The 72089-nt window shown below is 40.4% G+C and overlaps 2 long non-coding RNA genes across 2 annotated transcripts; both read left to right on the forward strand.

The window, feature by feature from the left end:
• The first annotated feature begins 8028 nt into the window (after window positions 1-8028).
• LOC122466386 lies at window positions 8029-41055 on the forward strand. The gene is made up of 3 exons (XR_006291823.1): window positions 8029-8667; window positions 36737-36775; window positions 40207-41055. It is a non-coding gene; the product is annotated as an uncharacterized LOC122466386 (long non-coding RNA).
• A 24198-nt stretch (window positions 41056-65253) lies between these two features.
• Window positions 65254-68382, forward strand: LOC122466432. The gene is made up of 3 exons (XR_006291908.1): window positions 65254-65574; window positions 66291-66341; window positions 68274-68382. It is a non-coding gene; the product is annotated as an uncharacterized LOC122466432 (long non-coding RNA).
• The last annotated feature ends 3707 nt before the right edge of the window (window positions 68383-72089 follow it).

The raw sequence follows: 72089 nt of genomic DNA on the forward strand, positions 1-72089 counted from the left end.
TTGCAACAATTTAGCCATTGCTTATAACAGTATTGGTGATATGGAATATAAGGGTTCATATGCTTATATTTATATATTGGATATAACCAATGCCAAGTGGCTTTTAAACTAATAAAGAAATGCTTGTGTGGCAACTGAGTCATGGTAAACCTTAATAAATTTATTAGAATTGTTTTTCCAGTATAAGCCATAGACTAACAAAAGTAATAACTATAGTGCAAATTTCAGTGTACTCCCCCCACCCCTCCCTACCCCATTTACATGGGTTTCCGCCCACTGGTTGCTGTACTGAGATCAAACCATGATGAAATGTAGGAGAGAGAGGAAAATCATAGGAAACCCCTTTGGGAAGATATACAGATTCTACAACTTTCTAGTTAGTACTGATCACAAATGTTTGTTTTCTGTTGAATCATGATGGTTAATATTAGGCTGGCCCAAATGTGTGTTGTTAAATCCTTTGCAAGGCACCATGGAGCTATTTGCACCTATCTTTATTGAAGCCACTGTGAGGAAGGATTGCTTGAGATGGTTAGTCAAACATGGCTGATGTAAGGAAATTAAAATGCTATTTTCCATAGCTCAATCACAAATTTTGAGGAGTGTGATATTAATCTTACTTAATGAACGCAAATGGTTGATAAGGTATGTGGGCTCAAGACCATCTGATTTTACCTCTCCCTTACCAAAAAAGCTGACTTGGCCAGGCGTTCTAGTGCAGATTATAGAAGCAGCTGCCAGAATGCATCTATAATGCCAGGTATATGATGATACTGCAAACTGTGAAGGGGAAGTAACTAGAAATTAGAATATCAAAGTTGCTTAAAGGAGAATTAAAAGTAAAGAATACAACTGCTGCTGGAGGGCAACTTTGTTCCAGTGTGCTCACTCTTTTGCACAAAGAACAGCTGAAGTTTCTCACAAATCATTCCCGAAGCATTAAAACCCAGGTGGTAAAAGAATGACTTTGTTAAAAAAACCCATTAATTATGGGGGTGGGGGGAGGGAAGGGGCAGAGACATTTTCTGTATTTGCAAACTCTTGGAAAAAAATGATTTCTTCCAGGGAAAGTTATTTAAGATGCAATATAAGCTTTTTTCTAATTAGATTCTGTTGCAACTTTGGGAATAGAAAATAAAAATTAAGAACTTATAGCCCAGTTTGCATCTTCCTTGCTGAGTCCTTTTGTAGTAATTTAGATGGGATATTATCCCTTGTTTCATTTTGGAATGCTTTTGGGGTTAGGATTCCTTTGTTAGAATTACATCCTGGATCTTGTCTTTTTCTGTTTTTTTTGTTTGTTTGTTTGTTTGTTTGTTTTGAAGTCATACTTTTTTCTCTTAGCTTCAAGAACTGTTTACACTACAGGTCTTGTCTGCCATCCAGGCTTGTCTCTGTCTCTTTTGGGCCATTTATTCTTCTGTCCTCTTGTTTTCCTCCAAGCCAGCATCTAGTTCCTTTTTCTTTGTTTTACCTCTCCTTTTCCCCAGATGTCTGTCTCCCTGCTTTTCCATTCCAGATATTGGTTCCCCCTTTCTAATTTTGCTGCAGGCTCCTTTCTTCACCAGCAGTACCACATGACAGAGTATCACAGGCAATTAAATATAAATGATTAAAATTTCAGAAGGAATTCAGGGACACAGAATGTAATTATCTGATATGGAGTGTGGCCAGGATAGAGAGGTTAACACCTTTTACTATTATTAAAAGTGTTGTGGGATTTTTAATTACCACAAGTGGTCAGGACCTCAGTTTTAGATCTGTTCTCTTTTTGTGATCTATAGCAACAGGGTTCTATCCAGTACCTTGATGGAGCATTGTGCTTCCCTAGTAACTCGGCCATCGGTAGGAACAGTAATATCTACTGAATCACTTTAATACAAAACTAAAAATAATAAGAAACCCATCTTTCATTATGGTAGGTCCTACATTGTAAGTTATGGGTCATTGCAAAACTTGCTTCTTTCACATGGCCTGATACAGAGTAGAGTAGGGTGATACATCATCAATTCCCTATACAGTAGATTCATCTGTCTATAGGAATTTATTTATTAAGACCATCTCTGCAAAACATCACGGGCCATTTCCAGGGTGACTCACATAGATTTCAGGGTGATAAATATGCATTAAACTACATGTACCGACAGGACACAGGCAAATAAAAATGCCCTTGCTACCAGACTTCTTAAAATATTGTGTTCATTATGTATCATAATAATAATCATGACATTAATTCAAATTTTGAACCTGTTTCCCTATGGATAAATAATAAAGAGTGACTGGAGCAGGAGGACTGCAGCAGGGTCTCCCACTCTTAGGTCGTGCTTTAACCACTGTACTACAGAGAGAGAGAGAGAGTGTGTGTATGTGTCTGTGTGTGTCTCTCTCTCTCTTCCCCCAATGACTACTTAATCATTTATGCACAGTGGGACAGCTTCAACAGGAGACACTGAGGTAGTCCCACATCAGAATATCCCATAGCTCAGTGGTTAGAACTTTCCTGAGACGTGCAAGACCCCCGTTCAAATACTTTTCCCCTCTCTGGCATAGAGGGGGCAATTGAACCTGGGTCTCCAACATCACAGGCAAGCACTTTAACCACTGGGCTAAAAGTTATTAGTTGGGCACCACTATCACTGCCCTCATCCCCCCCCCCCCCACCCATTTTATATGGAGTGAGGCAGGTGCTTAACTCATTCCTGCAAGAAATGCCTTAGGTGAGTAAACTCACTTACTCCAGGAGAGGGGTTCATGTCTGTGGATTGCTAGGAGAGATAGATGCATCCCTGCAGCCTGGAATTAGATGCCTATCTCCAAGGGAGGGATGAGGCTTAGCACTGGATAGCTTAGCTGGCTCCCCGCCTAGTGTGTTATCTTTTGTGGATCTCATTCTTAGGCACCTCTCTTTCCCCATTGTTGTATAGAGATTCTAGGCGCCACAATCAGCTTTGTGGATCACACTGTTGTTCCTGTGATTTTTTTTTCTAGGTTCCTAAAAGTTAGGTGCCATGATGCTCAGCATTACAAATCCTGAGTGCCTTTGTGTCTAACTTGTGTACATGACTTGTCTTTAAGGAGTAAGATCCTTGAGGCAGGGAATTAGTATGTTTGGCATCCCTCAGCTGTGGCATAGTGTTGTATGGACTGATGAATTATATGCATAACAGATGGATCTGAGACACAAAACATGGATCCTGATCCATATTTCAACCCTACAAACCACTCCCTGACACCCCTTAAAGATGCTGAGGTGCTCAGATCTATAGCTTATTTCATGCAAATGTGGGTCAGATTCTAACCCCCACAAGCATTCAAGAGTATTTGGATTAGAGGTCGATGGGGAGGGGAGGTTGTCTCAGGTGTATTTTTTATAATCATTAACTATGATTTTTACATGATTGATAAATGCAACAGTCCTTTTTTCTAGAGAATCCCGAGGGTAAAAATCAGAATTTGGAAGGAAGTGGGGGCAATGAGCTAGGCAGAGAGAGAGAGAGAGAGAGAGAGAGAGAGAGCATGCCACATTCTTCATTTAATTTGACAATTAAATAAATCCACATCACTCAGGGAATGCACAGTACAGGCCTGCTGTTCCAAGGGATCCAAAGAGATGCACAATACAACAGTACGGGGGAGGGGACACACAGAGTGTTCATAAATATTAAACCTTTTAGTATACTTTTTCTTGTGTATTAAATGCATTTGCATATTAACTATTCCCCCAGAATCTTTGATATTAGCAAAGAGTGTGTTTGAATTCTAAGGCCCAAATTTTGGCTCTTAACATGAGAGTGACATGTACTCAGGAATTTTTATGTGCTCAAGTGTTGGGCTGTATCTAATTATCCTCAGCATCTCCAAGTCTGTGGGAATAAAGATGTCCGGAAAAAGACCCCTCAAACTAAGAAGTGTCTATAGAAGTATGTTGTTATAAACAAAACTGGGTAATTAATAAGGAATCGTTGTTAATGGATAGATGGATCCTATAATGGATAAAATAATAACCCACTGAAAGATGTGTTTAACTCGTTAAGCACCACTGGTTGTCACAGCTGTAAGTTAGAGATTCCTTTTTACTCGTCCGGTAAACGGAGGACCATAAACGAAATTCCATCTGTTATTAGGAAAATGGAACACATGGTAAAATGTATCATAGGAAAGGATATTTTCCCTCCAAAAATGAGTTTCTTTGTCTCATACCACATAAAAGGAAAGAGGATTAGGAAGGTAATTTGCGGGAATAAACACGGTCAGCATTCTACCAGGTACAGAGGAAGGGACCAAACTACCTTATCTTCACCATCTACAGGGTATATCATCTTTCTGTGTTCAGAATAGTATTGTATTAATTTTTGATTTAATAATTTTTTATTAAATAATTCCATCTGAGCCTGTTATTTCACATTCTCAAACCATTAAATTCAAACTCACAACTTGAGGGTCAGGGCATGCAATACTGAACTGAAGTCCTTTATTAAAAAAAAAAAGGTTGGCCTGTGGAAAGAAACCAAAATAGACTAAAAGAACAATAGTCAAATCTTGTATCAAAGTAAATTATTAAATACAGAGGCTTTTTTCCATTTCAGATCCAGATCCTGTTCCCCACTCCACCCCAACTGACCTACGTTCAGCCAAAATCTGAAGTCCATAATCCAAGAACTCTCATGGTCTTCTATGGGCATTTTGCTCAAATAAGGACCACTGCACGTGTTCTTCATTCTTTTTTCTATTATAAAATATTTGCACCATTTTTCTCCGACTGTTGACCCCCACCTGCTGCATGTGTCAGCTATTTTCAGTGAAAGGTAAAACTTAGTCTGGGGATTTGGTTTGAATAAGCCCTCAAAATGCAGATGTATCCTTCAAATATTCAAATCTCTTGGGCACAACAAAAGTATATTGCAAATTTTATGACAGCTAGCTTTGTTTTCTCTCTCGATTTCCAGTGCTGCCTAGTGCTTATTGTGGGAATGGATATAAAATGAGAATAATCTCTCTGGGTATTTTATTACTGATGTGTCCCATCCAGCAATGACTGTGCAAAGCCATTGCAAAATTGGGGATTGGTGGGGAATCTATGTGCAGTGAGGCTGTACATCTTGGTGAGGTGGAGGGAGGCAAGGAGGGCAATTGAAAATAAAAGATGAAATCTGAATTCTGGGATGAGCTGGGCCACTTTATTTCCTCTGAACAGATCTGCCCACATTCATTATAGTGTTTCACCCTTTATTGCCAACTCCCTCTTCCACTGCTTCTAGCTGCCCCTGTTCTCTACGTATGGATAGTGTAACTGGGCCATGGGACCCCAAATAAGCAGCTGAGACAGGTCTGTTTGCTGGGGTCTTGATAAGGGCCACGTGGCTCTGACCCTTGGACCTTTGATTAGCTCCACTGTCCGAAGTCTCTGGGTGGATAATTGCTCCCCGATAGTCAAGGGGCGTAGCTCAGCAGGAAGGTTTAGGATAAAAAGTCAGTTGCTTGACAAACACATGAATGGGCAGCAAACAGGGTTTGAGGGAGTTTAGCAAGGGAGTGTGAGAGGCTTTTACTTCTCCTTACAGTTCTACACTCATTCCTGTGATGGCCAATGACAGAACGGTGGTTGTGATCTGCAATAGATGTGCAATGTTTTCTTTCCTGTCTGAAGCCAGAAGGGACTTCCTGTGTATGAAGTGGAAGTTGGTGGCTGTACTGGAAGTGAAGATGCTTGCACTGGAAGGGAAAGTAGAAACACTTCTGAAGAATGAGAGAAGCTGAAGAGTTCCTGGACAACCAGGTTTGGATGGCATCACTTCCCCCCAGATTCATAAATGAAAGGAACTCACCACCAAAGAAGGGGAGAGACAGGAAATAGGAGGGGAGGCCTGTCAGTTCATAACCATGAGAGGCAAGAGGACAAGGCAGCATTCTGCACATATGGAGAGAGATGAGGATGGGCAGCCTATGACCACCAGGAGGAAGTCCACACAGCTAGAAGTATCCTATAAATACCAGATCCTCAACAAGGAATCCACAGAAGATATTTTTCAAGATCCAGGTGGTCCAATGGAACATCTGTGGATTTCTGATCATGCTTCTCTAAAGAGATATTCATCCATCTAAGGAAGACAGACTAACCTTGTTGGGGATTCTATACTAAGAACAATGGAAAGAATATTCTGCAAAGCACAGGTGGACAAAAGAACAGCATGCTATCTTCCTGGAGTCAAGACATTGCTTTAAGATAGGATAGGCATCTGAAGTCTGTGGGCAAGGATCCACTGGTGATGATGCAAATTGGCACTAGTGACATTTCATTACAGGAGATCTCACATATTGTAGACAACTTCAGGGAATGCAGAAGGGTGCTGAAGGAGAGGAATGCCCAAATGATCTTCTCTGAGATCTTTCATTCTCCATGAGTGAGGGAAGATGGACAGCAAAAGATGCTGGAAGTGAACTGCTGGCTAGGTACGTGGTGTGAGTTAGAAGGGTTTGATTTTGGATTAAATACTGGCTAACTGATAGGTCTCAAAATGTAATTGTAAATGGGGAATAATCATCACATGGACGTGTTTTTTGGAGTCCCACACAGATTCATTCATGTCCCTACACTCATTAATATGGTTATCAATGACCTGGAAGAGAATGTGAAATTATTACTGATAAGGTTCGGAGATTACACAAAAACTGAGGTAGAGGTAAAGAATGAAGAGGACAGGTCACCAATACAGAGCAATCTGGATCATTTACTCAGCTGGCCGCAACCAAACAATATGCATTTCAATATGGCCAAGTGTAAAAATATACATCAAGGAACAAAGAAAGCAGGCCACACTTACAAGATGAGGGACTTTATCCTGGGAAGCAAGGATTCTGAGAAAGATGTGGGACCATAGTGGACAATGAGCTGACTATGAGCTCCTGACACAATGTTGTAGCTGAAAGGGCTAATGTGATCCTTGGATGAATAAACAGAGAATATTGAACAGCAATAGAGAGGTTATATTTTCTCAGTATTCCAGTAGTGGTCACAGCAGTGCCAAATACAAAATCCAGTTCTGGCATCAATGATTCAGGAAGGATGTTGATTCATTGGAGAGGGTTCACAGAAGAGCTGTCTGGTACCAGTTTCTGGGTCCGCAACTCTAAAAAGGGCTGTCCACGGGGCTCTGGCATCTGCAGGTGGGTGTGGGGCAAAACAGGTACAGACAGAGAGAGGTATGAATTGCCTCCCTCAACATGTCCCTACCCCCTCTTTATCAGAGCAATAGAAATAAGCTGTATTCCTCTAAAAATTAGTGCACAGAAATAAATCTCTGAGAATGCATTAACTTCTCAGTGAAATCCCCACCATACTGTGGAACTTCCCCTTTAAATGATTTCCTAGGGGAGCCACTGGCAGGGAACCTCCTTCTTTGGTACTGCTGCCAAAGAGCTAGATGAGAGATGGAAGCCCCAGAACCAATACAGGGTTACAGCGACTTCCACTGATCACCCATGATTTGTACAGTGTAAGTCCAGAGAGGACAGTTATGATCATCCTGCTAACAAACTGATCAGGAAATCTTGTGAAATTTTCATCCATGGCTGGGTCCCTCCAGCAGGTATTTTTATAGAAGGGGCAATAAATAATCTATCATCATGAACATATAGTAAGAAGTATTGTGCTTTCTTCTCCCACAAATCCAGAGACCAAAGGCACTGCTTATAGGAGGCATTGGGTGCCTAAGGATTTGGGGAAGAGAACCAGAGTCATGGCAAGAAGTTGGCTATTTTCTGGCATGTGCTTCCTCTCCATCCCCTATCTTTGCCTCAGAATCTGCTTATCCTAAACCCTTTTAGAATAATCATATTGAGAGTAACATGGTATCTTTGATGACATAATTTGTAGCTAAAGACCAAAAGTTTAATTACTCAGTCAGTGCCCTGTAACTTGATCCCTTTGACTCTGAGTACTAATTAATTATGCCAATCAGAGCAGGGAAGAGGCAGCCAATCAGGGCCAGGCTAGGTCCTATATAAAGGCTGCCTAGCAGAGGAGAAGGCAGTCACTCCCTGACTAGTAAGGGAGGAGGACTAGCTCCTGAGCTAAGGAGCAGCATTTTGGACAGAGAGGTGCTGGGAAGGCTTGGGAGAGCAGAGCGGCCCGGCCCAACTCTGGCCCAGATACTTGCCAGGCTGCAGCCCTTGCTAAGAGGGGTTGAGAAGGTGCATAGGGCCAAAGGGGAAGTGGCCCAGGGAAATAGGCAGGGGAAAGAAGGAGGCTGCTGCTAGAGGGTCCCTGGGTTGGGACCCAGAGTAGTGGGTGGGCCTGGGTCCCCCTTTTCTCCCCCGCCCTTTGTACTGGCCATGGAGGAGGGAGGCCGAGACAGATTGTGGCCTGACCCTGAGACAAGAGGCTAGACTCTAGGGTTGTGGTTGGCCACTAAGGCAGGGACAAACAGAAGAACTGCTGTTAACAATGCACCCCCCTGGAAGGGGGAGAGACCAGAGTGGTGGGCACTGCTGGAGGGCAGTGTCCTGAAGTGGATGCAGAGTGTCCTGTAGAGGATGCCGTCGGGCAGGGAGCAATGCAGGTCCCAGGACAGTGGAGCAGAGACAACGGGTGAGCTACCATGCATCGAGGATGCCCTGCAGCGGTCAAGAGCTAATTCTCAGAGTGAGCAGTGGGAGGCGTCAGCAGTGGTGAGTCTTGACCCCGTCACAGTTAGGTACTAGAAAGGTACCTACTGGCCATGTAAGTGTTATCTGAAAAGCATAATTAGTAGTATTGACAGCCTATTTTCTCAGTGTCATTCACTGGGTGAAAGCTTAATTGACACAGGATGTAGGCACCAAGCTCTGGTTGAGGTATCAGCACTGACATCCGTAGCATTGCTCTTCACCCTCCACAGAGGCAATGGTACAGTAGTGACTGAGTCTGAAAGCATGGAAAGCCCAATGGGAATTCTAGAATAAGAGGAGTAGCTTTTACCTTTGTGTTTCAGGGGTACAGTATATTTTACATGTTTTCAAAGCCCTTTAGCTGTTCTGTGTGGTGGAGAGAGGACAATAGAGAAAGGCTTCAGAAATGACAGCTGAAGCCTCTGCTGCATTATTATGACAGATTCAGCTGAGACCAGAACATAAGGCCCCTGTGTTTCTAGCTACTTTTCTTGCCACTAGACTTTGCTGTTCACTTCAGCAGCTAAATACATGATATTAAAATGTGTAACTGTGTGGGGATATATGTGTGAGAGACATATCACACAGTTAATCTAAGGCTTCCTTTTTCAACAGAGTGCCTACATTTTTCTGAGAAAGGAAATAAAAAATAATCCCAACTGGAGCCTAAATCTTTTTGATAGTAGGGACTTGATATTCCCCCAGAGAAAGCAAGTAACAGGATAAACCTTAAAGCCAGTTATCATGATAACCAATAACATAAAATAAATCTGTTTTGTTTCTTGTCTGTTTTTGTTTTTTTGTTTTTTCAGTTTACCAAATCAGGTAACTTAACCCCCTATGTTCAATTATAAAACAAGGAGCATGGGATACAGAGACATTCTCCCCTCCAAGCTATTATGTTGTAGCTACTTGGAGACAGGCTGTAATTCTCTACTCTGACAAAATTGAGAGAGATGACACAGGGGCCCAGTTGCATCTCCCTGATTCAGGATTGTCTGGGCCAGAGACTTGTTAGGACTGTTCCACTATGTCCCATCCTTTGCATGCCTATTCCACCCCTGTTCCCCTTATGCTGGGGGTAATGAGGTCAGCTGGTACAGGAGGTGCTAGCAAAGAATTTCTCTTGGAGAGGAAAGGAGTACTAGTGGCACCTTAGAGACTAACCAATTTATTTGAGCATAAGCTTTCGTGAGCTACAGCTTACTTCATCGGATGCATCATTGGAGAGGGTAATTGTCTACCAACTATACTTGGCTAAATGAAGATGCTGATGGAGTGCAAAGTGGCCTTCCTTGAATAGAGAATCTGGCATGAAGGTAGAAGCTTTTAAACATCAGCCAAGAAGATGGAGAGAGACAAAACTGAGAGTTTTGCCATTGACTTCAATGGGTGCAGGATTAAATTATTAATGAAGATGTTTCAAAGTGATCGGGTTGTTCTGCAGGGAGCGTAGTTTCAGCAAGCTGCAGTGAAGGCAGGGTGTGGTGGGAGGAGAAGAGGGAAGTTTTTGTGAATACACTGAAGACCTAATCCTTCATGCAAAATTCCCTTTACTTCAATGGAAGTTCTTGATTCTGCAAGTTATTTTGAGTAATTCTTATTGCCTCTATCCTTTCTGTTCCCCCCCCCTCCACTCTCCCCCCACACATGCTTTTTTCTGCAGTAGAGGAGTACCTGGGGAGACCGGGTAGGGTTACTGATATATTACAGAGCCCTAAAACTGTTGGTTTTAGTATTTATAAATTAGACACTGACTTGTCTCTTCTTTGCCCCATGTGTGCTCAGTGACCAGAGTAAATATAAAAAGGCTCTCTTATTGCCTCTGCCTCCTAAGATGAATGCCTTTTACATGAAATCCAAAAGCCTCTGATGATGATCATTTGTCTTTATGCTAAATAAAGCCAGGAGTTTAATACATGACACCATGGAACCTAAAATACAGAGATTAGAGTCAAACAGTGTACAAAATCCACATGTCAGTGTATTTAACAACAGCTGAGGATCTGGCTGAATTTTTATAATATATTTTGAAAAAGAATTAAACATAAAAATTCAGCTAAATATTGCCAAGATTCAAATACCAGCAAAGTTATGATATTTAGTTTGATTGTTTTGCCAATTTTTGAACAAACAGTAAACACATCTCTGTCTTGTATTAATTTATTCAGATGTAGATCTGCCAGGAATGTGGGGAGTTAGCAGAACAAATGTACTCTTCTTGTTATGGTATAGAGATTTCCCATTAGATCTGTTATGGATTATAGAGACCAGGTTTATGATTCTGCAATAGTTCCATGAATGATGAACTGATTCAGCAGCAGCTCTAGTCTCGGCATGTTTTCTAAACCCTCTCTCTTGCAAAACTCCTAGAGAATAGGAAGGACACTACTTCTTGTGCAACGATAGAGGAAAATACTTTTCTTCCCTCTGGAAACCACCTAGTAATTGTTGTGGCCTATATTATTAAACCAGAGTGGCTGAAATATTTTCAATTTTAACATGTGTGAAATGACTTGGTGGTTCCCTTTCAGTTCCTCATTTCCATTGTGCACACGCAGATGCACACCCTATGGTGGCACCAACTGTCCCCTTTGCTGATGCTCCCAGAAAAGCCTCTCTGAGCTGAATGGTGATGGAATCTGACATGCCTCTTAGCTTCAAGAGATGGGTTTCTAGAATAGGGCTGAGGCACGTTGGTGGTGGAGCTGGTACTATCACTAACCCATGCTGAATTGGTTCTGTGAAGTTTTCATTATGCAGTAACTAGTTAGGAGGATCACTTGACTGCTATGGAGGAGTCTAAGTAACTTTATCTGCCAAATCACTAAAATTATAATCTAGGGAAACAAACAAAAAGTAAGGGCCAAATCTTAATGGTGGTCTCTCTTAGTGCCATTTTAGTCACACATGGCTCTTACCATGCCTTTGAGGACATGATCATTAAAGACTTGCAAAATACTCACTATTATTAATTATATTTGATTAATGGGGAAAAACCAAACACAAGCAACAGTAAACAATGGTTGCTAAATCTCTTCTGTATGTCACTTAGTGGACAGCTTTCAACAGAGATTATACATTAAGCATGTGCATGACACTGGTATGGACACTCTCTTCTACAGGGAAGTTGAAACCAAAGTATGTTATTCCCCAAATCGGTAGTGAAACCAGTTTTGAGTGAGTGCGATGAATGTAGTATTACTTACACCTTATGCCCATTCTATAGTAGTCTTTCTATATCTGCTGTTTTCACTTCAAGCATGACTTCATTTCTGGACTCTTTAATTCATTTTATTTTATTTGTATTCCAGTAGCAACTGGGGACTGCAATCAAGATTGAGGTCCTATTATGCTAGGTCTTGTACAGACACATGGTAAGACAGTCCACATCCATAAGAGCTTACAGTATAAATAGAAAGTGCAAACAAAAGGTGGGAGGGAAAAGTGGGAGGGCCAGAGAGGTTGAATAGTTTGCCAAACATCACACAGCAGGTCAGAGTTGGGATGAAGCTCTTCACATTGGCTTTTAACTGGTAGCTGTCATTTTATTCTGTGAAGATTCAGACACTTTTATGCATAGTAAAGTGTCTGATATCTCATCAACTTCCTAAACAGTGTGGACTCAGCTGTGGCTATGCTTTGTGACATAGAATGGAAAGTGAAGCATTCCCCTTCCCCGGGAAGGAGATAAAAAGTGGGGGTAAAAAGGATTAAACTTGTCATACAATAGCTGTGATTTCATTGCTTCTCTGCTTTTCTCCAATTCACGTTTACAGGCTATTTGATCTCCTAGTTTATCCACTCAGATTATTATTATTCAGGAAAACAAACATTGAACTGGTTAGAAAGTGAACATGTTAAATGTATTTTGAAAATTTCTAGCCAACTCTAACTGTATCACCTAAAAATATATATAATTTCTGGTGTGTGTGGCGCTGCAGGGACTGTCTTCAAAAGATGCTTGAAGGAAGATTATTATGTAACAAACTGATTTTGTATGCAGTATGTAGACTGACTTTCTGTCCGGGGGGGAGGAGGGTGTTTAAAAATCCCACCCAAGAAGTCTGTTAAACTCTGCACCCTAATGATACAGGCATAAATACTATTTTATTTCTAGAGCAAAAACTATAAGCCAATTAAAAGATTATACAAAACTATGCCAACTAAAATGGAGGCTTAATTTGAAAAATTAGGCCCATAACCTACTGTATTGTGGGCAAGTTATGTGTATGTTAAAATTGTTGTCTGAATTTCTGGACAACTTCCTCCAAACTCAGCCAAAATGGCACTAAACTACTTTTGCAAATACCAGTAAATAACTTTTTTAAAAAATGCTCTTTGGGGGAAAAACCGTAACATTTTAGCCACTTACGGTGCTCAAATGAAAGCTTACTGAAGAGCTATCCCGCAGTTATAGAGGAAGGAAATCAGTTCATACGCTGTAAGTAATTGCACACATATTAAATTGATGAAAATACCAATTTCACATGAAACAGATTAATAGATTTGAATGTCTGAAGGGACCATTGTGATCATCTAGTCTGATGTCCTGTATTACAGAGATCATAGAAGTTTGCCAAAATAATTCATACAGCACATCTTTTAGAAAAACATCCGATCTTCATTTTAAAAATGGTCAGTGATGTAGAATTCACCACATCCCTTGGTAAATTACTCTAAAGGTTAATCATTCTGTGTTTTTTTTTTTTTTTAAATGCCTTATTTTTCCATTTGAATTTGTCTAGCTTCAACTTCTAGGCACAAGATCATGTTATGCCTTGTGATCAAGTCACCCTTAATCTATTTATCTTAAAGAGAAAGCTAGAGCTCCTTGTATCTAAAAGATTAGAAAATATGTCTTTGAGTGATGATCATTCTCATAACTCTTGTTTGAATCCTCTCCAACTTATTGACGTCTTTCTTGAAATTTGGACACCAGAACTGGACAAAGTATTCCAATAGCAGTTGCACCAGTGCCAAATACAGAGTTGAAATAACCTCTCTACTCCTACTTGAGATTCCCCTGTTTATGCCTCCAAGGGTTTGATGCTGTACTTCTGTCAAGATCAGTGGTTCCTAAATCACAACAGCTCCTGCATTAAGCCTCTATGCAAATTAAGAATTAAAACCCAGACTTGCATGTATAGCATATAGCTCAGATGTGCTAGAGGCTTGAGAGGAAAAACCCACTGCTTACACATCTTTCTCACCCTGTAATGGACTATTTTTCATTCTGTCTGAGGGCGAGGCATATTATTAATTAGTCTGACCAAACACTTGAGGCTTTGGCTCTGTGCTGGCAAGGTTTTCCAGGACTTTACTGCAGTGCAGCCAAAAGCTTAAGATGCACAATAACATTTAATTTGCCCTTGCCATTTCTGCTTGAATGAACATGCTGCCAGTAACAGGAGAGAACTCAAAGGCCATTTCAAAATATTTTTAATAATCCCAGTTGCATCTATGGAATATTGCAGTGCCCCACCTAAGCTTTTGACTAGTCTCACAAGGGATTTTAATTGTATAACGTTAGGAGTTCCTGTAATAAATAGAGAATAAGGCCTGTACACTAAATCCAATGAGACCAAAGTATTACAACCCACAGGAAAGTAGACTATTATGTGCCACAGGCAGAGACTAGGAGGAACCAAGATGCATAGATGGCTGAGGTCCCTGCAATAGCAGGGAAATGAGTAAGAGACTCAGATAAGCCTGGCAAGTAACCAACACCCACACATTTCAGAGGAAGATGAAAATTGCCCAAGGGCACTGGCAATCTGAGGAGGGAAAAAATTCCTTCCTGACTCCACATATGGGAGTAAGTTAGACATTGAGCACGTAAGCAAGAACCAGCCACAAGTAACTGACCGAGAGAATGAGTGGTGCCACCACAAAGCCCTGACCCATCCCATCCAATGTCCCCTTCAGCTGTGGATATTCCTGATGCTTCAGAAGAAGATTAAAAAAAAAAAAAATCCACCCAGAATATATTCCAGGGTAGAAGTTCCTTCCTGATCCCTATATAAAGTCTTTCTCTTCCAGCAGAAAAGAAGGAAGTTTAAGACTTTAGGAGTCTTGATACAGGAACCAGAAGCGTCAAAATATCACAAGAAAAGTGATTTGGGACAGTGTTTCCAGCACAAGAAATTTTAAATGAAAGATGTCACCCTTTTGACAAGATTTCAAGTCCAATTTTTGTGGACAAGCATACAAAACTTTTTATGTGGATACAAAGCAAACCTCTGAGCCCTCAATTTGAGTAATTAAATCTATTCAGAATACAGATTTGTCATTGTTTGATGCAGTGACACGAGTAAGGAACACAGTTACTTTCTGAAATGTTTCCTAAACCCTAAGTAGATTAGGAGCCACATTTTCAGACATTGGTGGCTTCTGTTTTTGGTGTGTGTATAACTGCAGGGACACTGAGTTTGCAATCTTGATCACTTAGCATTTGACTTAGATTCCCCTGACTTGTGGGATAAATCCATGATTTAGACACCTAAGTGACCTTAACCATCGGCTCAGATGATTCTGGGCCCAAAATTTGCATTCATAATTATTTGTCTGAAATTCTACACACACACACACACACACACAAAAATGTTAAGCCTGGACTGATGATTTGGCCCTAAACCGCCTCCCCCCCCACCTATTTCTTCTTTAAAGGCTAGCATTACATTTATCAGGATTTTGATGTCTCACAAGGGTATGTTTGGGATTTTTTCTGTTTGGCGGCCTGCGCTGAGTGTGCTTGGATATAATAAAATGTAGTATTAATCCAGTGGCTGGCCTGCACTGGAGTTTTATTTCCCCTTTTAGCCTGCCAAGTGCTCATATGGTTGAAAACCCATTAGAGCACAGCAGTAGCAAGGACTTCTCTGCAGGAAATTATCAACATGGGAGAAGGAAAATGTGAGTGAATTGAGGAGGAAGTGTATTTAATCCAGGGCTTGCATTTAACAATTTACACAAAGAAAGTCCATCTAAAACATTACAAGGATTTATTGGGATTGCTACCCGACTTCATAGTCAATTAAGGTTTTGGCGGTATTACATTTTCTCAGCACAAAAAAAAAATAAAAATAAAATTAATCTACAGTATAATCTCAATTTGGGGATGTTCTATTCAGCAATCTATATAATTTTGTCACAATTAATTCAGAATGAAACACCTTATGACATGACCACCTATTTACCTGGATACAAATGATAGGACAAAGTTTGTTTCCAGACAGTAAACTAATCTTTCCTTAATAATTACTTATTAACTAATATTAATGGGTGAGTAAAATCTTATCCCCATTGAACTCAATGGGAGTCTTTCCACCGAGTTCAATAGAAGCAGGATTTCACCCATCTTCTTTAGAAGATCTGTTTAGTCCATAGAAACAATCTGAATATTCAGTTACAAATCCCCTGGTTGTAAACTCAAGGTGTATTCTGATTTGGGATGAGCATACTCATGAGGATGAAATAAGAACTGACATGAATTGTAACACAAACCCAACTGAGATCCATGCACATTTTGAGGAGCCAGTGATTCCATGGTATGACCAGTCCTTCTAGACCTTGCACTAGAAGAGCTATGAAAACTTGGATCCCAAAGAGGGATCAGTTAAGATCTGTTCTAACTGTGTGTTCTACTTGATTGTAGAATAGCCTTCAAACTGAAGTCAGAGCCACCCTTTTGCTTCTGTCTCTCTCTACAAATTGAGAAGATAAAGCATGAGAAAATATGCTGTAGTGAACTATTCTGCACTGAGAAGGGGATCGTCAAGATGACCAAATAGAATTTAATAATCGTAGGACTGGAAGGGAACTCGAGAGGTCTTCTAGTCCCGTTGCCTACTTTCAAGGCAGGACAAAGTATTATCTAGACCATCTCTGACAGGTTTTTGTCTAACCTACTCTTAAAAAATCTGCAGTGATGAAGATTGCCAAGGGAAGCTGTGGAATCTATTTCAGTGCTTAACCACCCTGACAATTTGGAAGTTTTTTCTAATGTTCAACTTAAACCGCCCTTGCTGCAATTTTTAAGCCCATTGCTGCTTGTCTTATCCTCAGATGTTAAGAACATTTTTTTTTCTCCCTCCTCCTTGTAACAACCTTTTCTGTTCTTGAAAACTGTTATGTCCCTCCTCAGTCTTCTCTTCTCCAGACTAAACAAACCCAATTTTTTTCAATCTTTCCTCATGGGTTATGTTTTCTAAACTTTAATAATTTGTGTTGCTCTTCTCTGGACTTTCTCCAATTTGTCCCCATCTTTCCTGAAATGTGGCACCCTAAAACTGGACACAATACTTCAGTGAAGGTCTGCTCAATAGAGCAGAGTAGAACGGAATAATTATTTCTTGTGTCTTGCTTACAACACTCCTGCTAATACAGCCCAGAAGTATATTTGATTGGTTTTTTTTGTTTTGTTTTGTTTGTTTTTGCAACAATGTTATACCGTTGACTCATTTACCTTGTGATCCACTGTGAACCCCAGATCCCTTTCTGCAGTACTCCTTCCTAAGCAGTCATTTCCCTTTTGTATGTGTGCAACTGATTACTCCACTTAGGAAGCAACACTTTGAATTTGTCCTTATTGAATTTCATCCTATTACTTCAGACCATTTCTCCAGTTTGTCCAGATCATTTTGAGTTTTAATCCTATCCTTCAAAGCACCTACAACCCCTCGCACCTTGGTATCATCCACAAGCATTGTACACGTACTCTCTATGCCATTTTCTAAATCATTGATGAACAGAACCAGAACTGATCCATGTGGGACCCCCTTCATATGCCCTTGCAGCTTGACTGTGAACCACTGATAACTACTCTCTGGGAATGTGTTTTTTTTTTTTTTGTTTTTTTTTCCAACTAGTTATGCACCCACCTTATTGTATGTAGCTTATAGTAGCTTCATCTAGGTTGTATTCCTAGTTTGCTTACGAGAAGGTGTCACCGTGCTTCTGTGTGTCATAGCTGAGGATACCAAATTCAGGATGAACTGCTGAGAAATAGGGCAGACTCACCCCAAACTGGCAGGTGATCTAGTATTAGATATACCGAGCCAGAAATCAAAGTAAACTTCTCTCTTGCCACACTGGTTAACAAGAAGTCCTGACTGCTGTCTCCTTAGGCATCCCAGCCTTTGTTTCACCACCCAGACACTGGTCTTAATGATGAATGGCTACTGAAAAACAATTTCATCAATGTTTTTCTGATCTCAAAAGATCAGCCACATACCCAGGTCAATATAACTCAGATCATACCCAATAATCATGCTATTGCCAATCCTTTAGTATCAAATATGTAAATGTTTAGTTATAAAAGGAGTGAGTTAATATGGTTAAAGAAATCAAATACATATAATCTTTTCAGAGTTCTTGTATCAGGTTTGAAGCAGTGATGTTACAGATGGATGGCTTGTAAAGTCTCTGGTAACTTCAAAAATATTAGAAGGTCCTCAGTCCATTGAGTGTAAGTCCAGAGATCTAGGTTAACTTCACTCCATTTCAAAGATTTCACATTGGCTTTTTTTCCTATGAAGATTTCAACTCTGATGTATTTTATAATGAGGCTCTCTACCATGATGGCTAATTGCATTTCAATTTAATTTTACTTAATTTAGATTCTTGGCCCTACTGTATTTATCAATGACATGGAGGAAAACATAATCATTACTGATGAAATATGCAGATAGTAAATATTTAAGAGAGGAGGTCACTGATACAGAGTGATAGGGATTTATCTGTAAAATGGATGTTAATTAAATGTAATGTTTGTATGTGTCTTTAAATGTGTCCAGAAAAGAATACAGGCCATATTTATAGGATGAGGGACTTTATCCTGTGAAGTAATGACTCTGAAAAAGACTTGGGGGTCAAGGTGGATATTAGCCGAACAAAAGCTTCCAGTGGAATGCTGTGGCCAAAAAGAATGTGATCTTTGGATGCATAAACAAGGGAAACAAGTAGGAATATAAGAGGCTATATTGCCTTCATATTAGGCACTGGTGTGACCATACTGAAATACATTGGTTGGTTCTGGTATCAATAATTCAAGAAGGTTGTTGATAAATTGGAGAGGATTCAGAGAAGAGTATGAGAACGATTAAAGGATTGGAAAATTTTCTTTATAGTAATACACTCAAGGAGCTCAGTCTATTTAGCTTAACAAAGAGACGGTTAAGAGGTGACTTGATTAGTATCCATATGGGGAACTCAAATTTGATAATGGGCTCTTCAGTCTAGCAGACAAAGTAATAAGATCCAGTGCCTGACAGCTGAAGCTAGAGAAATTCAGATGGGAAATAAGGTGCAAATTTTAATAGTTTGGAACTACTTACTAAAGGATGTTGTGAATTTTCCATCAAAGGCAATTTTAAAATCAAGATTGGAGGTCTTTCTGACAGATATGCTCTAGTTAAAACGGGGGTGGGGGCGGAATCAGGAAATTCCTCTGACCTGTATTATACAGGAGGAGAGATTAGATGATCACAGTGGTCACTTCTGGCTTTAGAATCTTTGATTGGCCCACTCAGTGTCTTAGAGATACCACAAAGAATTTCCTGACTCTGCCATGCTGGAGTAAAATCCAGAGTTCTGTCTGTACTATCACTCTTCTACCACACCTAAAACCCATCCACTGCATAGCAGGGTTATTCTAACATATGGCCAAAGTTCATGGTACCTTCTGGCTTCACTTACCCCTGGGGGAATTCTGTCCAAAAGAAAAAGGAAAAAAAAATCTGTGCACAACATTGCAAAATTCTGCATACTTTGTCAAAATAACATAACATAATCACACCAGTTTCAATTATTTTGGTAATTCATTTCAAAATACCAGTCAACAAGTATGTCTGTAACAATATAGTCAACAAAGCTTTAGGACATATTTTTTGACAAATGGATTCCTTACTAGGCATATTAATACAGAACTTTTGTACTGTAATTTTAAATGAATAATTACTCAGACTCCTATTTCCCACATCCCTCAGAAGTGGTACAAAGGCTTGGGGAAGTCAGGGGTAACGGAGGAGTTCAGGGAGAAGGACGTAATTGCTGTGAAGGAGCCTGGGAGTGAACCTGGAGAGTTGTTGAATGTGGGTGGGAGAAGTATCGAACAGCTGTTTTTGCGGGGGAGGGATTGTTGGGGAGTAGGGAAACCTCCCCCATGTAGACCCTGGGTGACCCCCTAGCCTCTCCTAATCAGTCAGACAAATCTTCCCCTGTTTCCATGTGGCCCTGCACCCCCACTCAGCCACTCCTCCTGTCCCCATGTGTCCCTGTCACCCCTGTCCCCATGTGGCCCTGCACCTCCACTCAGCTACACCCCACCACCTTTGGATCCCCAACCCCATGCATCCCTGCAATCCCACTCAGCCACCCCAATATAGCCCTGCACCCCAACTCCCATTCAGCCCCCCTCCACTCTTCCCCCCCCCCCCCCCCCAGCCCTTCAGAATCACAGTCTGTGATGACCCCCCGCATCCCTATGTGCCCTGCTCTGTCTGTTTCCCCCTCCCCCCTATCCCTTCGTTCTTCACCTGGTCCCTCAGGCAGGGTGCTGTGAGGAATGCAGCCTCTGCTCTCTCCCAGCAGCTGCAGACTCTTACAGTCCTGAGTGATGAGCCAGCTGCCTCTGTTCTGGCACCACAGCAATGCACCTGGTGGGTGGAAAACATAACTGCAGTGCCTCTCTGACAAAATGTATTTTTATGGGGGGGTGGAAATCTGCAGGACACATGAATTGTCCATGTGTGCAGTGGCAGAGAATTCCCCCAGGACTAATCATTAATGCTTGTTATAGAATTGACAAAACATTAATATCTATGATAAATTAGGTGCGTACTTTTTTTGTACTCTAAAGCAGAATTCAGTTCTACCACCAACTTCCTTATCAATCCTGTTAATATTCTGGGAGTCTGGGGTTCCCATTAGCAAGAATTTTGAATGAATCTGTAAACTCAGGGGTTGTACCATATGATTGGAGATTTGCTAACATAGTTCCTATTTTTAAGAAAGGAGGGGAAAAAAGTGATCTGGGTAACTACAGGCCTGTTAGTTTGACATCTGTAGTATGCAAGATCTTGGAAAACATTTTGAAGTAGAAAGTAGTTAAGGACATTGAGTTCCATGGTAAATGGGACAAAATACAACATGGTTCTACAAAAGATAGATCGTGCCAAACCAACCTGATCTCCTTCTTTGAGAAAGTAACAGATTTTTTAGACAAAGGAAACGCTGTGGATTCTAATTTACCTAGATTTCAGTAAGGCATTGGATACCGTGCCACATGGGGAATTATTAGTTAAACTGGAAAAGATGCGGATCAATAAGAAAACTGAAAGGTGGATAAGGAATTGGTTAAAGGGGAGACTACAGTGGGTCCTCCTGAAAGGAACCATCAGGCTGGAGGGAGGTTAACAGTGGAGTTCCTCAGGGATCAGTTTTGGGACCAATCTTATTTAATCTTTTTCTTCCGACCTTGGCACAAAAAGTGGGAGTGTGCTAATAAAGTTTGCAGATGATACAAAGCTGGGAGGTATTGCCAATTTAGAGAGAGACCGGGATATCATACAGGAAGATTTGGATGACCTTGTAAACTGCAGTAATAGGATGAAATTTAATAGTGAGAAGTGTAAGGTTATGCATTTAGGGATTAATAATAAGAATTATAGTTATAAGCTGGGGATGCGTCAATTAGAAGTAATGGAGGAGGAGAAGGACCTTGGAGTATTGGTTGATCATAGGATGACTATGATCCACCAATGTGATATAGCCGTGAAAAAAGCTAATGCGGTCTTGGGATGCATAGGTGAGGTATTTCCAGCAGGGATAAGGAGGTTTTAGTACCATTATACAAAGCACTGGTGAGACCTCACCTGGAATACTGTGTGCAGTTCTGGTCTCCCGTGTTTAAGAAGGATGAATTCAAACTGGAACAGATGCAGAGAAGGGCTTCTAGGATGATCCGAGGAATGGAAAACCTGTCTTATGAAGGGAGACTCAAGGAGCTTGGCTTGTTTAGCCTAACTAAAAGGTTGAGGGGAAATATGATTGCTCTCTATAAATATATCAGAGGGATAAATACCAGAGAGGGAGAGGAATTATTTAAGCACAGTACCAATGTGGACACAAGAACAAATGGATATAAACTGGTCATTGGGAAGTTCAGACTTGAAATTAGACAAAGGTTTCTAACCATCAGAGGAGTGAAGTTTTGGAATAGCCTTCCAAGGGAAGCAGTGGGGGCAAAAGACCTAATAAGCTTATGGAGGAGATAGTGTGATGGGATAACATGATTTTGGCAATTAATTGATCTTTACATATTCATGGTAAATAGGCCCAATGGCCTGTGATGGGATGTTAAATGGGGTGGGATCTGAGTTACCCAAGAAAGAATTCTCTGTAGTATCTGGCTGGTGAATCTTGCCCTTATGCTCAGGGTTTAGTTGATCGTCATATTTCGGGTCGGGAAGGAATTTTCCTCCAGGGCAGATTGAAAGAGGCCCTGGAGGTTTTTCGCCTTCCTCTGTAGCGTGGGGCATGGGTCACTTGCTGGAGGATTCTCTGCTCCTTGAAGTCTTTAAACCACGATTTGAGGACTTCAATAGCTCAGACATTGGTGAGGTTTTTCACAGGAGTGGGTGGGTGAGATTCTGTGGCCTGCGTTGTACAGGAGGTCAGACTAGATCATAATGGTCCCTTCTGACCTTAATATCTGTGAATCTATGGTTCCTATTTACATATTTGCTGCATCTGTAAAAACAGACTATATCTTGTCTCAGTTTCCTTACCTCCCAGGATATACAATAAAAAACAAATTGCATTAGAAATATTGGACCATATCCTGTAGATCTTTACTCTCTTTAGGAGTCTTATCTTTCACAAGTAAGTCAATGAACAGTGGTGTGAGTAAAGAGTATTCAATATTGGACTCACTAATTGAATTCAAAGCTACTGAAACCTTGACATAAGTAACATTGATCTCTATTATTTCCTGTCTGATATGACCCCTTTTTATTCCACTCACTGAATTCTACTTAACGCTTTTATTTCTTTATTCCACCAGTGATATGTTGGAAGCTATTAAATTTGGGTGATCTTTGTTTCTGGCCTGAGGCTGTTTCTGTGTGGTGGTGTTTGTTTTGTTTTGAAGGAGGGTGAGGGGGGGCTTAAGTTTAGATATGCATTTAGCAAACACAGATGGGGGGTTAATGGATTGAGTGTCCTCACTGTGTGGAACAAAAAGCTTGCCTTAATAAGGTGCCTAATAGACATTTGCCAGTTGCCAGATCATTACAGTAATTCAGTTTGTCTGAATGTTAATTTAGCCTTTCAAATAGGGGAAGCAATAGAGTGACAGATGATGTGGAAAAAGCTGAAGTACTCAGTGTTTTTTTCCCCCGACCCCTCCCCCCCACGGTCTTCACAGACAAGGTCAGATCCCAGACTGCTGCACTGTGCAACACAGTATGGGGAGGAGGTGAGCAACCCTCAGTGGTGAAAGAACAGGTTAAGGACTATTTAGAAAAGCTGAACATGCACAAGTCCATGGGTTCAGATCTAATGCATTCAAGGGTGCTGAGGGAGTTGTCTGATGTGATTGCAGAGCCATTGGCCATTATCTTTGAAAATTCGTGGGGATTGGGGAAGGTCCTGGATGATTGGAAAAAGGCAAATATAGTGCCCATATTTTTAAAAGGGAAGAAAGAGAACCCAGGGAACTACAAATCAGTCAGCCTCACTTCATTCCCCAGCAAATTATGGAGCAGGTCCTCAAGGAATCCATTTTGAAGCACTTGGAGAGGAAGGTGATGAGGAACAGTCAACATGGATTCATCAAGGGCAAGTCATGCCTGACCAACCTGATTGCCTTCTATGATGAGATAACTGGCTCCGTGGATATGGGGAAAGCGGTGGATATGATTATATCTTGACTTTATCAAAAGCTTTTGATAGTCTCCAACAGTATTCTTGCCATCAAGTAAAAAAAGTGTGGATTGGATGAATGGGCTATAAGGTGGATAGAAATCTGGCTACATTGTCGGGCTCAACAGGTAGTGATCAACATCTGTCTAGTTGGCAGCACTATCAAGCAGAGTGCCCCCAACTGGCTAAGCAGAAGTTCTGCAGAAACTGAGGATTACAGTGGATGAGAAGCTGGATATGGGTCAGCAGTGTGCCCTTCTTGCCAAGAAGGCCAATGGCATAGTAGAAGCATTGCCAGCATATCGAGGGAAGATCCCTCTCTCTATTCAGCATCGGTGAGGCCACACCTGGAGTACTGTGTCCAATTTTGTTCCCCCCGCCACTACAAAAGGGATGTGGACAAATTGGAGAGAGTCCAGTGGAGGGCAACAAAAATGATCAGGGGGCTGGGGCACATGACTTACAAGGAGAGGCTGAGGGAACTGGGGTTATTTAGTCTGCAGAAGAGAAGAGAGGGAGATTTGATAGCAGCCTTCAACTACCTGAAGAGGGCAGGTTCCAAAGAGGATGGAGCTAGGCTGTGGTGGCAGATGACAGAAGCAATGGTCTCAAGTTGGAGTGGGGGAGGTCTAGATTGGATACCAGGAAACACTATTTCACTAGGAGGGTGGTGAAGCACTAGAATGGTTTACCTAGGGAGGTGGTGGAATGTCCATCCTTAGAGGTTTTTAAGGCCCAGCTTGATAAAGCCTTGGCTGGGATGATTTAGTTGGTGTTGGTCCTGCTTTGAATAGGGGGTTGGACTAGATGACTTCCTGAGGTCTCTTCCAACCCTAATCTTCTATGATTCTATGAAATGTAAGGAAACCTGTAGGCAGTATTTCAATTTGAGACCATTTAATTTGTTAGTCAGAAAAAGGGAAATATAGTTGTTTATACTTGCTAATTTGTACATGTGTGATTGTGAGAGAGACGCCATGCACTTTCAGATTTGTGTCCCACTTTTTTTTTTTTTAAACACAAAGCATGTTAAAGTTGACAGAATTTTTCTTCTCCCTTTTTCTGGTGTTTTACTCATTGGAAGTTTTGGAATAGAAACAAAGGAAGGACCCCTTTACCTAGAATCATAAGATGAATACTACTTACCCAACCATCAGGCTGCATCAAGAACAAAATAGGGATTTCCTTTGTTTTGAACTATTTATCTCCCAGCTATCTGGGCCAGAGTCTTTCCTATAGATCCTTTTGGCTTATCTCTGACTTCCTAGCTGTCTCCTTGGCAGAGGTCTGTAGGGTCTGTATGTACCCCTTCCTCTGACTGACTGGTACTTCTCAACACACCTTTTATCAATCAATGATGTCAGCCTTCATCTATTTCACTTCTTTAACAACTGTTTGACACCTTGTGCCATGCAATTCCATATGCATGGAATGCCCTCTCTAAACTAGGAGGGAATTTGAGGGAGGTGAGGGTAGTGGTTATATGACCTAAAGATCCACTTCTACTGAATTGCGTATTCGATACTGCCAACCTTTAATGTCCAGGTAGACACACAGTAGGGACGTGTCATACAGAGACCCCTTGGCAAAGGGCTCACTGTTCTTATCAAACAACTTATCTCAGACCTGACCAAATTCATTATGTCAAACATATGTTACAGGATATTTATCCATAAAGAGTAACATGTAATATCTACAAAAGCTTGTAACTTACCAAGATTCATGTTCATTGTGAGGTGTGTATTTATATGGAAAGTATGCTTTATGGATTTGGAGTAAAAATTAGTCACCAGGATATAATGTCTCAGTGGTAGCCCATTCAGGCAGGAGGTAGCAGACTCCTTGCCCTGGTTAGCCAGTGATGCAATGCAAGGCTCAGTTGTTTGGCCTTGATCAGTACTAATGTCTATAGAAAATTAGATCGGTTTAACTAGTTTTGGTCGGGGTTTGAAAAATCCACATTCCTGAGCAGCATAGTTAAGCCGAACTAAGTCCCTGTGTAGACAGCACTAGCCAATGAAAGAATTCTTCCAACCACCTAGCTGCTACTACTTGAGGAGGTGGATTACCTACATCAATGGGAGAATCCATCCCATTGGCCTAGGTAGTGTTCACACTGAAGTGCTACAGAAGCATAGCTGTGCCACTGTAGCATTTTAAGTGTAGTCAAGCCCTAAGACTTTCAATGGAAAACCACCAGTGGCAACTGCAAACAATCATAATGACTTGAAGACAAAAAAGGAACATTAGAAAAAGAGAGGTTTACCCTGTCTATGAATAGAATCAAGACTGCTTCAGTATAATAGAGGAGGGGGAAAGACTCTCTGGATTCATTCACTGCCACCATCTTGAGGGACTCTTTGCCTTCACCTTCCTAATCCTAAAAAGCATCCTGGACAGCCTGGGCCAGAGAGGGGGAACAAGATAACTTTGCCACGTCTACTGGCTTCATCTGAATCCCAACCACCACTTGGGGTGAAATGAGATCAAATTCTAACAGCAGTAGTGACAACAGCAGCTCTGGCCGCTCCCAACAAACTTTCTCTTTTCCCCAAACAGACAGTTATTACCATCTTTGATACCAGCTAAGAAACTGTCAGACAAGGTGTTCCCCTCTGTCCACTTTAAAAACTCTCCAGCTAAAGAGAGAGGAATGACAGATGTTAAAATGAAAGCTTCATTTAATACTTTACATTTCAAAAGCTTTTGCTAATTTTCCTTCTTTACTTTAATAAAAAAGGTGAAAAGATTTTTAATAGTGTTTGCCATGGTTCTAAGCAGGCTGTATATCAAACCTTATTTAACGCTGTTTAATACTGAACAGTAACTGGTTTATGTTAACATCTTTAGCCCATTTGTTCCATCTAAATTAATAACAGGGTCTATGCCAATACATGATCTTTTTGCAGTTTCTCTCGTTTTTCTGCACCTAACATACTGAGACATCAACTTGACTGGGGCTTCTTGGCATGCCAAGAATCCCCAACTGCTGAAGCCCTATGAGCCTTGGATACAGCTTGCAGGAAATTCAGGGGGTTTATTTAAGGGGTCCGGTTCAAAATTGGTTATTTTTGGGAAGGCCAAAAATTCCTAATTTTATAGAGATTTGAATGTCCTTTATCATTCTTGGCAGTATAGCATGGTGTATATTTTGTTGCAAGATAACTGAGCTCAATTATGCTGAATGACCTTTTCAAAATACTGATTTACTGCTTATTTATGGAATCTAGTACTCTTAAAGTTACTGATAATCATTGAAAAGCTATCTGTGAACTTCAATACTGAAGTAGTAAAAATACTTAAAGGTGAACTGAAAATCATTTATTTGAAAAGTGAAGATCCCAAAATGGTAACAGATTATGTTTACCCTTGAAAATAACATTTTGTGTTCCTTAAAAACAAAAGGATGGAAAATTGGTTCCTTTTTCACTTACATGCCAAGACTGGAGTTAAGGTTTCCCTTTTGCTCTACAACAGCTAATGTTGCAAGCAGTTAGGGCCTGATTTTTCAGAAGGAGTAGGTGTTTCAGCCTATTTAAGTCAAAGGAACAGCAGCTGGTCAGCACTTTTTTTTTTTTTTTTAAATCAGACCCTTGAAGCGTAGCCAAACACATAAAGCAATGGTGCATGTTTCTATTTTCAATTAAAAGTTTAAGTGGTACAGGGAAAACACACAATCCTAGACTTGCATCTTGTAGAATGCTGTTTTCCAATAAAGTAGTTTTGTTTCTGAAGGTTTGGTAATTTTTAACTCCTCCAGTAGAATATGTTCTGGTGGTGGGTGGTTTTTTAAAAGAAGCTTCATTTCATTGTGTTTCAACACCTCAAAATACAAGTTCTTATCTGGACATCTTTGGACTGCAAAAATGAGTGAGAATGAGTAGAAGATCATAAGCCTGATTTTTCTTCCTTTTTGAAGACTACAGCAAAAGTGCCTGCAATAGCTGCCCCTCTGAGACCATAGATTAGATTAGAGACCCGAGATACTATGATCAGGATGAACACAAGACCGTCTTCATTTCTTCTTTACACAGATCCTTTCCTCCTTGCGATTATGCCTAGTGGACACACTGGATAGTGGCTATAAGTATCCACAGTTAACTCCAGAGATAATCATGAGGGACCAAGATCTGGGCCTTGAGTGCATAGGGATCTCTGAATTAGAAGTCAACTGGGTTCAAGAATTGGAAAGCTCTAAGTAGCCAAGGAGAATGGCAGAGGGTCTAGACTGGCAGCAGCCATGTAGTAGAATTAATCTGCACTCGTGTTGTCCACCTTGCCTTTGCGTGACCAGCATATGATAGTGTAAGGTTTCATATCACTTGTGACCAGGGATTGAGGAGTGAGCAGTAGTGAAATTTTGCAGTTTGTGCAGTTCAGATTTGGTTTCAGTTATAGACAAAGCTTTTAAGGTAGAGAGATGTTTTACTCAACGGGTAGTGATCAACATCTAAAGTGATAAACATCCCTTTGCCTATCTTTAACTGAATATATTCCAGTTACTGATTTGAAATCTTAAACAGTTGGAAGGTTTTTTGTTTTTAAAATTTAACAAAATTGTTTTCGGATCTTTAAAGTACTCTGGCTCAAACTAATTAAAAATATTGTTTAATAAATTACTTTAGCATTTTCTGCTCCTAGGGACAGTGTTGCTGCAAGTTTTATTATTGGTGTTGTTAGAGCTAATCAAAATTCTTACACCAAAACATTTTCCAAAACCTTCTGATTTTTTTCAATAGAAAACTAAACTGTGAAACTTTTGTTTTTTTTGTTTCCACTCATGCCGCCCCTGTTTCTCCTAATCCCTGTTTGCGTCCAACCCTCCGCCCTCCTCCCCCCCCCCCCCACCCCAGTGGAAACAAATTCAAAATTCCCAATTTTTTTCAGGTGTCTTTCTACTGGAAAAAAAAAATCCACTAAATATTTTGGGGAGGTTGGGGGAAGAATACTTGCCAATTTCTGACCAGATACAATTATTGTTTAGTCTTAGATACCCATACACATGGATGGTCCTTTATTCTTTTTTTAATATAATCTAAACAGACATGGGTGAAAGGGGAAACAGGCAAAGTTGACAATAGAACACCCAGGGCTCCTGTGTCCACTCCTAACCACTATACCACACTGTCTCTCCCCAGATTCAACACCTGTGTAGTAATATTTCTCAACATTATTTGGTCCACCGGGCCAGCAATATTTTAAAATGGTAGAAGTTGTGTTGCATCATTTACTATGCCTGATATGTGATGCAGTATGGAAGGAGTTATACATTTTTAGACATAGTTATCACTTGATAACTAGTAGTATGGACAGCATTTGGAGGTAGAGGAAGGGCAGAATTAAGCATGGTTGAGAAAGAAATGATTCAATGCATTCACTTTTGCATAAAACACTTACTGCTGGGTAGTGAGTCCCCCCACCCCCATTGGTCAACACAAATCAGCTGTCTCAAACAATCAAATTAAATGGAATGCTGATGTTGAAATATGTGTTTTTTAATTCTAGTCCTGAGGCTTTTCAACAGAGAAGATGCCAGACTGGGATTTGTTATATAAAGCATGTATTTATAGCTTTATATATATTGAACAATTTAAAGATAGGTAATAGGTTTTCCAGTCTCCACATTTCTCCAAACAGCAGTATTTTATCAAGCTTTTATTTTGTTTTCTGAATATCATTATACCAGCTTACATGTATCTGTTATTGTGGGAAGAGACTTTCAGGTACAATTTCTAGCTACTGTAGGTTGGAGTGCACAAAGATCCTGCTAAAACATGATTTGTTTTTCTTCAGACAGTAGCATTGAGACTGGCCCACAAGGTAGTGGAGCAGCTGATGAGATTGTCTCTAAGGGTTTGTGTATTCTGCAATCTCACCCTGTGAGATTACACAATCTCACAGGGTGTGATTGCAGCCAAACTAGTTATAATCTAGCTAGCTCACATACCAGAACAGTGAAGCAGCAGCCACACTCATTTCAGCATAAACTAGTCCCATGAGTAGCTATCCAATGTATATGTGAGGGGTTCCCCCTCCAGCTTGCCACCTGATGTACTGAGGTACCACTGAGCCCACCTGATCCAGCATCCTGGGCTCCCTTACACTGTCCTGCTGAGCCAGGCCCTCTTAAGCCTCTTCCAGCACACACACAGATAGGGACACACCCAGCTGCAGAAAGACACAAATACTGATATCAGCACTGCATGGGAAGGCTTCAGCTAGGGAATTGCCCAGCACTCAAGTGCATACCCCTCTGGAGTGTAAACACAATTGTATCATCTAGCGCTGCACAGAGAACCTGCAGCATAAGCTCATTGAAATTCACCCCCCTCCCACAATGTGAGAAATATATACACAACTTCCCCCACCTCCCAGTTATGAATTCTACAAGCCCGTTGTAAAGAAAACAAAAACAAGTTTATTAGCTACAAAAAAGAGATTTTAAGTGATTGATTATAAGGGATAGCACACAGATCAGAGTAGATTACCCAGCAAATAAAACACAATGAAATAAGCTTAAAATACTAAATAAACTGGTTACAAGTAGTGATTTCTCACCCTAAATATTGTTTTAGGTAGATTGCAGAGGTTCTTGAAGGCAAACTACTCTTGCTTGCAGATAAACTCCAGGTATTTCTTACACAGGCAGACACCTTTCCAGCCTGGGCTCAGTCCTTCTCCTCCCCTTTGTCCTTGTTTCTTAGATGTTCACAGCAGTCATCCTGGGTGGTGATTCAGTGAAGAATGAACCCTGATTATGTCACGCCCCTGCCTTAAATAGGTTTTACATATGGCAGGAATCCTTTGTTTTCCTGTGTTGTCCCCGCATCCCCTTAGTGGAAAAATACTGGTATTCTATCATGAGTCCAGGACCAGATGACTTGATCACATGACCCTGCAATGTCAAAGCAGCCATGAGTCACAGGTTGTTTGTAGCATCCCAGGAAAGCTTCTCAGGAAGCTGGGAGATAGCATCTTCAAAGACCTATTGTTCTCCTTAATGGTCCATTGACCTGTTCCCAGCTAGCCAGCCAGACTGATTGCACTTGGGGAATGCCCACCAGACAGAATGCAAACACTTTTGTAGTACAGATGTATAGTCAATATTCTTAACTTTAGCACATGCACATAGATAAGATAATCCATATTCAGTAAATCATAACCTTTCCAATGATACCTCACATGGCCTATCTTGCATAAAACACACTGATTATGACAATCATATGTTACTATGAAAAATATGGGAAGCAGTATGACAGTATAGACATACCCTCAGAAGCTTTATTAAGAGCACTGTAATAAAACTATTTGACAAAATGTATGGGATTGAAGAGGTGGACAGAGGGTTGCAAGTATGTGCCATGCATTAACACACACATCCGAACATACATCCTGTCAGATTTCTTACACATGGCTTACTTCCACTAGACACATAAGCAAAATCCTTTGCAATAGGACTGGGAGAGAGATCACAGCTCACTTCTTAGGAAACATTAAGTATACTAGAGTTAAGGCTGAGAATACATGTCAGTAATTTAGAGTAAACTACAGTACAAGGGTATTTTAAATATCTCAAACCTAAGGAAATTCAGTTAAGTATGAATTTAAAAGAAGTCCAAGCATGTTAAAGTTTGGAAATGTATAGTGGAGGGCATATGCTTGATCAGATTCTTCAAACTTGCCATATTGCTAAAAGTCACTGAAATCTTGTGCACAGGCTAAATATGAATATTTTTAAAGATTGATCATCAATTTTTCCAAAGGCTTTCCTTCAATAGAAACCTTAACTCTGCCCTGTAGTGACACGAGTAGGAGAAAAAATATAAAAATTGAATGTCTTTAAAAATCAGCTTCATCTCATTAAGGTCCACAAACACTAAAATGTCTAAAACATAAACTTCAATATACGTGTGTGTGTGTGTGTGTGAATGGTGTCACTACATGGCCATCTCCCATTGGTCTCTATTCTCTGCACAGAGAAGACAAAAATTATGGCACTTGGAAAACAAGAGAAAGGAGTAAAGATCAAATTGGAGACAAAGAATTAGAACTAGTGGAAAAATTGAGTCGCTTGGAGGATTAGCGTTGAAGAGTGGAAATAATGAAGATGACGTTTTTTAAAAAAATAGCCACTGTTGCATTGAGAACTCTGGAAGGCTAAAGAAATTTAGATTAAAAATAAGTTAGTGTCTATTAGACAGCTGTCATGCCAATACTACAGGTCAGAATGTTGGAGCATGAGGAAACCTAAAAGATACCAACTGCAGAAATGAAGTGGCAGAGGAGTTTCAGACTACAGAGAATAAAAATAATGAAGTGATCAGAAAATGGCTAGGACAAGAAGTTAGGCTGTTACAGGAGATTCAAGAAAGACCACTGGGAAGCTGGTACAAGGGAGGCAGTGGTGGAAAGACTTCATTTGGCTCCATCACTGCTTGGATGATGAACAGGAATAAAAAGAATATAGGTTTGAAAGTAGCAGCTGTGTTAGTCTGTATTCGCAAAAAGAAAAGGAGTACTAGTGGCACCTTAGAGACTAACCAATTTATTTGAGCATAAGCTTTCGTGAGCTACAGCTCACTTCATCGGCTGTAGTTCACGAAAGCTTACGCTCAAATAAATTGGTTAGTCTCTAAGGTGCCACTAGTACTCCTTTTTTTAAAAAAAAATATATTTAACTAGTTATCTTTTGATATAAAACCCAGTATCTTAGTGCAAGAGTGCGTAAATAACAGATTAATTTTGATGATTTGAAAGTTATCCATGAACAGTTAAAGATATTCAGGGCATAAACTCAAAAATCTAAATGAATAGCAATAGATTGTTTTTGTCTCTCTGTTCCAAGTGGAAGCAAGAAATACCAGAGCTCTCAGAAGACAGCTTTTTGTCATGAGGTTTCCAGATGAGTTTTGCAGACACGTGGGCTTAGATAAGCCTTGAATATGTATTCAAGGTTTTGGAGAGCGCGTTCCCTGAAAAGCATCTAAATTCTGAGGGTGAAATCCTAGCCCTATTGAAGTCAATGGCAAAACTTCTATTGACTTCAATAGGGCCAGGATTTCCTCTTGAATCTTTTGATATCCACTTACCAAAATGAAGAAGATATGAAGCAAATGGAATAGATCTTTCAATAAGATTTTTGCCATTGGGAGTTTTTGTTCCCATTGCAAGATAATTTCACATGAAATTGTTCATCAGTGCAGAGTTTTGCCACACTGGGTTGCGCCTGTTGCTTAGGGGAAAAAAGTGCTTATTATTGTAACCGGTTTCAACTAGGTAGTGACTTTAACTTCTGGTACTGAATATGAAACTTTATTAATTAAAAAGTGGGATATTCAAAGTCTATGGGATTTAGGTGTCTAAATCTCATTGCTATTAAATGCTAAATCCCCTAGGTCACTTTTAAAATCCTCTAACATTAAATATCCACACAAGCAACACACCCTCACTTTGCCAAGAAAATGTTGTGTAATTCACTTGTATTTAACTTAGAGACCCTGATCCAGCCATGCACTTAAGCACATGCTTAATTTTAACTGTGAGAATAGACCCATTCAGTAGGATTACTTATATGCTTAATGTAAGCATGTGCTTAAGTGCCTTCCTAGATCTGGACCTTAAACACAAAGACCCCACCAAAACACAAATATAAGTCAGGTATATTGAGAGAGCCATACAAACTTATATCACAAATACAAACTTCATTCTCTTTCCCAACGTGACATTTTCACTGACGCATGAGGGACCCTTTTAGAAACAAACTTAGGCTTTTACAGTATATCCATTTCATTGCAATTATTTGCATTACAACTGATAGAAAGTAAATCTTGTTTTCTAAAATATGCAGTTTTTTGTAAGTATCTTTTATCATTACTTTGCAGCATTACTCATAGTGCAATAAAAGATAAAAAGCATTTAAAAATATATTAGTAGAGCATAAGTGCAGTTTATCTTTGTGTAAATGCTACACAGAATTTTCAGGTAACTTAGTGATGTCTATGAATCAGATCATACCCAAAATACTAATGGATGGGAATGGCATTTTCCATAATAACTTCCATTATAACTTTAGATACACCTGTGAATGTAACATTTAATTCCACAGGGGTTTGGGTTTCATTGGGGACACACATTGTATAAATATTTATATCTTGCAGATCAGCGCTATTAACAAACTTTAAAAAAAAAAAAACACTGAGGGGATGCATACATTCCCTATTACACCTAGCAGCACTTTTAATAAAAAAAAAGAAAAGAGAAATTAAACCAAATAAAGGCCAAGGTTGATCATTTACACTACATGAACTTTTTTTTCCCTGTGAAGGGATGTCAGTGGCTCCATCAGCCCTCTAATAAAGTGGAAGTATTTGATTCACTCTCCTGATGTTTCAAGGAATAGCAGTCTATAAAGAATTAATTACATTGTAACACACACTGTTTTTCACTTGCCTATGAATGCAGACTTTTGAGAGCACATCTGCCTCCTGTGATGAAATAAATACACACAGACTGTGCCAACACCCAGAACATCTTAAAAATTAGGGTCACAACAGTGGTTCCCTTAATCCACCCAACAATATTGTTAATCTATCCAGCTATACTCTGACCCCAGCAGAAGAATCTGTCCTATCTCAGGGCCTCTCCTTCTGCCCCTCCACCCACACAAACATGATACAGTTCTGTGGTGACCTAGAATCCTACTTTCGATGTCTCTGACTCAAGGAATATTTCCAACATATTTCTGAACAGCATACTAACCCACAAACGTTCCTACCAACACTACAAAAAGAAGGATTCTGCGTGGACTCCTCCCAAAGGTTGAAATAACAGACTGGACTTCTACATAGAGTGCTTCCGCTAATGTGCATGGGCTGAAATTGTGGAAAAGCAGCATCACTTGCCCCACAACCTCAGCCATGCAGAACAAAATGCCATCCACAGCCTCAGAAACAACTCTGACATCATAATCAAAAAGGCTGACAAAGGAGGTGCTGTCGTCATCATGAATAGGTCAGAATATGAACAAGAGGCTACTAGGTAGCTCTCCAACACCACATTCTACAGGCAATTGCCCTCTGATCCTACTGAGGGTTACCAAAAGAAACTATAGCATCTGCTCAAGAAACTCCCTGAAAAAGCACAAGAACAAATCTGAACAGACACACCCCTAAAACCCTGACCAGGGGTATTCTATCTGCTACCCAAGATCCATAAACCTGGAAATCCTGGACGCCCCATCTCAGGCATTGGCACCCTGACAGCAGGATTGTCTGGCTATGTAGACTTCCTCCTCAGGCCCTATGCTATCAGAACTCCTAGCTATCTTTGAGACACCACTGACTTCCTGAGGAAACTACAATCCATTGGTGATCTTCCAGAAAACACCATTCTGGCCACCTTGGATGTAGAAGCCCTCTACAGCAACATTCCACACACAGACGGACTACACGCCATCAGGAACAGTATCCCTGATAATGTCATGGCAAACCTGGTGGCTGAACTTTGATTGTGTCCTCACGCACAACTATTTCACATTTGGGGACAATGTATACCTTCAAGTCAGCAGCACTGCTATGGGTACCCGCATGGCCCCACAGCATGCCAACATTTTTATGGCTGACATAGGGGATGAGAGCTGAGGAAGCGTTATTCTAAAACCCCTACTCTACTTGCACTACATTGATGACATCATCTTCATCTGGACCCATGGAAAAGAAGCTCTTGAGGAATTCCACCATGATTTCAACAATTTCTATCCCACCATCAACCTCAGCCTGGACCAGACCACACAAGAGATCCACTTCCTGAACACTATAGTGCTAATAAGTGATGGTCACATAAACACCATCCTGTACCGGAAACCTACTGACCACTATTCCTACCTACATGCCTCCAGCTTTCATCCAGACCACACCACATGATCCATTGTCTACAGCCAAGCTCTACAATTCAACCACATTTGCTCCAACCCCAGAGACAGAGACAAACACCTACAAGATCTCTATCAAGCATTCTTACAACTACAGTACCCACCTGCTGAAGTGAAGAAACAGATTGACAGAGCCAGAAGAGTACCCAGAAGTCACCTACTACAGGAGAGGCCCAACAAAGAAAATAACAGAACGCCACTAGCCATCGCCTTCAGCCCCCAACTAAAACCTTTCCAAGGCATCATCAAGGATCTACAACCTATCCTGAAGAACAATCCCTCACTCTTACAGATCTTGGGAGACAGGCCAGTCCTCGCTTACAGACAGCCCCCCAACCTGAAGCAAATACTTGCCGGCAACCACACAAAAACATGAACCCAGGAATCTATCCTTGTAACAAAGCCCATTGCCAACTCTGTCCACATACCTATTCAAGGGATGCCATCATAGGACCTAATCACATCAGACACACTATCAGACTCGTTCACCTGCACATCTACCAATGTGATATGCCATCATGTGCCAGCAATGCCCCTCTGCCACGTACATTGGCCAAACAGGACAGTCTCTACATAAAAGAATAAATGGACACAAATCAGATGTCAAGAATTATAACATTCAAAAACCAGTTGGAGAACACTTTAACTTCCCTGGACACTCAATTACAGACCTAACAGTCACAATTATTCAACAAAAAAACTTCAAAAACAGACTCCAATGAGAAACAGCAGAACTGGAATTAATCTGCAAACTGGACACCATTAAATTAGGCTTGAATAAAGACTAGGAGTGGATGAGTCATTACACAAACTATTTCCCTATGCTAATTTCCGCCCTCCTGTTACTCACACCTTCTTGTCAACTGTTTGAAATGGGCCATCCTGATTATCACTACAAAAGTGTTTTTCCCCCGCCCCCATCCTGCTGATAATAGCCCAGCTTAATCAATTGGTCTCTTTAAGAGTTGGTATGGCAACCCTCGTTTTATCTATCCTCACTGAATGCATCTGATGAAGTGGGCTTTAGCCCACGGAAGCTTATGCTCAAATAAATTTGTTGGCCTCTAAGGTGCCACAAGTACTCCTTGTTGTTTCTGCTTTGGCCTACGTTAGCCTACTTTATTTCTTAACCTAAATCATCCCATAGGCCACACTTATCCATCTGTGTCTTGTCTTATTCTTAGATTGTAAGCTGTTTAGGGAAGGGACTGTTCATTTCTTTCTGCATTTTTACAGAGCTTAGCACAATGGGGTCCTGTTCCATCACCGGAAATCGTAAGTACTACAGTAATACAATACATAATTTTAAGTGTAGAGGAGTATTGAAGTTATTTAAATGTAGAGGAGTATCTAAGAAGGAAATAAGCTGGAGACAATAAGACAGGGAAACTGAAGTTAGGAAGGACATAACCTTAGGTTATGTTGCAGTTAAGTTTTGTTTTAAACTGTGAGCAAGGTTTTAATGATTTTTTTAAGAATTGTGAATATTATTAAAATGCTATCTATACTGATTATGAGAGACATTTGTGCAGAAGTTAATTTGAATAATGTGTAATGTAAAGAGCCACTAAGGAGGTGGTGGACATGTAATTAAGGTAAGGGGATGTTTAACTTTAATTGGTATTATAACAGACTATAAAAGGAGTAGTTTTGCTAAATTGCAGGAGAGCTCCCCCTAACATTAAAAGTGTACATTAAGTTCCAGGACTATAAGTCTGTACTTCACTCTGTCAGTGGACTCCTCACTCATTGATACACTTTCATCTTTGATTGTATGTATAATAATTAATGAGGATATTGATATCACAGAAAATTGGTGGAATGAATATTAGGTGGACAAGGTCGTTCCAGTGTACAAAATATATAGGAATGACAGAGTATCATGCTGGTGGTGGAGTGGCACTATATTTGAAAGAAAGCAGAGAGTCCAATATAATAATCTCTTATGAATTAAACTGCACCATAGAATCTCTACAGATAGAGTAGGCTTGATTTAATAATAGTATAGCAGTAACAATATACTACCAACCACCTGACCAGAATGGTGATCGTGGTTGAGAAATGCTCAGGGAGATTAGAGAGGCTACAAAAACAGAAAAGCTAATATTAATAGGCGATTTCAACTCTCTCCATTTTGAGTGGAAACATTTCACCTCAGGACAGGATGCAGAGATAAAATTTCTAAGCACCATTAACGATTGCTTCTTGGAACAGCTAGTTCTGGAATCCACAATGGGAGAGGCAACTGTTGCTTTAGTCCTAAGCGGTGCACAGGATCTGATCATAGAATCACAGAATATCAAGGTTGGAAGGGACCTCAGGAGGTCATCCAAGAGATGAGTAGAGCAGAACCACTTGGTAATAGCAACCATAATATAATTAAATATAGATCCTTATAAAGGGGGGGAATTCCAAACAAACCAACCACCACAGCACTTAATTTCAAAAAAGGAGAACTACACGGAAGCATAGGAACTGTTTGAACAGAAATTAAAAAGAACAGACAAAAGTTAGATGCCTGCAAGCTGTATGGAAGCTCTTTAAAAACACCAGAGTAAATGCTAAAACTATATGTATATTCCCCCACCCCATCAAAAAACAAAACCGTAAAAGGTCCAAAAATACCATCATTGCTAAACAGAGTAAGATAATGAGAGACAAAAAAGACATCCTGTAGACCCTGGAAGTCAAATCTGATTGAGGGAAAAATAGAAAAGAGTATAAAAGTGGCAAGTCAAGTGTAAAAGTATAATTAGGCAGGCCAAAAAAGAATGTGAAGAGCAACTAGCAAAGGAAACATTAATAGCAAACATTCTTAAGTACATCAGTGGAGCCACTGGATGGATGATGTTGCGAAATGAATTTTTTGCAATAGTCTTCACTGAAGGGATGAGAGGCAGATTCCCACACCTGAGCCATTTTTTTAGGTGACAGATCTGAGGAACTATCCCAGACTGAGGTGTCATTAGAGGAGGTTTTGAAACAAATTGATAAATTAAACAGTAATAAGTCCCCAGGACCACATGGTATTCACCCAAGAGTTCTGAAGGAACTCAAATTTAAAATTGCAGAAGTACTCCCTGTGGTATGCAGCCTATCATTTAACTTAGCCTCTGTACTAGATGACTGAAGGACAGTTAATATAACACTGATTTTTTTTTTTAAAAAAGAGTCCTATGGCAATCTTGGCAATTATTGGCCAGTAAGCCTAACTTCGGTACCAGGCAAATTGGTTGAAATTGTAGTAAATAACATAATTATCAGACACATAGATGAACACAATGTCAGAACATAACAACGGCCATACTGGGTCAGAACAAAGATCTATCTAGCCCAGTATCCTGTCTTCCAACAGTGGCCAATGCCAGGTGCCCCAGAGGGAATGAACAGGTAATCATCAAGTGATCCATTCCCTGTTGCTCATTCCCAGCTTCTGTCAAACAGAAGCTAGGGACACCATCCCTGCCCATCCTGACTAATAGCCATTGATGGACCTAGCCTCCATGCATTTATATAGTTTTTTTAACCCTGTTATAGTCTTGGCCTTCACAACATCCTCTGGCAAAGAGTTCCACAGGTTGACTGTGCTTTGTGTGGGGAAAAAAATACTTTCTTTTCTTTGTTTTAAACCTGTTGCCTATTAATTTCATTTGGTGACCCCTAGTTCTTGGTTTGAGAAGGAGTAACTAACACTTTCTTATTTACTTTCTCCAGACCAGTCATGATTTTATAGACCTCTATCATATTCCCCCATAGTCGTCTTTTCCAAGTTGAAAAGTCTCAGTCTTATTAATCTCTCCTCATACCAAAGCTGTTCCATACTCCTAATAATTTTTGTTGCCCTTTTCTGAACCCTTTCCAATTCCAATAAATCTTTTTTGAGATGGGGCGACCACATCTGCACACAGTATTCAAGACGTGGGAGTACAGTGGATTTATATAGAGGCAACATGATATTTTCTGTCCTATTTTCTATCCTTTTCTTAATTATTCACAGCATTCTGTTCGGTTTTTTGTCTGCTGCTACGCACTGAGTGGATGTTTTCAGAGAACTATCCACAATGACTCCATGATCTTAAGTTGTAACAGCTAATTTAGACCCCATCATTTTATATGTATAGTTGGGATTATGTTTTCCAATATGCGTTACTTTCTATTTATCAACATTGAATTTCATCTGCTATTTTGTTGCCCAGTCACCTAGTTTTGAGAGAACCTTTTGTAGCTCACAGTCTGCCTGGGGCTTAACTATCTTGAGTAGTTTTGTATCATCTGCAAATTTTGCCACCTCACTGTTTTACCCCTTTTTCCAGATCATTTATAAATATGTTAAATAGAACTGGGCTCAGTATAGACCCCTCGGGGACACGAGTATTTACCTCTCTCCATTCTGAAACCTGACCATTTATTCCTACCCTTTGTTTCCTATCTCTTAACAAGTTACCAATCTATAAGAGGACCTTCCCTCTTATCCCATGACAGCCTACTTTGCTTAAGAGCTTATGGTGAGGGGCCTTGTCAAAGGATTTCTGGAAATCTAAATGCACTATATCCACTGGATCCCCCTTGTCCACATTCTTGTTGATCCCCTCAAAGAATTCTTGCAGATTGGTGAGGCATGATTTCCCTTTACAAAACCATGTTGACTCTTCCCCAAAAAATTGTGTTAATCTATGTATCTGACAATTTTTTTTTTCTGACTACAGTTTCAACTTGCTGGTGTGGTTTGACTCCTGTGGCACCTGCTCGTGGATCTTGGTCCGTGCCTTGCCATAGTCCCAGGCTCCTTCAGACAGGGCAGTCATATGGTTGGTGCAGCTGAACCCCACAACAATTCTTGGCTGCAGTCACTCAGTTACCTCACTTGCCAGAGGATCATAGGTCTCCTTCACAGTCTCCCTTGGCTGGGACACAGAATGTACTCCCTGGTGGCTGCCTTGGCTGGCAGGCTAGTGATGCTTCCTATCACGTAGGGCGGTAGCTAGCTCCTGACTTTCCCCAGTTAGCCCTAAACTGAGCCAGGCGCTCTCATTTCCTCTCCCGTCCAGGCCTGGCACTGGCTGCAGGTATAATGGGGGGGAGATAGCTGGGACCAAAGTCTCTCCTTAACCCCAGCCATGCTATTGGCCAGTTTCTCTGCTTCATCACACTGTTATTATGAATTATTAGTAGTGTGGTAGAACTGAGGAGCCCCGCCATGAATGCTATTGTGAAAGGTACTGTATAGACACAGAATAAAAAGCCAGTCCCATACAAATTTCTTTTGAACTGACTACTTTGAAAAACTGTAGCCTTAGCAGACATTTTTAATTTTTTCATATTTTGGACTGCATTTTTTACAAGTTGAAGCAAGATGGATATGGTTTCCCTCCACACTTCTGCCATGGGGCCTTTTCCTCTGCTAGCAATATCCCTTTCATTCCATAAGGACCCCCTGTGTGTGCAGTGTTTTCTTTCTGATGTGGACTAACATCCATTACACACTAGACCGAGAATCTATTTCGTTTGTGATATAAATCATAAACTTCATAGATTGCAATAAAGCATTTGACAGTCTCCAATGTGATTCATTCTGGGATAACTAGAAGTGTGATGGTAATGCCAACAAAAATAACTATTTTCATCAAGGCTTTTTATCAAAGCACACCATGCCCAGTTAAAATAAAGTAAATGCAGACTTGAGCAAGTGGTTCAACATCAACACTTGCTGTCGATCCAAGATGCATTCTCACTTCTAATGTTTGACATTGCCACTGACAACATTGTGAGGAAAATGTGTAGATGGATACAACACAGTCATCACATTGCTCACCACCAAAACTCTAGAATATCTAGATTTTGATGACCTAACTCTTCCAAGTGACAAAACCACCAACTTGCAAGTAAAGACTGACAAACTGTATTTCAGCATTGCAAAAAAGATGTGGTTAATAATCAGTTATGAAAAAAACTAACCTAATGTGAACCTCAGCACCTCCCAAATCAAGCATGACTTTAAAAGGCAAAGGATTATAAGAACTGAGTTAGCTTAGATACCTTAGTAGTAATGTGCAAACCAATAGGGAACTGCTGGGAGCCAACAAGTAGAAAAAAGGAGCAGCCAGAGCAGAGACTGCTGCACATGGTGGGGGAGGAAGGAAGTAAAATGAGGCCCAGACAGGGCCACCCTTGCACCCAGGACCCCCCTGAACCTAGAATTGTGCAGTGGAGATCGCACCATCTCTGGGACACTAGGACCCAGGTAGTGCCTCCCCTAGCATGTGGTTTTGGGGGAAGAATTGCAGAGAGCAATCAGCCAACCACTTAAGGCAGTAGAACCAGAAGCAGATAAAGCAGAGAGCTTTCGGACCTCTGATTGTTTTATTACTTTGTCTGCCCTATGCTGATTCATTCTTTGTTCCAATCGTCCACCTCCCACTCCCTCCTCCCCTGACCCAGTCTCTTTACCTGAACTTCACTCCAAACCAACCCCTCCTACCTTCTCTTCTCCTACCCTATCCCCACGGTTTCCTTCCCTTTTCTTTCAATGTAGTTGATTCCCTCCTAAATACTACCACCATTACTCATCTCTCTTCTGTATCAAAACTAAGTAATAATATAGGTCCTACTCCTTTCTTAAGTGAAGAGATCATATTCCAGAGAAAGTAGAGGCATTTCTGTTCCTGTGAATTTGAAAAACAGAGATTGAAAACTGCAAAAGTCTGAAGTCCAAAGGTTGCTATATGTAAGCGGGGGAATAGTCCCGCTATTGTGGGGAACTTTCCTGGCTTCTGCACTATCCCAGGCAAGTGGGCTAGCGAAAGGATCCGAGTCCTCGCTCCCACTTCCTTTACCCAGTGGCCTCCCTGCCCTTGAGGACTCTCCTGTCTGGCATAGTCCTCATAACCCCAACAAGGCTGGGCCCAGGATTCCTGGGGGGCTCGACCCCCAACCCTGCTGTGGTCACCTAGGACAGGGGCAAGGGTGTCCCCACTCCAGGGTACTCTCTCTGCACTTCTCTGACCATTACATACAAGCAAATGCAAGTTATTTAATCAACAATTAATTTTAAAAAGAATAAGGAAAAATGGGAAAGGTTAAAGGAAACACATCAACCTGCTCTGTGGCAGAGAACATCACAAACAGTGTCTCTGGAATGTCAGGGCAGTTCACAGTGTGTTCCTTGTAAGTCCCAGGCCTTCTTCTCAGGCCCTTCTCAGGCTGTGCTGTAGGGATGCTGTGGGTTGGACACTCGCTCTGGTGGTGGCCACACGCTCTCAGGCTCTAAGTGGTAGGACCCTTTTTCCCCAGTGTCGCCCCCGCTCTGTCAGGGTTACGATCCAAGCCTGGCCTGCAGAACCTCTTGCCTGAGGCGTCTCCTTGAGCTGGGCCCGCTGCCCAGGGTCCCCCTCGCTCTCCCCAGCTGCTCACCGCACCCAGCTCTAGACTGCTCCAGCTCCACCACTCTGTCTCTGCACTGCTGATGCTGCTCTGCCTCCAGCTCTCTGGGCTACTTCTTTGGCCCCTCTGCCTCTGGTTGCTACAGCTCTGCTCCCAGGACAGGTCTGCTCTGCAGGCTGCTTCTGTGACTCTGCTCCCAGCACTGACCTGCTTCATGAGCTGCTTTTCTGGCCCCTCTGACTCTGGTTGCTGCAGCTCTCCTCCCAGGGCAAGTCTGCTCTCTCTGGGCTGTGCCTCTGGCTTTGGGGCTGCAGCTCTGCTCTCAGGACAGGGTCTGCTCTCTCTGGGCTGCTTTTCTGGTCCCTCTGGATCTAGCACAGCTCTGCTCCCCAGCTCAGCTTGGGCCCCCCACTTTCTCCTTAGCTTGGCCCCACCCTGTCTGACCCAGGCAAATCTAGCTCACACCGAGGATGGGACCTCCCTGGCCTCCTGACTCCCTGATTAGCCTGCCCGCCCTGTTATTCAGGCTGACCTGGAGCATTGGCCTCTCCCCATTGTTCCTGGGGACTGTCAGTCTCAGGGTCCTGATTCCCCATCGACCCTTCCCCCTTTTTAGTACTGGGAGCTAGAAACTAAAACACCCCCACTGAATGTTAGTAAGGGGGCAAGAGTCCCCTTACATATATTCAGTATTTACCAGTATCAAAAAACTAATCTCAGATCCAAGGAACACGAATGATTTGAAGGTCCAATATCTTGTGAACTATCACACGCAGAAAGACAGCTGTGAGACAAAATGATGGAAGGACAGCGGTGAGACAATGTTAAGTGTCACTATGCTGATTGGTGTTGGTCATTGAGCAATCAGTTTGGCAATCCAGTAGTCCCATTTGTTTCAATATGAGCTGGAAATACACATTTTGTTTCATCTTCACCTTGCTTACATTAAATGTTATATTGTATAAGAGAGCCTTATATGAAGAGAGGAAAAGTGGTTTTGTGGTTTGACCAACATGCTATAACTCAGAATATCCATGTTCTGTTACTAGCTCTACCATACGCTTCCTGGTCCTACTTCCCCCATTTGTAAAATGATAATAGTCATTCTTTCTTTCTTCCACTCTTTCTTAGTTAATAATCAAAATAGACAAAACAGTTGTTTATACCCCATCTAGCACAGTCTCAATTGGAGCCTCTCAGCTCTACTGTAGTGTAAAAAATGAAGAGAACAAATATTTGAATTAAAATATGTTCTTAATTCAAACATTTCTTTGGAATCCAGACACAAGAACCCTGTGGAATTTTCAAGAGAATCAGAAAGCAGCCCTCACTCCAAAGAAATGTGAATGTGGACTGTCGTTGTTTAGGCTTAAGTGCAATTTTGTGTATTTTTATCATTTTGATTAATACTACCAATGTTCATTATTTTTTTCCATTTTATCAAATGTTCACAGTTGTGCAAAATATTTAACACTTTTAAATTTTGTTATTGATTATAAATTTTAACAGTTGAAGGGGGGGTCAGACAACAATTATTTAATGACAATAGATGTTGAGGGTATGTCTGCAGTGCAATTAGACACCTATGGCCAGAGCCATCCTGATGAGGGTGTGGGGCCCAGGACATAGGTGCTGAGTTTCTGTTTACCGGCGGTAGCTGCTCCCTGGCTCCACCCAGGCACTGCCCCCACTCCACCCCTTCCCCCAAGGCCCCACCCCTGATCCGCCCCACCTCTTCCTTCCCCACCCTTTCCCTGCCCAGTTCCGCCTCCTCCCATGAGCACACTGCACCCTCGCTCCTCTCCCCTCCGCCCCAGTGCCTCCAGATGTGGTGAAACAGCTGATCAGCAGTAGGCACTGGGAGGGAGGGGGAGGCACTGATCGGCAGGGCCTGCCAGTAGGAAGGAGCTGCTAGAGGGAGGGGAGGTTGGTAGGGGGCGGCTCCTCCTTGTCCCCCCGCCTCACCTCCCTGCCCACCTCCTTATGAAGTGCAGGGCCCCCCAAAGCCCGGGGCCCAGATTAGTTGCCCTGATTTGCCATACCCTAGGGACGGCTCTGCCTATGGCTGGCCTGTGCTAGCTGACTTGGACTACAGGGCTTTTTAAATGCAGTGTAGATGTTCTGGTTCAGGTTTCAGCCCAACCTGTAGGACACTACTACCTCTCAGTACCTTAGAGTCCAGGTTTCATCCCAAGAATGAATGTCTACACTGCAATTGAACAGCCCCTTACCCTAAGCCCTGTGACCTCCAGTCAGCTGATACAGGACAGATGTGGATGTCTAACTACAGTGTACACATTCCCTGAGAGTCAAAAGTTAAAACTTTATACTCTTTAAAACACAGGTTGTCAACAACACATATGAAAATATACACAGTAAGTATCCTTACATCAAACACTAAGAAGTTTTCAAGCAGCATTTTTCTTTAGTCTATTTTTAAATTTTGATTATTATCTCTTGGAAATATTTTTTGTTGGTTTGTGTATGTTGAAATTGGCATTTACATAAAAATCAAATCCTTCCAAGCCTACCTCAGTTTCCTGGTTCAAACTGAGTCAAATGTTCTGCTTTCTGTTGGCCTCATTGTCTCTTTATTTCAAGTAGGAGGGACTATTCTTTGAGAAAAAGAGGATTCTTTTACTGCTTTCACCCTCATGTTCTGAGTGGCCACGGTGTGTGTAATAAAGTCCTATTTGACCACAGATTTGTTATACTAGTTAAGAGTAAACAAAGGTTTTACACTTTCATCTTTTGCAATATCCAAATTGTAGATTACAATGAGCACAGCAGCTATACATCCCAAATGTTCCTTTATGAAGTTTGTCTATCAGGAAAAAAAAAAAGTCAGAAAATATGTATCAACTTTGTATCTTTAGATGGAAAAATATTTTGTGATTCACATGCAATATATTAGCAAGATTCCATCCCAAACTGAGACCAAGAATAACTGGTGTTCTAAATAATCAGATATCAGTAAACACCACACGAACATGAAAGTTGAACTTCCATATAAAAAGTTAAGTGTTTCCCCCAGCCATTACACTGCAGAGTCCACCCATTGATTTGCTGATTGAAAGGTTGTCATCAGTAGTTGTCAGAACTCTCAAAGAAGAAGGAAGAAAAAAACAGACTGCAGAACAGAAAGGAAAATAGCATTGAAAATGTTTTTTCTTCAAAGACAGTTGACAGACAGCTTTGATGTGGTCTATACATAACTGAAGCTTTGAAGTGCTTAGATATTCCCTACTTAATTGCGTGCCAAAGTTCATTATCATAGTCCCTGACTATTGCCCAATTTTTTTTCTTCCAACATTGATTTTTATCTAGAAATTGCTGCAATGACTTTCCCCCAGGCAAGATCCACCTTTTGGAGTGCAAAGCCTTATTTTTGATTTCCCAAAGATTTAAGCTAAAGTGTCTTTTTACTGTTCGTCATTGTAATTTTTTTCCTAGTGAGATATTATTTGAGCTATCTTTTAATTCAGAAATGCCAAGGGGTAGAAGAGGAATGTGATTTTGTTAGCCATGCATTTCCCAGCCCCCCCCGCACAAAAGGCTCAGGATGCATGGTTTAGAAATGGATTTCGTTCTGCTATAATGCTATTCAACTAAAATGAACAGGGTGGTTTATATTTTTTCTTTGTCACCTGAGCTGGAAAATTTAAATCAGCATGTTCGGCTCATTGAAGGGGGGGAAAGAAAAACCCTAGTAGCTCAAGCTCTCTGATGTCCACAGTATGTGGAAATATGTAATGAATTAGGCACATCACCGTAAATGTTGAGGTAAAGCTAGTGGCAATCAATTTGAAATGGAATGAGACTATTTCAAATAAACCACATTTCCCTGTTCAAAAGGAACACTGTTGTTGTTGTTGTTTATTTATTGTATTGCGGTAATGCCTTAGGGAATCCAATCTGGTATTGAGGTCCTTTTGTTTTAGGCATTGTACAAGCCTCTAATGAAAATCTGGTAGTCCCAAAATATAAAATAAAAATATTCTAATTTAACTTTTCATCTCCCGGGGCATCTTGTCTCATCTTGTCTTTTTTTCCTCTTTGTAGCATGTATGTGTTTGAGGGCAGGAACTCTTTGGAACCAATCCAGTCAGTTGTTGAGCACCATCAAGATTAAAAAATACTTAATGAAGATGCATGGGGCCTATTTTAAAGTTGGCCTAAGTATTAGAAATAATTGGAAAATGTCCAGTGAAAGAAGGATTTTAAAGATAAAACAAAATATATTCCTATATTTGACAAGATTATATTTTCAATTTTCTAACCAGCTCTTATAAATATGGAAATTTGAAGTAATTTTTAAAAAGAGGTTGTCACAAACTTACTCTAACTTTTGGCAAGTGACTTTAGCACAATGTGACTATGTACCCCATCTGGAAAATGAAAGTACACACATTCTTCCTAGGCCAAAGGGATATTTTGGTAGAGAATGTCACGAGGAGGAGATATATGACCTGATTCTATAGTTTTCTTTCATTTTTGAAGTGTATCCTGAAGTTGACAAAACATAGTCTTCACTGCTATGTGTTTTTCTTTGTTGGCATCTCTAACAGAGAAATTAATTTACAAATAATGAAAACTTCTTAAACATTTTACACTTTTGTCATTTAAAATATTACTTCTTGCACAAGCCAATGGTCATCAAATATCCCATGGCAATTTTGCAAAAGTAGGGCATTAGTCCCAGTTTAGTGGCCAAGTCCCAACATTGTTAATTGTGCTGTGCCTACTTAAATTCCCTTTGCTGACATTACAGTTATTCTTCTTCCCTTCCTATCCTGAACTAATGTGCACTGTGGTTTTACAATGATAAGCTGATTGAAGCAATTGCTGCATGTAGATTGTATATAAACTGAAGTTTGTTAAGCACTCCTTGAATCCTTGGGATGAAAGGTGCTCTAGAAATGTTAGTTTTATTATTTAGCATTGCTTTTATTGGGAGAATAAAATAAAATAAAAACATTGCAAAGATTTTCCCACACACACACACACCCCAAACAGATGGCTGAATACAGTACTAATAGAAGCACAGATCTGTGCAAGGCATCTGTGCTCTCCATCTCAGGTACCATACTGACCCCTCATAATAATTACTATACAATGGTATTTTTTAATTTTATTCAGTTGATCTTTTTTAAAGGCCAAGTATCCTACCTGCAACGATGAAAGCAGGATAGAAGAAGACTCTGTTCTCTCTCTAATCCTCTCTCTAATTTTTATATTTCAAATAGATATAAATTGTTAACTCACAAAGAAACTTTTATGTTCCCTCTAGGCCTGTCAGAGAAGGAGGGAAGAAAGTCTGTGTAACTGCAAGACATGCACCCACTTAACAGGTCACTTTTACTTACCATGTGTGCTTCAGTGACTTCTTGAAGTAGCAGAGATCCTCTCATTATGTTCCTTCATGCATTTGAATGTTCCCTGTGGGGATCATGCAATAGAAGCTCTATTTTTTTCCTTTCTTCTCCACCTCTGCTTTCATAGTTTCAGATTTTTTAAAAGTCTTTGCATTTAATACAGCACTTTCCATCTGAGCATCTCAAAGTACTTTTCAAACATTAGTGATTTTGTCCTCACAATACTCCTCTTACATAGGGATGTATTATCATCCACATTTTACACATGAGGAAATAGAGGCACAGAGCGGTTTGAAAACTTTGGCTGAAACCGCTGTGCTCAAAAGTATTCTGTGAATTCTGTCAAATTTGTGAATAGCTTCAGACCAATCGAAGCTGCATTTTTCAGTGAATAAACAATTTAGTTAAAAAATTTCCCAACTCTACCCCTGATCTCTTCTTTGAAACACTCCCCATAGCCTGTCCCTACTGAACAACAAGCCTTCCCTTTTGTCACTCAAGACTGTTAGGTGGAGGATATTTTTGAGTCTCCCCTATCCCTTACTCCATTCTTCCAGCTGTTTCCAAATCCTAGCATTTCTTCATCATTCTCTCTAAGATCTGACTTTTTTTCTTTCTTTCTAGACAAATAAAATTATTTTCCTGGCCCTTAACATCTCTTCTCTTCATTATTGTAACCTCCTTCTCGTAGGCCTCCTGCATACCCACATTTAGCCTCTTCTGGTCCACAAAACATAATGTCTTTCTTGCTGATCAATTTGACCCTTTCCTTTGGTTCCCTCCATTGGCTCCCCCTTTTCCACAGCATCTGTTCTGAGACTTATCTCTTTAAGTCCTTCCACATTTTTGCCTCAGTCCACATATCTGCCTTTTGTATCATGATAAGTGGAACTGGAGTCAGAGGATCTATGTTCTCTGGAGGGACAGTTATTTACGAGACTACAGGAAAACAGGTAACATGGGGCATTAGGCTGGAAGCAACACACCCACATGGACAGCAGTAAACAGGATTTAATAAAGTTCTACCAAAGCTGCATTCAGCGTCACACTTTGCTAATGAAACATGGTAGCAGCATCTGAACTGAGAGTTAGCAGTAGGACCCAGAGTTTCAAAGTTTTGGCCCAAGCAAGGGGGCATAGAGGTATCATTTGAGCTCCCCGCCTCAGGTGCCAAAATATTGTGTGCCAGTCCTGGCAACAACACAGGTTTTTCACTAGAGACCAGTCCGAAGAGGAGATACACCCTAATGTTACTCCATTACACACCCTTTCTGTGCCTGCTACATGCAATTTCTGAGACTTGACAGACCTCTAATTCAGGACAGGATAGTCTGTGGCACTTAGGATCACCACCTGTAGGAGTGGGTAATCTAGGAAGGGTGATCCCACATTAAACAAATGCTTAAACATGAGGCACACAGCTGAAACCTAAAGAGAAAGGATACAAGCCCTCAGAGGCACAACTTCCCTATAAGGAAATGCATGAGACAACAGCAAAGGAGTGCAGGTGGCCAGGGTGTCAAATGTTCAGTGAATGCATTAACTTTAGGAAATAGCATGAGTGAGTAAAAAGAGAAGTGCTTGGCATTAAGATGACATTGCAAGGAATATGGCAAGATGAACCACTTTATTGGTGTGTGCAAGAATCAAAAGAATTAGTCAGACTTGTACAAGAGGGAAAGCCACATCAAACAGTGACGATGACATCATGACTTTCTCCTTGAATCTGAGAGCATATCAGATTCAGGCTGTTCGGACTGGAAAGCAACAAAGGACAATATGTGCATGCAAAAATGTTAACAGGAAAATGCCCTGTATGATTTCAGCTGGATAGCAGGTCTCCTGCAATGCTATTCCTCAAGGTGAATTGGACTCAGACACACCCATTATTAGGTACAGTCTAATAATGTACAACGAGAGCATAACACAACATTGTAGGAAAATTTGACCTCATTGTTACTTTTTGGATTTGTTACTGATGGTACCAACTAAAGTTTGTGGTAAGCATCAGAGACATTCGGGAATACAGTCATAAAAACCCTGGATCTGATATGGGTGTAGCATCAGAATTTTAGAGCTGCAGTTCAAGAAGTAAAAGTGCAAGTCACAGGGGTGCCTTGAAGGACAGCTACAAGTGGAAGTAGATTCCACAGTAGAACCTGTATATTTACCATAAAGGAAAAATTATAGGGGAACTACATAATCCAGTATACAAGGAGCAAGAAAGTTTGCAGAGCAGAGGTCTCTCATAGCACCTATAGAGATCAGCACAGCCTTGCAAGCAGCATGGTGGTGGTAAAGAAGACATCCAAAAAAATTATGCATCTGCATAGAGCCAAAGCCACTGAACTGGGAATTGAAAAGATGCCACTGTACGCTTCCCACAATTGGTGATGTCTGGCCACAACTTTTGGAAGCCAGAATCTTTATGGTCTGTTGATGTGAGAAACCAGTTTTGGCACATAAGCCTGAATAAAGAGTCGAGCATGCTGACAACATTTGGTCACTGCCTAACGTGAAAATAGTTGTAGATATCCCCTTCTTGTAGGTGAAAGGAGCAATGATAGAGAAGCTGAATGATACTAAGTGGCAGAAAAAAAACTAAGCTTTTCTTCAGTGATGCTGGCGCAAGGATATAAATCTCAGCCCGGAAAAAAATGCAACTCAAACAGCATGAAGGAGATGCATTGAACATCTGCTCACAGCAGAGGGACTGAAAGCAGATCCCAATAAGAACAAGACAGTCTGAGACATGCTAGCTCCAGTGGATGTGAAAAGGGGACAGCACTTCAGAAGAATGATATATTTTCTGTCCAAGTTGTGTCCACACCTGGCTGTCATATTGGAACCCATATATCATACATAACCAACTCAACAACTCAAAGCAGGATGTTAAGTGGGACTGGGCAAGTCACCACCAATAAGTATCTGACAAGCTGAAACAAATGATAATAGATGTTCTTTTGCAAGAGCAGCCAGTCACTTATGTCAGTAGGCCCCTGTGAGAGACTGATCAGGGATACACCCAAATAGAAAAAAAGAGAGCTCCTGGCTGTGATAGTTGGACTGAAGAAACAATAAATCAGAACGCCTATGGCCATTCAGACCACAACCCACTAGCCACAGATATGTCAAATTCCCTTCTTAGTGTTCCAGAGAGATCAAAGCATATGTTGATTTGTCTCCAGCACTACCAGGTAGAGATCAGATATTGTCCAGGACAATTACTGGTGTTAGCTATCACATTGAGCTGGGCATATATACTCCACATCAGTGAGTAGGGGGAAGGACATCAGAACACTGACTAAATTAACATAGAATCATCGGACTGGAAGAGACCTCAAGGCAAGACTAAGTATTATCTAGACCATCCCTGGCAGATGTTTGCCTAACCTGCTCTTAAAAACTCCAATGATGGAGATTCCACAACCTCCCTAGGCAATTTATTCCAGTTCTTAACTACTCTGGCAGTTAGGAAGTTTTTTTCCTAATGTCCAACCTAAATCGCCCATGCTGAAATTTAAGCCCATTGCAAAAAAAAAAAAAAAAAGTGCCTTACATCTGAGCATTGTGTTAGATCAGATATCGGCAACCTTTAGCATGTGGCCCATCAGAAAAATCTGCCAATGGGCTGGGATGGCTTGTTTACCTGCAGAGTCTGCAGGTTCGGCTGATTGCAGCTCCCACTGGCCACGGTTCACCATTCTAGGCCAATGGGGGCTGCAGGAAGTGGCACAGGCCAAGGGACAATAGCTCTCTGTCTTCAAAATTGGATTTCTATTGAATTTTTTGGGGAGTTGATGCCCTGCCTGATACAAGAAACAAATCAGTGATTGACAAATTGAAGGGCTACTTCAAGAGATATGGCATTCTGGATACTGTATTCACTGACAACAGACCCAAATTTTCCTTGGAAGAATTCAAGGAATTTTTGTGCAAATGGGAATTTGACCAGTACACCACCTCCCCAGCTTTCCCACAGAGTAATGGTAAGGTGGAATCAACTGTGAAAACAGTTAAAGATTGTTACACCAGGCTGTTTGTTCTGCTTCAGACCTTTAGTTAGCATTTTTGGCACAGAGGGTGGGTGACAAAACAGTCCAGTACAGGCACTGATAGGACAAAGGATCAAAACCCTGCTACCAATGATGGGAGACAACTCAGAGAGAAAATGACCATGTCACAGAAAACAGAAACTAGAGTATGACAGGTTAGCCAAGGACCTACCTGTCCTGGAGACAGGCACTGCTGTGAGTATCCAGCCATTAGAGAGACACCGGAAGGAATAGACTAAAGGAGTCATACAGGATGACCATGCAAGAGGGACAAGTGACCTGAAGGAACAGGAGGCGCTTATGAGACTGTGCATGTGACAACAAGAGAGATCCTACAGAGATCACTATAGAACAGAGAGACAGAGAACCATCTGGAGGCCAACCCCACAATGAGGGAGGAGACTCCACAGTGAGAGTCTCCTAGAGTCGGAGACAAGTCACTCCCAGTATGGTCGGTACGTTGAGGAGATCAAACTGTCTCAAAGACTACGTAGCCAGCTGAATCTATGGTAAAGATAAGACTCCAACTTGGCGATGTCTTAGTAGCCTCGGGCTGAAGGAGAATGGGGAGGGATCTGGGCATCAACTATCTGTCTGGAATATTTACATTAAAATATTTGTAAAATAGGGCAGATGTATCATGATCAGTAGAACTGGAATCAGTGGGCCAATGTTTCCTGGGGAGACTGTTTTTGAGGGGGCACCTGATGAACAAGGAACATGGGGAGTTAGGTTGGAAGCAATTCAGCCACATGGTTGGGCAGTCCACAGGGTTTATTAATGTTCCACTTGTTCAACTTAATCTGCATTCAGCATCACTTTCCCAAATGAAACACCCTTTTCTTTTAGCACATTCACTCTTAGACCTCTAGTGTGTCAATGATGCTAGCCTCAGTAGTACCCCATATGCCCGCTTCGCATACAACCTTCCTGCTTTTTTGACACTCCCTCCATATAAATTGAATGACTTCTCTGATCTGGTCTGCAAAGACATGACATGACTTCTCCTTATTAAGGGCTCAAACCTGAAAGACATTGACTTCCAGGGGAGGGAAAAGTGCTCAGCATTTTGTAGGACCAAGCTCTAGAATCTTTCCTCAAGATCAACTTCCTCCACAGAGCCTATAATAAATTATCCAGCTAAGACATTTATTTATGGCATTTTAAAAAATGCTTAATTTTCTTGTGCACTGACCCTTATTGCATAACTGCATTAGCTTACTGATATTAACCCCATCCATTCTGCCTCTTCCCTACACCCTTCTGATATCATTTCCGATATTAGGATCTAAGCTCCTCAGAGCTAGAATTGTCATCGTATCTATATTATGAGACTCAGAATTATATTTTGGATATGTAAGAAATTAACAGCAACATAATTGTTAATAATATTTTCCCATGGTCCTTTCATCAAGCTACCCATTTGAAAATGTTGGTCTAAGTAATTTGCTCAGGCTCAAATATCAAGTAAGTGGTAGAATAAAAAATAAAACCCAGGAGTCCTGTTCTCCCAGAACCTGTTTCTAACCACTAGACAATACTATAAATGCAATAGAATTCCCTCAAAGAAAGCTTTTACATTTTTAATTTAGACCCAGTGCAATTGCTGTTACTTTGGGGACCAACTTCTCATTTGAAAAAATATAAATAAATTAATTTTTAAGACCCCATTCTATTTCCCCAAAGTAAATAGCAGTGGGTCTTTAAAGGACCTTCCATTCAGGGTAAATGAAAAAAGAAGCCCATTAATATCTGTGATTAATTAATGTGAAGAATAATGAGGTGGCTGAGCCCAGAGTACCAATTCTTAAATTGATTGTCTGAGTTCTTGAATTAATAAAATCCAATTATTCTCTTTTGTAATCGGGACAAAGTTTATTTGTATCTCCTTTTTAATAAGGTTGCTAATGATATGAGAAGGTAAACAAAACAAACTAAGTGTAGATGAATACAAGTTCAATTAAACCTCCAAACCCTGACAAACAACCCTTGTATACAGATTAGTTCAAAGTCCTTATTCATGCATAGACTACGTACAAAGCTAATGGACATTTGTTCCCCACATACTTTTTTGATACAGAGAAAATGTTTTGTGCTATATTATTAATATCATTATTAATTTGTTGAATTGTGTATATGTGTCTAGGTGACAATGTCCTAAAACAGCATAGTTGGAGGGCCACTAGTTCATGAAGTATTGCAACATATATGGTTGGGGGCTACAACATTACCTCACGAATGTAGATGAGGGTTAATGATGAATTAAGATGTTCCTTAGATGGTGCATTAAGACTGTTCCTTGGAATGGAGGCCCAGCATTCTGAGTCAGGCAAATATATCCATTAGAAAGAAGCCAGGGCAGAATTCAGTTCTGGTGTAAACAGAAGAACTCCATTAATTTCACTTTGCTTATACCAAAGAGTAAATTTGGTCTCATGGGTCTACACAGGGGAATAAAGTGGGAATAAACAGGAGGAAGTGTCTGTTTCATGTAGGGAAACTAGGATGAAAGTTTTTCTTTTTTTGGAAGTGACGATAGTAAACCAAGTAATAAAGGGAGGAGCATTGAGGGTATAGGAGTGTACTACCTTTTTATTTTGTGGGGAGGGCATCCTTTTAATCTTAATCCACCATTGAAAATGAAACCTAATTTCCAGATGGATGACTTGTGGAGACTGGGAGTAAGAACTAGATGTTTGTCAGATGTGTAGCAGGTGCGTTCAGTAGCTAAGGGACAAAAAGCAGGATGTGTTTGCTGCTTAGTAGCTGGGAGAAGGATTCTGAAGCGTTCCACAGAATAGGGATAACAGGAAGCATTCTGCAACTGGGAGGGAGGAAAATAATGTTTTTAAAATGTACACATTGCTACATGTTTATATCAGAGACGGAATGTCAAGGAATGATTCTTGCACTTGGAGCAGAAGGTGGTGAGCTTTGCCATGGCCCTCAATTCCTGTGGGAGTTCATTCCACACTCTCAGACCAGCCCCCAAGAAAGTTCTCTCCCATACACATGAGCCTTAGTCTTGTAAAATGGTGAAAGGGCTATAAATATAATTCTTTTCAGTAGCTCAGAGCAATTCAATGAAAATACTCAACCTCATGCATACAGCAGGGGATTCTTGTACCCTTCAGCTATCATAATGTGTTGGAAGGAATACACACAATCCTCATCACAACAGTAAATGATCTTCCACTGTTCATTTTTACAGAAGATTTTTATTTATAAGAAATCTACTGATTTACTCTTTAAGGGCACTAACTTCAATTTTGTTGGCGAGGCCTATGCATTGTGGCAGGAAGGGACGCTCAGTTATCCCTTGCTGTTCAGATGAGAAATGGCATTGGCTGTAGCAATATCATCTCTTTGACATAAAAGGCTATAAAATTGGGGGGAAATGTGTTCCTAAGAAGTGTTGGAAACAGGATTAAATTTTTGTTGTTGTTGCAAAAATGATGAAAATCCTTGCACCTTCTGTTTCCCAAAAGGAAAGCAATAAACAGGGGCTCTTTGTAGGATCCAGTTGCATGAGCAATAGCTAGGTGTGAATTATTAATAGCAATAATCAAACCCTAATAATACTTCTATAATGCTTTAATTTTTTGGTCTCAGAACCTTACAAGCAACTGTTTAAGACTCACAATAGTGGTGTGAGATGCAGTAGTCACCATTACAAAGAGAACAGCTACCAGAAGTCACCAGATAGTTGTATCTGAGATTACGTGGCTATTTGCTAGTTTAAATTTCATTATTATTTAACAGGAGTTTACAAAGACAATCAGGGCCCCATTGTACTATATGTCGTACCGCACACACTGAGAAAGAGTCCCTGCCCTGTAGGTTTACAATTTATAGTTACAGTCCTGCTAACACACATTTAACTTTGTTAATATGAGTAGCCCCATTGAATTCAAAATGCATAAATATAGGCACCTGGATAAGTGTTTCCAGGACTGAGATCTAAATAGACAAGACAGAAAAAGGGTGTATGAAATAAGTATTATTAGCCCTATTTTACAGTTGGGGATATGAGGCACAGAGAAATAAAGTGATTTGTCCAAGGTCACACAGTGAATCAGTATATAAAAAGGTAGAGATCGTTTTCAATATAACCAAAAGAAGGATAACAACAATAGACACTTCAGTGTGCCCTTGCATCCTCCACATCTTTATTAATCTGTAGATTGTAGAAGGTGATTTTGTTGTTGTTCCCAACTATTTGACTCATGAATAAATTCATTCCTGTTTTACCATTGCTTTCTCTGATATGGAAATGGTGAAGTTCTGAAGGTGTTACAAATATACAGCCCTAATGCCTCACTGATCACTCAGAGTCCATAGCAAAAAATACATAATCCTAAATAGAGATGGAGTGATAGCAAGCTGGAAGATATTGCTGTTGCTAAGTTTAATAAAATAAGATTGACATGCTTGGATTTATCATGGCCAAGATCACATTCTTACAACAATTCAAAATGACACACAGCGAAAATCGTTACTCGCGTGCAGAACTCAGAGACTCAGAGCTCAATGCAGCAAAAAATCTCTCATTCTAGAACACAAATGAACCACCTTTTGTAGTGCAAATCCTGCCTTACACTCAGATCACATGCCTTTCTTCCTATGATGGCAATTCAGAGACAATCTGTTATTTGCACACCTGTGGACAATACTTCTCATACTGTTGATTCAAACATTCATTATTGCAGCATCTGTCCAGATTGCATTAGTCTAGGACGCAATCTTGTTCTTCAGTTGTTCACTGTTGACTCAGGTATCTGAATCTTAGGAGGATTATGAAAGACTGTAGTACCCAGGAATACAGTAAATACTTTAAAATCATATTTTGAACAGAAGTTCATGCACGGAAATAGGGACCTTCCTCTTCTTTTCCCCACTGTCCTTGCTCTACTTCATTGTGTTGTTTCTAGTTGTCACCAATGTGTGATTTTTGAAAAGAGGGGCAATGCCCCGTATCGTACTTCTCAGGCAAGGGATTAAATTCCTTCCTTAGTAAGGAAAAAGATCCTACCTCTCACCTGATTCTTAATTCAGCTGCCACATGCATTTGCAAATAACACTAGCTACTGCTGCACAAACCAACCCAGGAGTTAAAGGGTTTGCTTAGACTCTGAGTGGCAGAGATATGAGAGGAAGAAGAAGTGTTCCTTGTCTCTCTCTATTTGGGGGTTGCCATCCCTGAATGAGCGCCATCAGAACACCTTCCAGAGCAGGATTGTACTCCACATTATATTCTCCTATGCTTTGCCCAAACTTGTTTGAAATGTCTCAGGCAACGGTGTGTCACTCTCTCCCTTGGGAGCTTCTTCCACAGTCCAGTAGTTAGAACATTCTGTGTTAGAAAGTAATTGAATATTCATCCTAAATCTTTTTAACAGAGTTCTGACATTAAGAGCTAAAGGTGGAAGCAGAAATTGTGTTCTTGCCAAGCCAAGAGAAGGATAATGTGTTCAAGTTAACCTCCTAACAGAATGTATGTTCTAAAGCTTCTGCTTTCTATTCTATATCAGAAATATCCATTAGCATTGTATCTGGGTGCTAATGTATGTGAGGCCCAACAGAAGCAGGAATCAGATAATTAGCATGTAGTATAAACATTTCTTTTTGTAACCGAGGGCTTGTCTCCATAGGAAAGTTAGTGCACAGCAAGCTAGGGTATGAATTTAAAGCACACTAGCTACTATATGGACACACTTACTACACACTAGGGCTGTGTCTACTCGGGCTGTTTAGACTATGGGCAGGGGAGGGTGAATAGCAGTGAGCAACAAAGTGCTGTGTTGTAACCCCCCAGTGTGGAGACTGTGAGTGTGAACTAAAAAGTTCCTAGTGGGTAAGTTGCAGCACAGCCCTGTGGCGCACACTGCTATTTGCACTCCCATAGTTGAACCTGCTGGGCAGTGTAGACAAACCCTACCAGTGCCATCATGCAGTTTAGCTTAGTACACTTCCAAAGTGTACTAAGATAATACACGCAAAGGCACTCTTAGTACACAGTAACAGTGTCTATACGAGGTGCTAGTATGGAGTAGCTGGTACACGCTAGCTAGTGCATTCAATCTGCTGCAGGCTTTTCCCCTGTGTAGAAGAGTCCTGAATTCCAGTTTTGAAATCTGAGATTTCAAACTACCAAATCACCGGCCAATAGCAATATTCAACAAACTTATTTTTGCGCTAATTTAATAAGTTTTAGAGCCAAATCTTAGTTCTACTAAAATCAATGGTAAAATTTACCTTCAGTGGGACTAGGTTTTAGCCCTCAGTGTTGTTTTAAAGATCCACTGGCATTGCTACACTGTGGACCAGATGTTCATCTGGTGTAAAATGGACCTCTGTTGACTTCAATTACACTGATTTTCACAAGCTGAGATTCTGGCCCTACCTGTAATTGAGAATGGGCTCAAAATAGGTCCAAAGTCTTCTTCACACAGGCACTCTAATTAACTGTATTAACTTTTCAACTTCAAAATATTTTGTAGACAATAGTCCACTGAATTTGTTCATCAAACTAATTTCAAACAGATATAGTACCTGTCTTTTATCAGACAAATCAATCCCCCCTCCCCCCAAAAAACTTTTCAGTTCAGTTTTCATTGCTATCCTATTGTTTTTAGGATCATACAACATGCAGAAATAAGATCATACGAACATAGGACTGGAAGGGAAGGGACCTCCTGGGTCATCAAGTCCCGTTCCCTGCTTTCTCAGACAGCCCCATCATATGATCCCATCCATAAATGTATCAAGATCTATTTGAAAACCAGTAAGGTTTCTTGCCCCCACTATACTTCTGATAATTTCCAACCTAAATTTACTCCTGGACAGTTTATATCCATTTGTTCTTGTCCACCATTTTCCTGTGAATATTGAAAAATCTGCGGTTGTAAATATACATATCACATTTTTATTCTTTAGTATTTGATGGTCATATTTTAGAAATTAAACTCTAACTTTTAGAAAACTGAAATTTGATTCCCATTATAAAAGGGTTGCCAAAGTAAAAAAATATATATATTTTTTGTGTATACATATATACACACAAAGACAGCCAAGTCAGTAATTACTTTATTGATTCTTGTATACCAAATCATCCGCAGAGGGCATTTAATTGATGACAGTCTTCGAATCCTCATTTCATTGAAATGTTTAATTTCTAGGAGGATACTCATTATTATTATTGGTATTGCAATAAGCATCATAGGTGATCTGATAGATTGCAGTATTGAAAATAACTACATCTCACTTGAATTCAAACTAAAAGCATCCCTACTTTGAAAAAAACAAAACAAAAACAAATGACTCTTTCATTATGCACGTAATAATCCAAAATTGCCTAGGGGTACAGTATTTGGTTGTGTGGGATGATATTTACAGATGTTTTAGGACTAGCATTAATCTTCACATCCCCTTTTCTTTTTTCCATTTCTTCTTGTGGTTTATTTGAGTGATGAATTAGGTTAATGGATCCCTGGGTTTTCTACTGTATGTGGAGAAGAGGGAAGAAAGGACATAGCTGTATGTTCCAAAGTGTTATGATTTTTATTTTTAAATACAGATAAAACTGGGGATGGATGAACTGATTTTGAAGTAGTAAATAATCCAAAGCTTGTCCTACTTTAGCCCTCATTCATTTTGAGTAAACTTGTGTTATGCTCAAAATAGGTTATGTTACCCTGGTTTACTTTGTTATGGGTTTTTTTGTTACTGTTTTTGATTATCACATACCTCTGCTTCTAGGCTCTGGTTGAATTTTGAAGTGCCTTAACATGTTACATAAGAACGGCCATATCGGGTCAGACCAGAGGTCCATCTACTCCAATATCCTGTCTTCCAACAGTGGCCAATGCCAAGTGACCCAGAGGGAATGAACAGGTAATCATCAAGTTGCTGTTGCTCATTCCCAGCTTCTGGCAAACAGAGGCTAAGGACACCATCCGTGTCCATCCTGGCTAATTGCCATTGATGGACCTATCCTCCATGAATTTATCTAGTTCTTTTTTTAACCCTTTTGTAGTCTTGGCTTTCACTCTGGAAAAGAGTTCCACAGGTTGACTGTGCTTTGTGTGAAAAAATACTTTCTTTTGTTTGTTTTAAACCTGCTGTCTATTAATTTTATTTGGTGACCCCTAGGTCTTGGTTTATGAGAAGGAGTAACTAATACTTCCTTATTTACTTTCTCCAAACCGGTCATGATTTTATAGACTTCTATCGTATTCACTCTTAGCTGTCTCCTTTCCAAGCTGAAAAGTCCCAGTCTTATTAATCTCTCCTCATATGGCAGCCGTTCCATACCCCTAATCATTTTTGTTGCCCTTTTCTGAACCTTTTCCAATTCCAATATATCTTTTTTCAGACGGGGCGACCACATCTGCACACAGTATTAAAGATGTGGCGTACCGTGGATTTATATAGAGGCAATATGATATTTTCTATCTTATTGATCCCTTTCTTAATGATTCCCAATATTCTGTTTGCATTTTTGACTGCCACTGCATATTGAGTGGATGTTTTGAGAGAACTATCCACAATGACTCTAAGATCTCTTTCTTGAGTGGTAACAGCTAATTTAGACCCCATCATTTCATATGTATAGTTGGGATTATGTTTTGCAATGTGCATTACTTTGCATTTATCAACACTGAATTTCATCTGCCATTTTGTTGCCCAATCGCTGTCAAAGTCAGATTCAGGACTCACATAATTTGTCAGACCACTCTGTTTATTAGCAAAGCGCTTTGCCAATGCACCCAGATATGTGAGTCCCTGCAAAAGCTCAAGCCAACTTATTTATACAGACAAGCCAAAGCCAATTTAACATAAGAGACAAAAGGAAGCAGAAACTGACAAATATACATACATATCTTATTTGCATACTAACGTTTACCAATCTCCTAGCTCAGTAGGAGCTCTAAGTTAATTAGTTTGAGGACCCATTGTCTCACACTCCTTAATGTTTCTCTTCCTGGCAACTATATTTCAACAAACCCTTCAAGTAGCATTTCTTTAATGAATTATAATTTCAATATAATTCATTCTATTTTCACATCACCCAATTTTGAGAGATCCTTTTGTAGCTGTTCACAGTCTGTCTGGGACTTAACTATCTTGAATAGTTTTGTACCATCTGCAAATTTTGCCACCACACTGTTTACTGTTTAGCAATATTTGGTACTTTTCTTAAAACCTCAACTTTTGGAGTAACATAATTGTGTGATATCTCAACTTTCATGGGGGGGGAGGGGGGGGGAGTATATAGCCCTCATGGATTCAGTTTTGAAAACGGGATCTTAAATGTTCAAAAAACAGAGTGCAAATTAAAAGAACCAAATATTGTTTTGCCTTTTACTTTCATAATTTTATTTTTTTTTCAATATTTTTTAAATCTCATTATTAAGCTAGTTTCAAGATTTTATGGGGCCTGATATTATTTTTGAATACTTGGGGTTGGCAATAATATTTTTTTAAATTAGTACTGAGTTTCTCACATAATAACATGACTCCAGAACCTGGGGCTTAAAGAAAAACACCAAATATTATCAGAACCAAAAAAAGGAAGAATTTGCAACACTCAATTATCAAACATTTTGAGATCTAGCCATCATTTTTTAAAACTCAGACCATAGTGTAACACGTTGGCTTCTGTTTATGTGAATGACTTCCTTGTATGGGATGTAACCAGATCAACTCATCAGTGTACTAGATTGTTGTTGTTTCATCATATATCATTTGGCCATTAAAGGAGAATGAAGTAGTGTTGAAGTCAATATAGATTTACAACAACTGAGAATCTGACCCATAAGCTGTAATGCTACTACTAGCTAATGGAGATTCCCCTTTAGCTTAGATGATAAATAGTAATCATACTTTGAGATCTACAGCTGAAAAGCTTTGTACAACAGCAAAGTACTTTACAAATGAAGTATTTGTATTCCTATTTTGCATCTGAGGAAGTTGAGGCACAGAAGTGAAATGACTTGCCCATGGACTTGCAATGAGTCAGTGACAGAACATGAACCAAGAAAAGAACCCAGGGCTTCTTTTTTTCCATGCTGATGGCTTTTCTCTTGAACCACAATCTGACTTGTAAGTACTGATTTATTTTCCTCACGCTGTATGTCTATGGCCATGTATGTGGTCGTGCATCATTGCAATAGGCTCAAAGTTAATGACATCTTTGGAATAGTGATGTGATTAGTGCAGAGGTATTCACAAACCACCATTAATAATGTCAATGCCAAGTTTTCCCTTTTAGTGGAGTTCTGGCCACTTATAAGCATATTTGACAAATGCATCAACTACTTAACTGACTCATTCTTCAAAATTCCATACTGTTTCTTCTCCTCTGTTATCTGCACCGGTTAAATGAATTTCTGACAAAGGAATATATCATTTGTTAACTTTAATAACTCTTTAATTCCTTTGAGCTTTGCTCTGAGTCCACTTGTTCATGGCCAATAGGCCACTGAACAGTGCTTAATTTGTAATGAAAGAGGTGTCAGGGCTCAAGTAATTTTTTTACTTTCACAACTGATGCAGCAAGCCCAGAGGTGCTGGAGCTATGAAATGCCAAGCCTAGAGGTGCTGAGTTTCAGCCCTGGCACAAATTAAGCACAGCCATTGAAGAGGATGTTGAAACCTTAGGTTCTAGGGAGCTGTGATTCAAATGTGTTAAAGGTGAGGGTGTTGGAGTTAGGACAGGCTATAGGAGATGGTGACTGGAAAGAAATGCAGGTAACACACCATCTTTATTATGATAGTGCCTATGGACCACCACATGTGAGGCCCCATAGTGCTAAGCACTGTACTAACACAGAGCATTATGTGGCCCCTACCCCAAAGAATGTGTAATCTAAATAGACCGGACAGACAGAGGTGCGAGAAGGACTATTACATAGTGAACAATGGAATTGCAGCAACTGGCTTGGTAGTTCCAGAATTTGGGGTGGGGGGAATAGGGTGAATTGAGGCGGGGGGGGGAGTTAGTTAGGGAGATAATCTAGGAAAGGAAAGGAGGTGAGGGGGAGAGGGTAGGGTAAGAGGGGCACATGTACAGTGAAGTTGAGATGAAGAGATTGGGGGTAGGGAGGGTTGGAGCAAACAGCCAATCAGCACAGGGGCAAGGAAGTCCAGTCAAGCCCCTAGAAAATTCTCTAAATGGTAGTGTGACCAGATGTGTGAAAAATCAGGGCACGGGTGAGGGATAATAGGCACCTATATAAGACAAAGCCCCAAATATCGGGACTGTCCCTATAAAACCGGGACATCTTCTCACCCTACTTAACAGCCAAAGGATCAAAGGTCCCTACTTTGGCTGCCTCTGCTCCTACCAGCTGGACTCTTTGGAACTGGCTGGTTCCTCTCTGTGGTTCACATGGCAGTGGGGAGGGGAGGTTATTCATCCATTAGCTAAACTCTCACACCCCCTCTCATCACAGCTCCCCTCCAATCAACACTGGACACTGACTTCAAGGCTTTAGTGGGCAGAATTTTGCAACAGTTGCCATGGCTACTGCAGCCCTGAAGCTGCAGAGTAGCAGCTGTAGAATGGATCCACAGCTATTCTGTAACCCTAAAAGCGAAAGTGAAGCCCCTCAAGCATTCCCCCTCAGGCAGCCCATTTATGATTTGTATTCACTAAAAAATTGTGTGTTAGAAATTAAAATTAAAAATTATGGGTTAGAAATGTCCTTAAGGAGTCATATTAACTAAGATGATTCATTCTACTTTACAGACAGGATTGAACCACTGAGTTGATTCCTTTAAACAGGCTTGACAGTATCAAGACTCCCTGTGTTGTTATTGTCAGCACAAAAAACCACAACATCATAAGCATCATGATTATGTTAGTATGAGTCAGCAATTCAGACTGAAATTTCCAGTAACATCCCCATGACAAGCACTACACCCATTCCATGTGCTGTCCCATGACAGCCCCTCAAAAATATCCCAGACTGCACCGTTTGTTGTAGACTCAGCTGCAGTGAAATGTGATAGTTTATTAAATCTGTTCTATGTTCTAAATCATCCTTTTTCTCCAAGCTTTATGCAGTTGAGCCATTTGATATTTTTATTGTAAATATAAGGAGTATAAAAATAATAGAATCTTATATTGTCTAGCCAATATACTCTGAAATAATTTTCTGTGTGTCAGTGATAAACCTGAATAAAAAATGCCTGCCACCCACCAGAACTTGCACATATCTATACACACTTCCTCTGCTTGTACTCTGTGGAGATGGACAGTTGCAGGTCCTCCCATTTGCACTTGTGTATATATAATCCACATGCTTTCATTGCAGTTCGGTTTTTTTAATAGTCTAACCCTTCTGCCATGTGTTACTGACAGCAAAAAAGGGTCAAGTATAATTTTCTAGGTGTTTTCTTAAAGGCTTAACTATCACGAGCTCAAGCCCATACCCAGAAACTTGGGAAACCATATACACTACTTTGGTTGCCCTTGCTGGGCAATACTTCCCCATGAGCAAGCACTGAGTCCTCTTAGAGGGTGATAAAAAGAGGTGGAGGGAACAGAATTAATTTGGGAAAACCAGCAATTAATAAATTAACAAATTCTATTAGGTAAGACTTCCACATGCTCAGAGTACCTGAACCATAGTCCCAACCTCAGTTCTCCTGGCAATGATGAGTGGCTGTTGCGTTCCAGCCACCTCTCTCCCCTCCAGCTTCTCACTCACTCCTATCTGTCCTGGACTGGAGAAGTCTAAGGATGCTGGCAGGCTAGGCTCCCTGGGATGCTCTACCACCTGCTTCAGCTGGGGTGAGTTAGCTTTAATTGTTAGGTAGGGAAGCCTGCAGCTGAGTCCCGTAGATAGGCTCCTTCTCTCTCTTTTGCTTCAGCACAAGCTGCCTCAACTCTGCTCCAGCTACCATCACTTTGTACTGTCCGTCACCTGGAAGCTGCTGTTGCCGCCACTCTGTATTATCTGCTGCCTCAAAGCTGCACTGCTCTGTGCTGTCCATTGCCTCAAAGTCAGCTGTCCTCTTTCCATTAGTCTGAAGCAGTCGCAGCTCAGCTTAGCTTTTAGAGAGAAATCTGTAATATCTAGGGCACCTGACAGAGTGTTCACCACTCAAAGATCGGAGAGGTAGGAGCCTTTTTCACCATATTCTTTTCCTCTTCTCAGCTGTGTCCAAGCTCCGTTGCCCAACTGTGCCTGACAGAAGTCATGGTCAGGGTGACCCCAGGCATATTTGATGCCTTGTACTTGCATTTTCCAACAAGGTCAGTAGCATTTTATTGCCCCTGAATTAAAAATTTAACCAAAATGCCCCACACTGTCCCATAACTAGATGCAAATGAGGTCTGGCCCATTCAGTCAATTTCCTTTGCTCTCTAACATATGCCAGCAGAAAACTTCTTCTCCAAAGGAGCCCCAGCCCATTTGTAGGCCTTAAGCAGCTTTGGGCTGCTCTTCTACCATTTCACCAACAAGTGACCACAGAGAGCTCTTCATTTTCTAAGGCTTCAGGACACAGGGCTTATAGTAATATAAAACAAAGGTGAAAACAGACAGATGGCTACATAGTTTCATGTTTTACAGTTTGGGGGCTTTGTGTGCCTGTGGAGATAGACTAGAATCATCCAGAAATTGTGGTGTTAAGCAGTAGGCATGCTCATTAGCTCTTTGAAGTTACTTTGGTGACCTCCATTATGGGAAAGAAGCTTGACAGAACACAACCAGTCATTCTCTAAGAGTGGAACCAATGGGAACTCTAGGGGAGAGGAAGGAGTTTATAATAGATGTGGGAGTCAGACTGGAGGACTCAATGAAAAGAGAAGAAGGGTTTGGTATAAGGGTTATGATTCATGGATTTTGCCGATTTTGTGGGATTATGCTCCCTCACTCCACTAGAGAAGAAATTGCAGACTGTCCTTGCAAAAACTCAAAAGGAGTTTTGAAGGAGACAGTCGGATTATCAACTGTTTCCTAATTTCAGGGATTTGGCATGCACTACAGAACATTTGGACACCATTCTACACAGACTGAGGTAAACCCTTGCAGAGATGCACACATCATGATATTTTGCATTATATTGTTACATATATGCATTTTATTTTGCATTTTAACTTGTGGTAATAAATACTAAAACTTGCAGGTGGGGGGGACCCTTGGAACTGTGGACTGTAAATTAGAGTTGTTAGAACATTCATCATAATTGTCTCAACTACATTCAAGAGTTATAAGTAAACCGTTATGTATGTTATGTTATACCATAAGAGAGAGAGTGTTAAACATTTATCTTTACAGACTTTGTCATTCTTCTCTCTGAGTTTTAATGCTGTTTAATATAGAGAGATATAACTAAAAAAAGACTAATCTGTGATCTGAGTCACAACAGAGTGGTAAGCTGAGGTTCTGGAAAGGGGAAAGGAACATTATACTCAACAGTAACATAGTGTTTATCCATAATTAAAATGCAAAAGAGGCCTGGCCCATTCAGTCAATTCCTGAAGTGATAGAGAGGGGAAGAATTTGTTGCAATGCTTTAATATTAGGTTAAAACACAGGTTTTAAAAAAAAAATATGAGTTGCTTTTGTTGCAATGCTTTAATATTAGGTTAAAACACAGGTTTTAAAAAAAATATGAGTTGCTTTTGTCTAAGTCACAGATGTGAAGAGTCATTCAATGCTTTAGGGAAACTCTTATGTGCAGTGATTGGGTGCTTTTGAGAAACAGGATGGCACTTGGTCATGTGGAATTTCCCTTCTGGTTACATAAGAGAATTTGTACACAAGGTGTCAGGTTACAAACTGTGGGTCTGATTATCCTCTGACAACAGGGTAATTTTTCTTGATATCAGTGGAGTTATTCCCAATGTATACCAGTGTGAGAGGAGAATCGGCCTTTTTCATTGTTGTAGATGCTCAACCATATTATTAAACTACAGAGGTTCCAAAAAGCATTCAAGCTTCAGTATGGTCATCTGAACTAAACTGCGAAAACAACTAGACCCATCCACCACTAATGAATCCCACAAGGTCATGAGCACCAGCAACCTCCACTGAAACCCATGAGTTTGCTGAAAGTGCTCAACACCTCAGAATCTTGCAAAATTGGGCTCTGATCCCCATTGACTATAATAGGCTATGGATCAGACCTTAGGTGCTTACTGTCATACAGTGAAAATTTACAGTTGCAGAAACACACTCCAGGAGGGGTTTTGGGTTTTTTTTTTTTCCATTTTTCTTGACACTTCATAGTTTTACACTTTGTTTGTTTGTTTCTTGTGGTGGCTGAGTCCACTGTCTTTGTGAATTTTGAGGTTGTTGTGCATATTTGAACTACACAGACACATGCACAAATACAAATCAACTAGCTCTTGACCAAAATAGGCACAATGTCCCATAGTTTTAAGGGAGGCACCCAGTGTTCTGTACATATCACACATGCTTCTGGACACCGTACATTTATGAAAATTATTTACAATTTATATAGAACCAGAAATAAAGTGCACTATGGGGTTTTATAGACAAGTAAGAGGACAAGATACTTGACACCTTACAGACAACACATAGATAAAGGATAGTTTGCCTTCTATCAGTTTCCTTCAATTTCAGTTGCCCATTCCATAACCCTTGAATTACCTCCTTTCCTAAGGAAAAAATCTTAAGTTTCTCTTCTATTGCTTCTGTACCTCATTTGTACTTTCTTACTTCTCTGCCCTTTCACAATATCTTTGTGGCAGAGAAAGTATCTGAGACTAGGTCTGTAACTTTTAAATTAACAGGACTATATAAGAGCCTAATCCTCAAAGGTCCCGTGCACCCTCAGTGCCCACTGAAGAATAATGCTCCCACATCATGATGATAAGCACAGCATGAATGGCTAAATAGCTAGAGGTGCTCAGCTTGTTGGAGGGCTAGGATCTGAACACTTATTAATATAGTCCTAAACAATGCTGTACGTTTATTATTACAGGTCGTGCCACACAATGGACACTAATGATTGAATTCACCTGGAGATGCCTCAGTTCTCTTTGCCAGGGCTGTATTTGCAAAACGTAACTATTAGTAAGTCAATAAATACTACTGTGTAACAAGATAGAGCAGCATACAACCAAAGGGCTCATTAGAACACAGACACAGCCCTCCCAGTAAATCTGTACCTTCTATAACGGTAAGGAAAATATATGGGTGAGACATAATAACCGCCATGTTCTCATTTAATTCTATATCCCCCCCTCAAGCTGCACATTAAAATTAAAAACCTGATGAAACATTGATGTGTTCATATTCTCTATAAACTGCTCCTTATTAGCAGCGTGGGCCTTTTTAAACATTTCAGTAAACTTGTAAAATCAATAGCTGTCAATGGCACAAGTGAAAGTGTTCCACCACTGTGCAGATGACCAGCCCAATTTGGGAGTTTAAATGGAACATAACTAGTGCACAGGGCTTGTCCTGGCCCTCTGGATAAGGATGCATTTACCCTTGGTTACCTGATATACCCATGTGTAAACAGATATGTATTGTCCCAGTGAAAAGCCTCAAAAGGATCATTCCTGACTGAGATTCAGTCTGGAGAAGTTTTGTGCCCTCTCTGTCCCATTGTAGAGCAAGGTACAATTCAACCCTCCATGTCCTTCATTAAAATAAAGGAATGAATATAAAGACAACTTATACTAGCTGTCTTATGACATGCATTTTTAAATCATATTGTTAGACTAGCCTGGCCAATTATTCTAATATTGAGTCTGTGAAACACTAGTTATGGAAAGCCAAATGCATGCAGTAAAATTTATCAGAGGGGGAAGGGAGTCTGACCTTGAAGTTTTTTGCACTGATAAAATACCTATTAACTTCAGGATAAGGCCCCTGCAAGGTAAGATTTACCACCAGTGAATTCTAGCTAAAGCTATGTCATCACACCTCTAGCTTTCTTCAATCAATGGCAGGCTCCCATTTCAACTCACTTATTAAAACTGCAGCCTGTATGGGTTAGGAGAGTCTAAGTTAAATTCCTGACTGGAGTCTCTCTACTTGTTGGTTAAGCCAGTTTCCCAGCCTGGTCACAGTTCTGTTCCAGGTAGAGATGCGGTAGTGCACTTTCTCCATCTATCTGAAAGATTTTTTTAGATAGTCCATCTATAAAACAGCAACCAATGTAGTGGTTGCCAGGCTTTTGTGCTATGCAGTACATTTGTAATGGATACAGTGATACAGAGAGGGTCTCATTTAAAATAAAGAGGAAAATTCAGAAAGCAGTGTTTCTCCTGAAATGTAAATGTGTCTCAGAGAGCATGAGCAAGCGAGAGGACATACAAACACATATGGGGATTGAGAGTCTTTTTCCTGTGGCCTCCTCAATACAGGGCAGATTAACTTTACAATATGCAGATTTAAAGATCCCATGACTCAGCAATCTATTAAATAAAATAATATAAAACAATTTTTTAAAAAATTCTTCCTTACTTAGCAAGATATTTAAACACTGACTCGAAAACATGGACCATCCCAATTGTTTTACTTCAACTTCTTTTAGGGTATTTTCATATTAACTGCTTACTGAATTTGCAATTGCTTAAGGAGTGTGCAGCATCTAAACTACTTTTCTGAGATGTCCTTCAGATTGATAAGCTTTGGAGGTAGCCACTGGGTGATGGTAGTGGGTACGGACCTTTTTGTCTTTGTGTTATATATGTAAATCCAGCTATCATTAGAAGTTAGCTGAGAGATGTCACCATCTGACGGGGAGTTCACAGTACCAGTTTTTTAAAAAATCTGAAGTGTATGTATATATCAGTACATTGGGAACCATTAATTTACTACATTGAGTGTGAAGGGCCAAATACCATTTGCTGTGGATGTAAAATCTTAACTACAGTTTCTGCTAAGAACTTTTCATATAGGCCCCAATGAGGACTAGCTAACAAAGAACAATGCATAGCTAAGAGAAAGCTGGGGTAAGCAGATAACCTTGTGTGTTTCAAGTAGTGAGCAGAGTCAGCATAACTCCAAATGTAATTGGGTGTCCTTATCGCGCGCTATAGACACATGAAGTGCTGAGAAAGGCCTCACCGTTACTCCCTAATGCAGGGAGGAGATTATGATACAGTACCCCTCAGATCTGAGAGAGAGTTTGGGGAAAGGGCTAATATGATTGACATGAGTTATGACATCCTCCCCTCACAGATGTATGCCAATCCTAGCCCACAGAAATGCAAGGGTAAACTTATAAACAATTGTTATTAAGTACTAATTACTGTATTTTTGCTTTAAATCTCCAGGAATGTATCTGTTGGTCAACCGGGAGAGCTGCTACCTCATTCCCTTGGACCCCAAAATTAGGATTTAACCTATACACTTTAATAGGCATAGTTTGGGGGTGATTACCTGTGTGTCAGCAATATGTTAATCTGAGCCTTGGGCAGAGCCATCATGTAATCTTTTAGACCATTGGCTATTGTGTTTATCTTGTCTTGCTGCTAGAACCTATCCAGAGGCTTGGGAAACCCATCCCCCTCGCTTCTCTCCGCGCAATGAGCACCCTATGGAATCTATTGTAATTAATTTTTCTGCAGTGTCTCTGAGACTAATAAGCAAAGTGACACTCTGCCAGTGCTGTGCGTAATAAACTCCTGTGCTTGACTTTACACAGTGTGGATTACTGTTCCTTCAGATTGTTACTGGATGACATACAAATAGGAGATCAGATCCTAAAGCCATTAGTCAATCCTGTGTCATTCAATACTCCAGGCAATGGAGTCAACAGAAGTTTTGCCTGAATAAGGACTTCCTGATAATCAGGGATGGTGAGAATTTGCAGTTCCATTGACTTTGAGTGATGTTGTGGCTGCTCAGAACTTCTGAAAGTGATGTCAGATGGACTGAGGGCAGGACTTTCCTAGGTGCCTAAGGATGCAGATAGGCACCAAGTGGGATTTTCAAACATGCCTAGGTTGCTGGCAGTTAGGTACTAAATATTAGGTGGCTAGCCACTTTTGAAAATCTCACTAAGCTCCTACCTGCATCTTTAGGCACCTAAATACCTTTAAAAATCTGTCCCTGAGGGACAAATTCCACTCTCATTGAAATCAATGGTAAAACTTTCACTGACTTCAGTAGGATCGCAACAGACCTTATGTAAGCAGAATTGGTCCAGTTGTAACCAACCAAACAAACTTCCTGGTATTTCATAATTCTGAGTAAAGGGGATGGGTCTGCCATGTTCAAAAATAGTATGGAATACTTGTGGCACCTTAGAGACTAGCAAATTTATTTGAGCATAAGCTTTTGTGAGCTACAGCTCATCCAATGAAGTGAGCTGTAGCTCACGAAAGCTTATGCTCAAATAAATTTGTTAGTCTCTAAGGTGCCACAAGTCCTCCTTTTCTTTTTGCGAATACAGACTAACATGGCTGCTACTCTGAAACCTGTCAAAAATAGTATGTTCATTTAACTTTGTGATATTTAATATTCTGCAAATGTGGGTTTTTTTGGCTGTTTTTGTTTAGATGGGCATGAAATTGTACACTCTGAGCTGCAACAGATTTGTCATGTGTCTTAGAGCTACAGATACCATTCATGAATCATGAAGGCCAAAAGGGAAACACATGTATTTTTCAGGTTATTGTAAGCTTTCAGGATCTCAGTGAGATCCTGAAAGCTAGATGTGGTGTCTTTTGAGAAACTGTCCAAGGGAATGTGCTCAGGTACTACAGTTCAGTCTGACTGAGTTAAGAAAAAAAATGTCTGGGTTATATTATAAAAGCATATGGTCTAAGAATTAGATAAT

The sequence above is a fragment of the Chelonia mydas genome, chromosome 6, assembly GCF_015237465.2.
Source record: "Chelonia mydas isolate rCheMyd1 chromosome 6, rCheMyd1.pri.v2, whole genome shotgun sequence".
NCBI lineage: Eukaryota > Metazoa > Chordata > Testudines > Cheloniidae > Chelonia > Chelonia mydas.